Below are 72,089 nucleotides of genomic sequence, written 5' to 3' on the forward strand. Positions count from 1 at the left end.
ACCACAAAACACACTTTCCATGACTGAAATTCCTCTGGAATTCAGTGGTGAAAAGGCCAAAACAAGGTGGTCTTAAAGGCCTCATAAGATGACACTAAACAAAGCAAAATAGGCCACCAAAGAGGGTAGACCACCCCTAACTCAAACAAAGCCTCAAACAAACATCTTAAGAACTTAAAAACAAGGCTTTTTGTAGTTGAAAGCTAGGCCTAAAATAACATGCAAGGATGGCCAAAGGCTTAAGCAAAACAAAGCTTAAAAGGCGCTAGTCTCTTACCCTTGAAGAACAATGGCAAGACAGCAACTTCAACCACAATTTTTGAACCAAAACCAGTCCAAAGTCCTCAAAACAAACTTCAAGGTGCCTCAGCTCCAAAGCAAAGGTGTTTAACTAGGTGTTTGTGTGCAAAAGTGTGAAGAAATAGCACTTTTGAGCACAAAATAGCACAAATATAGAAAGAGAGAGAGAGAGAGAGAGAATTCTAGAGAGAGGTTTTTTTTGGTGTCTCAAATTTCTGAACCCCTCAAGAAAGGGGAGAAAGCTCCCATTTTATAAGCAATACAAGCCAAAATGCTTGCTCAATCCATCCATACACGTGTATGGAGGATGGATCAGTGAGCCACAACTGGCTCAAAATATCCAAACGATATCTGTTGAAATCAAGGTAATCTGCCAGCCATTAGTGGTGGCCGACAGTGCCCCATTGATGGCCGGCATGGCCTATCAATGGTCGGTAGGGCAGAGTGAATGGCCGACAGTGCCAAACCATGGCCGGCAAGGCACCACAAAAAGCATGCTGAAAGGACCAACACATGGTCCAAAAATGGAGTAGAAAGGATACAGGGTTTAGAAAGATCAAACCTGTGACGTTCCGCTGTGAAATTCGAGTACTCAACGAGCAATCGAACATGTCATTAGATGTACCTACAAGCATATCCAAGTCTTGAGAACGGTCAAAAATTGGGTGTCTACACTCGAGTAACTCTAGGAGGATGTGAGGTAGTAGGAACAGACTTTATAGTGGCAGACGCAAGAGCTGGAGTAACATAAGCAGTGGAAAAAATAATAGCTCCAGTCCCTTTGGACTTGGCTTGAGGTACATCCAATACCATTAATAGATCTTGAGGAGGAATGGCCAAGTGCACCTCCATATTGGCCATCCATTAGTTCTTGCACCATTTCAGTATGTTGCTTTGAGGCATGAAGGGTAGGTACTCAAAGTCAATTAGATCTTGGATGAATTTGGAAGTTGTATCTTCCAATAAAGATTTTCGAATCTTCAAATCTCTACTGGTAAGACGTAAATTGAACTGACTGCAGAGAGGGATAGGGACCCCTTGTAAGAGTCCAAGTTGCCTAACAAATTGGGTAGGACAATAGGGGTCAAAGATGCACTTATAAGCTCTGGGGTTCATAGTCCCAATGAATAGTTCCCTGGGGATCAAAATAGAGGCCCATATGTTTTTGTGCTGGGGCGTAGAACAGGACCTATCACTCAAAAAGGTCCTCAGCCAAGATGGGCCAATATTGGTAGTTTCGAAGGGGCGGAAGCTGTGAGAAGAATGAGAAGTTGGGAGTTGGTGAAAGAAAGAAAAGTAAAAGGCAAAGTTGGAATGATAAAGTGAAACATTGGCTAACTCCATACCATGAGTGGTAAGGTTTGACTCTAAAAACCTTAAGCATTTAGAATGTAAATCAGTGAAGTATGCAAAAAGCTAAAGTTGAAGTATCCAAAATGGGCCTCCTTGATTGGCATCCAAAGGTTTTTCACAAAAAAATGGAACAAGCTCTATAAACATGACCCAAAACGTATAGAGCTAAGGCCACCTTTCTTTGTAAAATAAGGGCTTTGGCAAGAGGGGCAAACTCAGGCATGATCCTTTGAGAAGAGGTACAAAAGAGGAATTTGCAAAGGTAATACAATATAAAAGAGAAAAATTCCCTATCAGTCATAGGGCCCTCTCTTTTGTTCTCAATATTGACAAAGTCACTATAGGATGAGTTCAGAGAAGGGAGAGAAAAAAGGATTTTGAGATCAGGATAGTCTGGACCAATGGGGGTACTAGTAGGGGATAATCCTAACAGATGGTAGATGTCAAGGACGGTAGGAGCCATCTTCCCACATCTAAATTAGAAGAAATTAAAAGCAGAATTCCAAAAATAAAAAGCAACATGTATTAAAAAAGGGTCCTCTGAAATGGTGAACCTAGATAATTGAAGGGCATCGAAGAGGCAGAGCTCCTGAAGGTCCAGTGTCCTATCAGGGACGACCCGATCATGCCATTCCTCTTACTCTGGTCTTACTATGGGCCAGCAACGATAGGGTTGGTTCATCTTCCAGTTTTCCCAATCAAGACCACCTTTATAAAGAAGGCAATGATCTTCCAAACGTGGATACAAAGCTGGAAGCTTAATGGGAATCTCCGTAAAAATGGGCCCAAGCACGTATTCTTGTTGCTCACTGCGACGGGGAATAAAGATGCGTCCGTCGATAGAACTTTTCTCACCAGTCTTGTATTTCTCACATTCTTCATCAATGATCCTTTTTAAGGCTACAGATAGAATCGCACGCTCCACAACTGGTATTTTCAAGGAAGAAGAAGCCATTGATAGGAGTTTTTTTAGGAGACGAAGTTGAGAAAGAGGGTAAGAGGAAGGAAAAGTTAATAGAGATGAAAGGTTTGTGTGTTAGGCAAACAAGTGAATTGAAAGCGCGGAATAAAAGGGTTTTAAACCTTTCTGTTTGAAAATACCCAATCGTTTTAAGTGGGTAGAATTCATAAAGAAGTGATAAAGGTATGGATGCGAAAAGTTTTTCTCAATGTTGATAATTTGGGAGGGAAACGTATCTCAAATACTAATATTGGCTTCGAAATCAAATGTTTGGCTTCGAAGCCAAGCTTTGGCACCAAAATCAAGCGACAAACAGCTTCGAAAGCAGGAAGTTGACTTCGAAGCACATTTCACACCTAAGAGTGCAGGAATGCCCAGGTATTTGTTTACTTCAAAAGGATTAAAGACCTGCTTTTAGGTTTCTTGATGAGAGTAAACTCCTTCGAAGCAAAGTTTGAAATACCTTACGGTTAGAATTTGTTTGTTCTAGGTTTCAAACCAATAGTTGGTTTAGTAGTATACAAAAAGAATCACCTTTTTAGAATAAAACAGTGCAATCCTTAAAGGAGGTTTCCATATTTTGGAAAGTGCAAACTGTTTGTTCGAAGTAAAAATAGTTGATTTGAAACTACTTGATTGTATTAACCATATGTTAGGAAATTGGATATGATCAAATTAAGTTTCGAAGGGAAAAATTGGTGAATTCGAAGCTCTGATTCTGAAAGGAGACCTAAGGCAAAGGTTGTAAATTATACTCCATATGTTGGGAAAGTTAGGTTTCCAGCATTCCATTGGATATGATCAAATCAAGTTTTGAAGGGCAAGATTGGTTAATTCGAAGCTTTGATTCTGAAAGGAGACCTAAGGCAAAGGTTGTCAATTACACTTCATATGTTGGAAAAGTTCAAATTGTGTTTCCAATATTCCATTGGATATGATCAAATCAAGTTTCGAATGACAAAATAGGTAAAGCCCTGATTTTGTTTATTTTTTGACAAATAGAATAAAATCAGACCATGCCAAATAAAGAGAAGGCATCTTAGCTTTATTAAGACAACAACAATTACATCAGAAGCCTTTTTTGGCTACATATTCAAGTTCATAAAAATAAGGAATAGAGTAAATGACAAGGTCATGAAATTTGTTCCAACTGTGGTCAATGAACTTCTGTTCATTTTTAATCCTATCTTCTATATTCTCCAGGCTAGGTTGTTGAAGCTGATATGCTCTTATTTGATAAAAAAGTTTTTCGGCCTTTATTTCAAACTCTGTTTCTTTCAACCCTTGTTCTATCTCATCCATGTCTAAGTCATCCTAGTATGCAGAGTCCTTATTCTTGAAATCATTATATTCGTCGATAAGGTTCTCTACTTCATACCGGGTATGAACTCAACAAGCTGAGATTTAGTCCAAAGATCGAATGGTGGTTACAGAAGTTTGATGCTAATGAAGAAGCAGTGGGAGTTGGTCTAAAAACATCTAGAGCTCTGCCTGGGCGATGGGGTTGAGGGCATGACCCCGAGTCATAACATCACAAGCCCATAGAAAGTTCTTGAGAGGAACATCACCCTCGAGAACATTGAAGGGCAAGTGAGAAAAGGCCGCAAGCAGAAGTTGGGCTTGATATTACTCAAATATAGTAGGGAGAGATGGAGGGTTATAGGAGGGGAGAAACTGGTCCTCAAAGAGAGCAAGTCTCAATTCTTCCATCCAGTGAGGGTTTTGCAGAAGATGAGGTGCAAGAGCTTCTATCTCAAAAAAATGAGGGAACTGGGGGTTCCTGACGCATTCAAGCCAATCAGAAGAATAAAATTTTGCCTTTCGGGCTAAAAACGACGGGTTATACCCTTGTGCCTCTTTTGGACGACGAGTGGCTTGTACTATCTTCGTGGGCATGGAGGATGTATACCATGCTACAAGTAAGTTATCTTCCAAACGATGTCGGCGGTCGATGGGTACGTATGGGTAAACCACCGAGCTCCGAGCAAAATGAGGGAAAGTTAGAGGATCAACAAATTCGACAAAGTGATGATTGATTCGCTCTCTCAACTTGGACTCCTTAGGTTCTGGCCAGCTTCTCTAGCCAAAAGCCTCAGAAGAAGAAGAAGTTGCAGCCTCATCCCACGCAGAAGGCTGTGGGTCAGAAGAAGAGCTTCCAATATCCATGCTTGCAAAATTTTGGGCTAAAGAATTGTGGACAATAGGTTTGTAATCCAAAGGTCGATGGTTTGCAAAAGCTTCTATGACTTGAATATAGGAAAGTGGATAGAAGTGACTAATAAATGCATGAAAATTCTTTCGAGGGCAAACATTATTATCTAGTAACTCCTCATATGCTCGATCTATATCAAAGAAAGTTTGTTTGGCCATGCGAACTGTATCAGTCCTTTCGAATACTCGGATAATGGGAAATGTTCAAGGTGTGGAAAAGAATTTAATGCAGACAGTTGTAGTTCTGAGAAGATGTAAAACCCATACACATCCTAGGACGTGGGTGAAGTGTTTTGATCCACTAATATCATCAAGTGTTCGGTATATTAGTGCGGGGGGTAATGTTGGCTATATAAATTGTATAAAGCTAATCGCGATTCAACACGTGGTATGAGAAGGGAAATATAAATCGCCAACCATAGTTAGACACGTGTCAACCCATACTGGCAATAATGGGTCTACATAACACTGGAATGATCAAGGGATATAAGATGATGTGGCCTAACGGTTACTCACAAGATTCAAATTCAAAATTAGGAAGGAAGTCTAATTGCAGACATGGCATAGTGGAGCTAAGTATGAGGAAGCATGATCAGCAATTATGGAGGAATGCTTCGACGATTAAAAGCTTATTTCGACAGTTATCATTGAGAAATATAAATAGCAAAGAAGGCCCCAGAAAGAGCCCCCAGACTCAGATCTAGAAACCAATTTTTATCTACTTTATTTTCCTTCCAGTTTTTACATTTCTTGTTCTTTACATTTCTGTACTTCAAATTCCTGCACTGCACTTTATTCATAGGAGTAGTTTCAAGTAACTTGTTGTTGTAAACCTCTACGAGGCTGAATCAGATCATTGTAAGTTTTTCATTTTTACTTAATGAAATGCTATAATTGTTCTTTATTTAATTGTTGTTTGCTAAATTCTCCTAAACAAAACCACCAGTAAAAGTCCTTTTCATTGAGACTGAAAGAACTAAAACACAATCGTCTGATAATTGGTTGGCAATTAATCTTCTGTAAGGACTGATAGATCCTTGCTAGCACGCTTAAAAATACAATACTAACCTTTGAAAACTAAAAAAGCCAACAACTTCCGAATGAAACAAAAAAATATATGTTTATTAATTTTTTGCAAGAAACAGAAAAAATCAGTGATGAATTTGAAAATGGAGGTCGTCTATGGAGGTCCTTCAATGGAAGTTTATTGGAATTTCAAAATCTGAAACACAATTGCAATGGAGGTTCAAATTTGGTGTGTACATTGGGTGAGTTTGTAGGTGGGGATGGCGACTGGAAGTGAAAGTGAGGTGGTAACAGTGGTGCTACGTTGTCGCTGGCGAGATAGTTGCTGGTTAGGGTTAGAGTTTGGAAGATGAAGAATATAAAGGTGTGTGCACATTTTTTTATTATATGGGTATATTTGCAATGTCGGGTGTGTGGATTGAGATAAATATTTAAAAATCAAATTACTGGGTCTGTTTGGTAACCATTCTGTTTTCAGTTTTCAGTTTTCAGTTTATATTTACAAAAATTTTAAAAACTGTCATAAAAACTTATTTGAGAATTTTTTTAGTTTATAAATGGTTGTCTCAGTTTATAAATTTGAGGGAAAAATGTAAACTCAAAAAATGAGTTTACGTTTTCAGTTTTCAATTTTTTTTTTCAATTAATTTTTTTTCCAAATAATTTTTTTTTCAATTATTTTTTTCCAATTATTTTTTTCAATTAATTTTTTTTCCCAATTAATTTTTTTTCAATTATTTTTTTAATTAATTTTTTTTCAATTATTTTTTTAATTAATTGTTTTTCAATTATAATGTGTGTGATCCCATTATCATAAATAATAAAAATAAATATAAATATTTTAGGTCTGAACAAATATATTTTTTAGTTTATGTTTTTAAAATTTTTTAAACATTTTATTCAAACCAAACGCGTTTATAATTTATGTTATTCTAAAAATAAACAAAAATTAATTTATAAAATATTTATAAATATAAACAAAAAAATATACTCCCTCCGTCCCATAATATTAGTCCCTTATTCCATTTTTCATTGTCCCAAAATATTAGTCCCTCTTCAAAACTCAAGTACAAAAATAATATAAATTTCCCATTTTGCCATTCTTTTAAATTCATAAATAATATAAAAAGTATAATTATGACATTGATATTCTCAAAAAAGTGTACTATCAAAGGGTAATTTTGGAAAACTAACTTTTTAAAAGTACAATAATTGTACTACCAAAAAAAGTTAGATTCCCCAAAAAAGACCATTATTTTGGGACGGAGGGAGTAAACGTTACCAAACTTTACATAAGTGAAAATTTCCGAGTGAATGATGGACGGTGGAAAATGACTGAATCATTTGACCCATTAAAGGAGTTGTTATGTTAGTGTTAGTGTGTTGTTATCATTTGGGGACAAGGCAAGAAAGTGTACAAGAGGGAGAAAGGGTGAAGGACACAAGCAGATACCATTTTGGGAATTAAAGGCAACAACATCAACAATAATAATAATAATATTGATGATGAATTGAATTGCAAGCTGTTGCTCTGTCTGTTCCTCTTCTGTTCTGTTCTAAGACTTGAAAACCCTTATTCTCTTTTTTCTTGATTCTCTTTAGATCTCACGGTCGCTTCCTCGGCAATATGCGTCTTCTCTCTCTCTCTCTCTCTCTCTCTAGTAATAGATTGAAGGAAGGAACCCCATTTCTCTTTTTTGTGTCTATGTTTTGCACCAGATTCAGTGATGAAAATGGCCTCAGGAAAAAAGCTTTAGCAAAACAATAGAAAGTCTGAGGTCTATGGTTATCAGAATCTCATGTCCATACTAATAGTAAGATTTTATGACCATAAAATTGCCCAAAATTTTAAATCAATGGCATATATTGAAGTTTTTACTATGGGGTCAAATCATGAATCAATCTGGATGCTGATTGTAAATTTTAGGTAATTATCTCAAGTTTTTATCTAGGTCAATAGATCTAAGGACAAAACAATAAATAACGCCTTTCGACAAATAAAAATCAATTCTATTTCTCAGTCCGATTGCTGAGTGTAATAGTCGTAAAATACCGTATGGTGTCCGCAATTTGGGTTGTGAATTTCTTTTGTTTTTGTATAAATTTGAGAGAGAAAAATAGTGATACAAATGTTTTTATTTTAAAATCGCATTTAATGGCGTTTAAGATGATTTTTGGGGTGTTTTATTTAGTTTTAAATATGACTGAATATGTGTGCTAATTTTTACTCTAAGTGGCTATAGAGCTTCTTTTTTTTTTTTTTTCTTTTTTTTTTGATAGATTTTTTTTTATTTCTTTAATAATTGTACTTATCGATAATTTCCCCTTATTATAATATATAAAAAAAAAATCACGAATATTAGTTAATATTAAAAATAATAGTCTCATAATATACTGTTGGATCATTTTAATATATTTTATTTATATATATATATATATATATATATTTTTTGTTCATAAATCTTCTTTTATCTTGTTTATGAATCTCATCTTGTTCATGAATGAAAATTCATTATTTTGGTGAACTTTTGTGTTCATGAATGGAAATTAATTAGGTTCATGGACTTGGTGGTGAGTTAATTTTTTGAAGACTCTCCATTTTCTCTAGATTCATGATCATTATTATTTTTTTGGTGTAAATTGTAAGATCTTAATAGCTTATAAATAGTTTCACTCATCTACTCTTTTCTACACTAACTATTGTTTATACTTGAGAGATTACTAGCAAAGAAGGGTATTTTTATTTATAGAGTTTTGGGTTCACCATCTTGTGCAGAATTGGCCTGAACCAGACGACAAATGGTCAGGCTATTGTATCCTGGAGGGGACAAGTCATAATTTTGTGACTGCTGTATTGGTATTTGGGTTTTTTCTACCGCAGTGGGCTTGATCTCCTTAAAGAAAACGAGATATCTGTGTCTCAGCCTCATCTATTTGTATCTTATTTTCTTTGTATTATTTATCAATAAAATATAATTTTTTCCACCAACAATTTTAAGGAGATCAACTATGGAACAAATACCAGAAAAAATTAATGATGAAATTGGAGATCTCAACAAGCCTTTCAAGTTCAAGGGAATTCATTTTAAGAGGTGGAAATGAAAAATTCTTTTTTATCTTAGCCTTTTGAAAGTTGCTTATACTCTTACTGAGAAGAACCCAAACAAAATTCCAATCGAGGAGATGAATGATGAAGACTACGAGGAACATGAAGCAAAAATGGCTTCCTATAATACAGATGAGTATAAATGTCATTTTTATCTCTTAAATTTCCTTACTGATTAATTTTATGATTATTACTATGACACCACTTACACTTTGTCTTCTATTAATTTTTAACATGCTCGCTTGTGTCATATTAACAGTAAATATGTGGGAATCATGAGTAGTTTAGGATTAATTCTTAAGATGACAAAAAAAATTGAGAAATGTGAAGTTTTCAATAAAACAAAAATTACCAAGAAACCTCATAAAAGTATTGAAAAACATACCGAATTGTTAGAATTATTTCATACTGATTTGTGTGTGTTTGAAAGAATTTTGACTCGGGGTGGTAACCGATATTTTATCACATTTATTGATGATTTTTCAAAATACACAAACGTATATTTTTTAAAAAATAAAAATGATACTTTTGAGAAATTTAAAGAATTCCTTCTTAAAATGAAAAATCAATTCAGTAAACAGATTAAGGCCCCGTTTGTTTTCAGAGATAGAATAGAGGGGATTGATAGTGAGGGGATTAAGTAAAAATGTGTTTGTTTTGATGATAGTTGTTAGTGTAGGAATTGTTAAATTATTTTTATATAAAATAAATATAAAATAATAAAAAAAATACAAAAACATTAAACATTAATGCTTAAAAAAAATACCCAACATGTAAAAAAATTTTAAAAAATAAAAATAAAATAAAAAAATTTCAGAAAAAAATAAAATAAATAAAATAATAATTTTTACTTAACAAAAAATACAAAAAAATAAACATTAATGTTCAAAAAAAATGCTCAACATGTAAAAAATAAAATAAAAAATAAATAAAAATAAAAAAATTTTAGTCCGCCGGACTATTTTTCTAATACCAAGTCCTAGAGGCCCATCCGAATCCCATCTGCAAGACCTATCCTAAGCCCTTCGACTTAGCAACCATTTCCTCAACTCTATAAACAAATAACACATTAAATGGGGCCCACAGCTATCCTAATCCCAATCCCCCTCTCATATCCTAAAACAAACGGGGCCTAAAAGAATTAGAAGTGATAGAGGCCGGGAGTATGAGTCTCTTGGATTCAACTCTTTTGTTCAATCATTGGGAATTATTTATGAGACTACTCTACCATATTCACCTTCATTTAATGGTGTAGCTAAAAGAAAAAATAAAACGTTAATTGACTTGCGTAGACACGCCCTTGGGCTTTGCTACTACAGTTCGGACTCAATGTCACGGTTCTTAATCTGATCTTGCAAAGTGTAATGCAAGACTGATAAATCACCAAAGAGTCCAAATCCGGCAAATTGTTTTGAAAAACTGATTTTTAAGAAAGCAGTGCCAAACATGGACTGCTTTGCTAGATACAAAGTCGCTACCTAAATATTTTATTTTGAGAGAATTTAAGAAACCCTGACTTATTGCCTAAGGCCACGTGTCCGTCATCACCAAAATTGCCTTGGCTCGGGAACTTGGATACGATTGGGAAGGTCATCTATGAGCACCCCCGCTCGCCCGATCCAAAGATCGGCCTGTACTAAGCATGATATTTTGTTTTGAAAAACATATGTGCTCGTATTCCGATTAATTAGCTAGAATTACTATGTGATGCGCACAACACACAAGTATAGACTAGATCGCCTAATTTGGAACAAAGTATCACATATCCGTTTGTTTGGAAATGGTTTGAAGTTTACTACTCGCGAGTAGGCTAAAACACGAATTTCAATGAATTGTCCCGATTCAAGCAATCCAATCTTCACCCACAGGCATTCAGACAGTTATATCATGTAAGCAATTAGTCTCATGGCAAGCATGCTGTCATGTTAACACTCACATACATACAAGATGCTAAAGCATAAACACTCACAGTGTACTCCGAGTCGAAACAAAGAACATGTTTGTAATCAAATGTATGATCCAAGTCCATGTTAAGATGGCTAATGCAACACATGCAAAATACAACTAGAAATAGGCTCGGCTATTCTAAGATGTCATGTGAATGCTACATTTGATACATGTATTCAAATTGGAATTTGAAATACAATGCAGTTAGTATAATGCGCCGAGCCCGGTGCATGTAATACAGATGAATGATGTAAACATGCGTAGCATAATGTATGCTAATGGAAATATGCCCTAAATCTAACCATCGTAAGCGGTTAAATAAAAAGGAGAAAGAAGTGGAGTTAGAAGACATGCATCACACACACGTACGCTTATTACATAATTGCGCCCTCTCGACGGAGGGACCGAAAGAATAATACAAACCAACTAATTAACTAACTATCATAACTAATTAATTATTACACAACACTTAACTAATTAAACAAATTAATTAAGCTATGAAAGCAGTAAAGCAGCCTCGGGAAGAGGGACGAATGCATGCATGCTCGGCTTCACTCGGAAATCTATCGCCATGCTCATGCTGCCTCTGTTTATACTGCTCTGCACCTCTGAAAACTATGCAAGTCTCAAGGATGCTTCTGAATCACCTTCTGAGCACTGTGGGATGTCACTGGCCAAAAGTCAAGGCCACCGGCCAAAAAGAACTGGCCATCGACCATTTGTGGGGATCTCGGCCAACAATTCATAGCCGGCCGGCACTGCAGATGGCCGACCAACCATCTCTTCCTACAGAATCCTATTTTTGCTGCCATAGAGGACAGACAGAGTATGGCAATGCATTTTCAAGGCAATATTTGCACCACCACCTTCCTTATCATGTTTGAGACTCAAAGGAGTGTGGTTCTCGACCCTCAGGCCATTAATCACGCATTTCAACGCATGATAGCCAAAGGAGCCAAGTGTGCAAATTAATGTACAATGAATGCACAAAACACACGAATGCCGCACACTCTATCATGTTAGATCAAGAGCGTCGGCGACCAAGGATTGAGTCATGTTTTGTCACTTCAAGTACGAAACATCCCTCAATCCTTGTGTTTGGTTTAACACCCCAAACCAAACACAACGCTATGCAAGTGTACCAAATACAATGCAAAGCATGCAACCAATGTAATGCGACATGTGCAATGCAATCCAATGTAATCAACCTAAGCATGCAAGCTAAGTCAATGTAACATGAGCACGACAAATGCAATGCAATGCAATGTTACCTAACATGCGTCCAAACATACAAGAATATGCGATAACATATCAAGCACATGACAAAATGCAAGCTAACAAGCATGCAAAATACGACTTAAGCATGCAAATATGCAGGGCATGTGACAACATTCAAGCATATAACAACATGTGAGGCAAACATGTAACAACATGCTAAGCAACTTAAAAAAGAGAATGCATGCTAAATGCATTACAACTTAAGCATGCAACAACATGTCATGGACCAAGTACACAACAAGGCACAATTGAACTAGTATGCTACAACATGCAATTTACCAAATATGCAACAAGCATATGACAACATACAAGGCAAGCATGCAACAACATGCGGGGATGGTCTTAAACCCAAATGGACAGCTCTCAAATAGGTCCAAATTAGTGGCCAATACGCTAAGGGATAAGGGACAAAATCACATACAAACATGCATGGTAATTGGCCTAACACTTAAGTATCAAAAGGCAACTTTTGAGAATACTTAAAAGGAAAGAAAAGTGTGCAAATGTAACAACATTGCATGTTCTGAAATGAGGCTAGGAGTGATGCCAAATCACATAGACAAATCATGATCATAGCATGCACAAGGCTTAAAGCCTAAGATTAGTGAAGGGACTTGAACCAAAGCTACACAAGACAAAGAGCATATGGCAAGCATAACCTAAAACAGTCCTAAGGCATACCAAAGTGAGCCTAAAACATGCAATGACCAAAGCCAAAACAAGCTAAAACAAGGGGCAACAACATGAGACATGCAAGGTTACCAAAGAGGTGTTACACTACACCTAAGACAACCAAACATGGCATGATTCAAGCGACTAAAATCAGAGATATGACATGCTAAAATGGGCCCAAAAAACCATTTAGATAGCATCCCAAATGCCTAGGCATGGTGGCATACACAATGACACGCTCATGAGACATAACACACAAACTATCCAAAGCATGGAATAGGTGATAAATACAAGTATTTGAGCATACTATATGGACTGAAATAACATAACAAGTGATGTCAAACCACTAAAATGGCCCAAGTAAAACATGTCAAGGGATTCAATACTCTCAAAGCCTACAAGCTAGATTACATGGTGACTATACAAAGCAAGTCATGGACGACCAAAACAACCAAAATCAGAGCTTTCGCATGTTAAAACAAAGCTAAAAGCTTCATGAAGTTGAGCCAAGATCATGCTAAAAAGACATGTTACAACATGGTGCATGTTAAGGCAAATTATGGGATTACAAAACAAGTACATAAAGCATGCATGGTATGTCTAAACCAAGTCAAAATAGTGATGTATCATGACAAAACAAAGCCTAATATATACTGAAATGAAGCTAAAACAAGCTAAGCACACATGCTACAAACATAAGCCATTTATGCAAGCATTCAAGACAACCACTGAGACCTTAAAACACCATCCCTACCACTGAAATCCCTAAGAAGGCCTAAACAAGGTGATCTCAAAACTTAAAAATAAAGCACAAGAACAAGGCCAAGCAAGGCCTAAGAGGGGGGAAAACAACCCCAAACACAAAAATGACCTTAAACAAAGGTCTTAAGCACTAAAAATCAGAACTTTTATCAGTTATAAACTAAACTTAAAACAATAAGCAAGATAGGCTAAAAGCTTAAGCAAGAAAAGGGTATCTAAAGCAAGGAACTCACCCTTGTAGAACCTCTTCAAGAACAAAGCTCCAGCAGGTTTTCTGAGTTCAAACCAACCCAAGAACACTGAAATCAACCTCCTAGCACCTCAGCAACCAAGGATGGTGTTCTAGTGTGTGTTTGTGTACAATAATAAGACAATACTACACTTTTGAAGCACAAAAATGGAGAAACAAGGCAAGATAGATACAAGGTTATATTTATCTTTTTTAGGACCAATTTCTGAACCCCTTGAGGAGGGAGGAGGAGCTCCCTCTTTATAGAAGTTCAATAACAAAGCTTCCAAAGCAAGCTAAATTAAGAGGCAAATCCCTCCATACACGTGTATGGAGGGGAACAAATGTGCATGCCAGCCAATCCAACTGGCATAAAATATCTGCATAAAGTAGATGAACAGGGCTCGGCCAGCAAAAATGGCCGATCGACCAACACAATGGCCGGCCGACCAAAAACAGTGCCAATCGGCCAACACACTTGGTCGATGGAAATAACACAGGGCCGATGGCCTCAAGCCTTGGCCGGTGGGTTGAGGGCATGGCAAACAAGCCTCCCTCTTCCATTAGAAGCAAAACACAAGTGTTTGGTTCACAACCAAGCACAAAACAGACAAGTTGAGAGATCTTGAGGCAAGACGCGTAGCCGAGACCTCCGAGAACTCAAAACGAACACAAGCATGGATGATCATCGAGTGTTCAAACGATGACGTCCAAGTCTTGAGGACGGTCAAAAATGAGGTATCTACAACTTGACAAATGTTATGCTTATTGATTCAGATGCTCCCTCAAATCTTTGGGATGAGGCTATTTTGACAGCTTGTCATGTGATAAATAGAATGCCACACAAAAAGACTAAAATTATACCTTATAAGTTATGGTGGGGGCATAAACCAAATTTAAGTTATTTGAGGGTTTGGGGTTATTTAGTTTTTGTGAGACTTGCAGATCCTAAATGACCTAAATTGGGTGAACGAGCTACCACTTGTGCTTTTCTTGGGTATGCGTTGCATAGTACAGCTTATAGATTTTTTGATATAGAAAATAATATTATTTTTAAATCAGGTGATGTCATTTTTCATGAAAATAAATTTCCTTTCAAATCTAAAAATAATGGGGGTCAAATAATTTTTGAAAATATTTTATTCATGCCTAGCTCTTCTACTCCATCTCAAGTTTTTCAAGAAAAAGAAAATTCTCAAATCCAACCAAGAAGAAGTAAACGAGCTAGAGTTGAAAAAGATTTTGGCCATGACTATTATCTATACAATATGGAAGAAATTCCTCTTACGATGCAAGAAGTTTTATCATCACCTGATACTATTTTATGGAGAGAGACTATAAATGATGAGATAGATTCACTACTTTCAAATAAAACATGGAAGCTAGTGGATTTACCTCCAAGTTGTAAAACTATTGGGTGTAAATAGTCCATTCATAAAAAAGTTAAACCGAATGGAACTATAGATAAATATAAAGCAAGGCTTGTCGCTAAAGGTTTTAAGTAACAAATTGATCTTGATTTCTTTGATACTTTTTCTCCGGTTACTAGAGTTACATCCATTAGACTGTTGATAGCAGTGACTGCAATTCATGATTTAAAAATTCATCAAATGGATGTGAAAACAACATTTTTAAATAGAGATCTAGATGAGGAGATTTACATGGAGCAACTCAAAGGCTTTGTGGAGCCTGGCCAAGAAAGCAAGGTGTGTAAGCTAACTAAATCCTTTTATGGTTTAAAATAAGCTCCTAAACAGTGGCATGAGAAATTTGATTCCTGCATGCTTGAGAATGGCTATAAGACTAATGAATGTGATAAGTGCATATATTATAAAATTTGTGAGAATGCACATGTGATTATTAGCCTATATGTAGATGATTTACTTATCTTTGGCTCTAATTTGCATATTATAAATGAGACTAAAAATATGTTTAATAGCCACTTTGATATGAACGATCTTGGTGAAGCCAATTTCATTTTGGGAATTAAAATTACCAAGACCAATGATGACATTTTTCTTGATCAATCGCATTATGTTGAGAAAATTTTTAAAAAATATAACTTTCTAGACTGTAAACATGTTGCTATTCCTTTTGATGCAAGCATACATTTATCTGTTGTAACAAATGAAAAAGACGTGATTAATCAAAAAGAATATGCTAACATGATTGGTAGTTTGAGATATGTTACTGATTACTAGACCTGACATTGCATATGCTGTTGGAATACTTAACAGGTTTACTAGCAAGCCAAGTCAAGATCATTGGTTAGCCATGAGAAGAATTATGAGATATTTATCTAGTATCAAAAATTATGGTTTGTTTTATAACAAGTATCTTGCGGTACCTGAGGGATGTAGTGATGCCAATTGGAACACTTTGTTAGGTGATTCTCTCTCTACCTCGGGTTTTATTTTTACCTTGGGTGGTGGTGCTATATGTTGGAAGTCTAAAAAACATATTATAATTGCTAATTCTACTATGGAAACTGAACTTATAGCGTTAGTTTCAGCATGTGAGGAAACGAATTGGTTGAGAGATTTGTTACATGAAATCCCTTTTTGGAAAAAACCAATTCCTCATGTGTTAATTCATTGTGATAGCACTACTGCTATTGATAGAGTGAACAATCATTTTTATAATGGTAAATCCAGATCTATTCGAAACACAGTAATGTGAGATCCTATTTGAGTAATGGCATCATAATTGTGAATTATGTAAAATCTTGTGATAATCTTGCGGATTCGTTAACCAAGGCCTTGGCGAGAGATAGGGTCTGAAATACATCGAGGGAGATGGGTTTAAAGCCTATAAAATCATAAACCATGTATGAGGATACCCAACCTGGAGACCAGAGATCCTGTAATTAGGTTCAATGGGAAGAACGAATCATATAGTGATCGTAAAAAATGCACTCCTTAATATTTTGTTATTCATCTCCATGATGTAAGTGTATTTGTCCTGTAATGTTGGAGGGTTAAGTTTTTATACTCTTAATAAAATTATGTAGCTCTTGTTAAGTGGAGTGTGTAAATTACAGGAACATCCTTGACAGATTTCACCTATATGAGCATGAAAGTGGGGCCGCTTTCTATGAGAACAAGGTTTATTCTCAAATATTCTCATGAAAACTGGGATAGGCACAAGGCCATAATGTGCTGGCTATTAAAAACCCATGTCAACACCTGGATTATTATGTGTGAGCAGTAATATTTTATTTCTCCTAAGTAGTCATAGTTCAAGTCTGAAACCACTATTGACTCTAGAGTAGATGTTGTTGTTTCACTAATAAAGGTTCAATGTAGAGCACACCTTCATCATGCATACTAGTCTATGGCTCTGTTTGGTAGGGCTTATTTTCAGCTTATTTCAGCTTTTAGCTTAATTTAAACTATTTTGATGTGTTTGGTTCAGCTTAATAATACAGCTTATAGCTTTTTGTAAGTCAAAAATCAACTTATTCTTTGAGTGGGGGAGGAGAAGTTTAATTTATAAGTCAAAAATCAGCTTATGTTCACAGTTATAAGCTCTAAGCTGTTAGGCTATAAGCTATAATCACTTTCCCACAGCTCTACCAAACGGGGCCTATCTTTGTTTAGTAATCTCTCTTGTCCTTGTTGATATCAAAATGAGTGGGGGATTGTGAGACCATTTTAATATCTTTTATATATATATATATATATATATATTGTTCATGAATCTTTTTTTGTCTTGTTTATGAATCTCATCTTGTTCATGAATGGAGATTCATTGTTTCGGTGACCTTTTGTCTTGTTCATAAATGGAGATTAATTAGGTTTATGGACTTGGTGGTGAGTTAATTTTTTGGAGACTCTCCCTTTTCTTTTCTCTATATTCATAGTCATTATTATTTTTTAGTGTAAATTGTAAGATCCTAGTAATCTATAAATAGCTCCTCTCATCTACTCTTTTCTACACCAACTATTGTTTATATTTGAAAGATTACTAGTAAAAAATGATGTTTTTATTAGTGGAGCTTTGGATTTACCATCTTGTGCAGAGTTGGCCTGAACCATACGACAAGTAGTCGGGCTATTACATCCTGGAGGAGACAAGTCATAGTTTTGTGACTACTGTATCGGTATTTGGGTTCTTCCTACCGCAGTAGGTTTGATCTCTTTAAAGAAAACGAGATATCTGTGCCTCAATCTGATCTATTTGTATCTCATTTTCTTTACATTATTTATTAATAAAATATAATTTTTTCTGGTATTTTTACCAACATATACTATTATAAAAGTATACAACATAACATGATATCTAAATTTTGTTTAACAAATTTAACCTAAAACCAAGTAGATATTAGTTAAGAATCAATTAATCAAATGAAAAGGTAATGAGAATTTGCTGATTAAAAAATAAAAGATTGAAAAAGGAAAGATTTTGTTAACGTATACCATATACATGTTAAATGAGTTATTTTTAGTATTCTTATACTTTTTATTGGGGGATTTGGTCATAGTCCCCTCACTATCTAATTTCTCTTTCAAAAGGACAAGAATTATATAAGTACTTTCAAAACCCCCTGATATTTTAAAACTTATTTCTTTTACTATATTACCCTCATATCTATCAGCTCTCCTATTAAGACATTTTCACTATGTATTTCAGAGTAAAATTTTACTCTGTATAAAAGTAAGATTTTACTATGAATGAGAGTAAAATTTTACACTCTGAAACTAAAAAAAAAAAATTTACTCCATATAAAAGTAAAATTTTACTCTGAAAAATAAGTAAACTGTAAGACTCTGAAGCTAAAAGTAAAATTTTACTCTGTATAAAAGTAAAATTTTATTCTGGTTCTGTCAAATGAAAAAAACAGAGCAATAGAACCAAAGTAAAATTTCACTCTGGTTCTATCAAATGAAATTTGATGTTTACTCTGAAAAATCGATGGAACTTTGAGTTTTGAGCTTTGAATCAGGCATATAATCCTTGAATCAATCGATGTTTACTTTGAAAAACATTGAATCATGCCTATAATCCTTGAATCAGGCCTATAATCTAAAAATTTTAGAGAAATCTCAATTTTTATACCCCGGTTCTTCAGATTTTTCAGATTTTTAAAACTTTGAGCTTTCAAAAATCTATATATTCGAATTCAAATCTCAAAACACACAAACACACACATATATATAGATATATATATATATATATATTACAGATCGGAATATGTAGATATATATATATTCGAATTCAAATCTCAAAACACACAAACACACACATATATATAGATAGATATATATATATATATATATGTGTATCAGCGCGATTTGCAAGTTCTCCACAGCTCCGGCCTTGGAGGAAGCTAGGATTAGAAGAGAGAGACGAGATAGAAGATGAACAGTTGAAGGAGAGTTGAAGGAAGAGAGTTGAGAAGATGCAGAGAGAGATCGTCGGAGCTTAGGAATGACACAGCTCCGGCCATGGAGGAAGCTAGGGTTAGAAGTGAGAGACGAGAGAGAAGATAAATTTTGTATCTGGATTGTGTATATGTGAGGGTATAATAGTCTGATAAAATATTTAAATAATAAATTTTATCCTTTGTGCAAGATTTTATAATTATGAGGGGGTTTAGAAAGTATAATTTTTTTCTTAGTCCTACTAACAATGAAAGGAAGGTAAAAGGGGTTTATAGCCAAATTTCCCATTTTTATTTAAATTTATTTTTCTCCCTTTTTGAAATACAAAATAACTAACATTTAAACATTTATATTCAAGTCATGCATTTTTTTGCATTTTAATAGATATGTTTTGTTAACATATCATTTTCACTTGACAATATGTGCCTTGAGGATAATGATAAATGAGCCGAGTATTCACATCAAAATCAGTAAGTCAGTACTTCAATACACCCTCTGCTTTGCTCCTATTATCTACTATCTCCATGAATATTTGATGGTCAAAGCTATCCAATGTAAAACTCAACTCTATCCAGTAAAAAAAATAAAGAATCATGTAGAATACTTTTATGCCATAACAAACAGAGCGATAATGCACAAAGCGAAGTAACCAACTAGGTGCTAATCCAACGGACCAGAACCCATGCAACACATTCGGATGTTGGGAGATTCCCTCCTTTCCCCGCAACATCCTCCGAATAAAAAACATATGCAGGAAGACCTCAAATGTTGAAAACACCTACCAACCATGGATGCAATTGAATTTCCTTCCAAGAGCTCAAATGTTGAATAAGAGTCCGAGAAATATAAGTTTCCAAACAAGGGCATTTTGAGGGAACAGAGGGTAAAAAATTAGATACCCTGACTTTCATAAATGTATAAAATTCTTCCTGTTCCTACGGTCTTACAAGTACAGATCAAAAAAAAAAAAAAAAATTTGATGTACACACTATGAATATGTCAATGAGATGAATCAATGTAAAATCATACTCCGGGCAGCTCCTGCGAGCAATGGATAGATCTTCTTGTTCTTCTGTCTTCATGTACAAAAAGAAGCAACTCCCCCTCGAGCCAATCCCGGGAAATTATACGTTTGTTGCTCGAAACTCCTAAAATTGAACTGTGGGCCTCTCACCAATGGGGAGAGGAAAAAATGAAAGAATTACAACTAAAAAGGGGGGTGGGGGGTGAGCAGGCAGATGTGCACACACTTACAGGAACAAAAAAAACAATCAAATCTTAGTTGGGATTGGCTGATCATGAATCTTCTGTTTTGTTCAAAAGGCACATACAAGAGGGGCAAGGAACTGAATATATTGAGTCATTTGGTCTTTTAATCTCAATTCCTTTCAAATCACTGTGAGCTCGCATATTCAGCATTTGCCGCTTAAAGCTTTTCCACCTGGGGATTATTAAGAAGGCAATACCAAATCCATGAACATGTAAATAAAAGTCAACTCAACTCAGATTAATTGTTATTAGAGAAAAACTAGAGACCCACAATGATTTGGCAAGGGAGTTGGCCCTATATGGTAAATTGTGTAACAAATCAAAAGTTAACACCTGTCATGTCACATCAATAAATAGGTTGTTTCATTTAGTTCAACCAAAGGTAGCATCAAAACCAATTAATACTATATGGTCGTTTAGCCACTGTGTTGTACTGGACTAAGAGAGCTACTCCATAACTTGGCTTGGTTTTCCAGTCCTATATAAGGTTTTCATAATAACAATATTTGGTATGTTAATCACCTTGTCTAGAATGCAGTAACGTTACTAACAGCATTGTTAGATTTGTTCCATCCCAAGCTATTTAAGCTATGAAAAAAATTTGCAAAAGCCGTCTGTCTTATAGTTTATACTGGCTTCAGTAGACATTTTGGCCCCAACCTACGAGAAACTAATGGATCTTTGAATTGAAGGTAAACCACAGTAATGAGATGAATACATACCCAATATTGGTATTATGAAGCAATTGTACAAGCTTCCGCTTGTCAGGCTTGATTGTCTGAGAATGTCCACCATATAAGTATCTCCGATGGCCAAACAGAAAATGAGGGAAGTTTCCACCTTGAGTTGTCACAAATACTTCACTATGAAGACAAACAGTGTAGTCTATAGCAGCCATCCTGGAAGAATAGTTCTAGAACAAGAAACTCAAGTCAAAAGCAATGACCTTGAATCAGACCTCAAAAATGAAAATAAAATAAGAAGACACAAGCAAAGCATTCAAACCATAAATGGAGCAAGTTCCTCAGGGGATGCTAACATCTCTTTCGTTTGTAAAAGGGGAAACATTTCAAATAATGGGGCCATGTTTCTTTCAGCATCATATATCCGTCCAGATGCTAAATAGATAGCTGTACTCTTGTCAAACCCCATTCCCCTAAGCAACAACCCAACCTGATGACATACAAGAAACATGGAGTTAGCTGTTAAGATATAATCATAGACAAATTGAATACAATCAATATTACACCCTCAAATATTATCTGATTAATTTTCATGGACTGAAGACGAAAAATAAGTGAACCCACAGTTGGAGAATAGAAAATTTTCAGATACCTTTTTTAACCCAATTACCTGGTGTATTTTAGGCTCTCAGAATCAATCTATTTTATTTAATGTTATTTGGGTAGTTAGGATACTTTAATATGGTGAGGGATGTTCACATCCCACCTCAAGTGGTCACTTGCTTCACACATTGACTTAAGTGAAGTCACTGAAATGACATGGCAGTATATATTTTGACACCTAAGCAAGGGAGCCAGGACTGGGTCTTAACTCCTATAAAACCATAATTCCAGCATTCGTTTGCGAAGTTGGATGATTGCACAAAACACAGGAAGCCTGGAATTTTATCCATTTTATACCATTCTTTCTAGATGCCGTTATCTGACTTTGCCCTGGACCTAAGCCCAGATACATAGGCTCCCCTGCTGCTGAGCATCTCATAGAATTGACAACAAACTTCATTTTGCAAAGAAGCTGAATTGCAGTCATAAAAGTGGTTGAAATTAAGGTCCATGCATTTTCTTTGACCTACTAAATATTCTGACTGACTTTTTGGGTTGATTGCAATCTTGAGTCTTTGCTTGGAGACTATTTGCTCATTTTGGGGTGTTCAAGTTTTATTCTCATAAAGCTCTCTAGTTTATGTTCCCAGCATCCATTTATTAAACCAAGGACTGTGTTAGAACCTTTCACAAGACCTAATAAAGGTGAACCTTTCCCCCCATATTTTTCCTTCACACCGCCAATCTTTTTTTGTAAAAGTTGTTGCCCATTTTCAAATTACATGTTGCGGCACATTTCTTCCTGGTAGTACAAGCTCTTGCTGTGCAATTGGATGATAAATTAGAATCAGCAATTTCACTTTCTTTGAAATCTCTAACTCATAGCATAGTATGAATCATTTCAAAACTTACAATCCAATTTCAGCACAAACAAATAGTACTTTCTCTCTCTTCCTAGAAATTGTTCATTTATTGTTAATAAATATATTCTTTCGACCTCTGTTGGATTTTATTAAGTTCTTGTTATGTGTTTGCAAAGTATATTATAATTACCAGGTAATTTCTTAATTGAAATTAACTGAGTTTGATCAGTCAGAATTATTTACAGAGTGGTTCCAGCAAAGCAGCCATTTCTTAAAATAACTAGTATGTTTTCTAAAGTTTTATACGCCCATAGACAGAGATAGAGAAGAGAAGAGAAAAGGACATAAAACAACAATAACAAGTACTATCTTTCCAAGATCACATAATATAATGCACGCAAAATCAAACAAGCACAAGAATTTAAATATATTTATCTCAATAGCTACATTAAGTTTTTTTTTTTTTTTTTCCCTTCACCAGTTACATGGGTAGTTCTGAATTCATTTTTTTATTTTATTTTTTTCACATCACTCAATTGTTGGTCATTTTAAATTTATGAATGTTACAATTTTTTAATTAATTCAATCATACATTTCACAGATTTATTTCTCTGATGCACACTCATCGCATGTGCCCACCACTTCTAGTATTATATATATGTGCATCACTATGACTCAAATAAATTATAGTATAAAAAGATCACAAGTATACACTAACAAAAAAATTGTGAGATAATGATACAGATGACTATTTTAAATCTTAAATAAAACAAACAACAAAAAGAGGCGTGAACCAATAATGACAGGATTCTCAATACAACAACAGTTGCAATAAATATTATGAACTCTAGAGAAGCCATAAATATTACCTCCAAAGGAGTGAGGGGACATTTCCCATTGATCCTGATTAATCCAGGACGAATAACTCGACCAGGTTTAGTGAACTTCCCCTTCCAACCCTTCTCCCTTGCAGCATCCATGTCTATCTTCTCTTTTGCACCACCATCAAATACACAACAAGAGAAAGCAACCATATCCTGCACATGAAAGATAATCAACATTTTGGCTGTTTTTAAGAACTACAATAATTTCTCTTTTATAACAAAATGGGGAATCGCCTGAACCCTGATTAGTTGGTCCAGAAATGCACCAGAACACCACTAGTGCTACAAGGTGCAGCGATAGCAGATAATCAACACTTGCTATCTATGTTGTGCTCATATCTTATTGCTGGTGGTCGTAAAAATTAACAATCAGAATAAGCAATTCAAACACTGAAAACTGACCTCCTCAAAGCGAAGATGCACAGAGACATACTTGCCACTATTATTTGCACTCCGTTCTTTCATTTTTGCAACAAGAGATTCACCAATAGTTAATATAGGATTTGAAAACCTTAAAGCTTCATAATTTGCCAAGCATCTAAGCCGTTGAACTGGTGGAGGAGCATCAAATGACAATCGGTTTGCAAAAGGCGAAATCCTTATGGCCCTGAGTTAAACATTTACAGCAAAGGCATTTCTAGTCAATTCAAAGATAAAAGCAATCACTGAACTCTGTTTGCACGAGAAAGGAAACAAAGTACAATCCGCCTTCCCCCCAACACACACACACACAAAGCAATATAAGAGAACCATTAACCATTAACCACTATTTACATTTTCACATTACCTCATCATGGCAAAATGGCAACAAGAGAAATGCAATAAATTATAATTTTAAATAAGTAAATACACTTTTTTAAAGGTGCCAAGAGGGGTGCAATCTCTGCACACACACAATGTATGCATAGCAAACCTAAAGCCCTTCAACCCAACTGTGCTCTCCTATAAAATATATAAAAGAACGGGAAATACACAGAACTTCCAAATGAATGACCAATAAATTTTGAAGAAAGAAAGTACCAAAAAAATTTATTAATGCATTTTATATATCCTCTCAATAACGTGGATGCGATTGACTGATCAAGAGATGAAGAAATTCAAACCAAAAAAGCATCAGTTAGATAGAAGGATTAAACAACTCTCCAATACAAGTCCAAAATCATCATAATTTGTTACACGAACTCATGCACTAGTACTGCTGTGGGTATGTGCAAGGTTGTTAAGATCACAATCCTGATCGTAAGATCGTACCATCCTATGATCCAATTTATAACAATCAATCCGACTCGCATTTTGGATCACACCTATGTCAGGATCGGGACAGGATCATTACGGGATCGGTAGGATCGTGGTATTGTTACAGGGGTGACATTTATTTACGATCCAGAAAATGAGGGCTTTTTTTGATAGGTTTAAGTCAAAATACATATCTGAAGAGGAAAACAGAGGAAAAATAACATTCCACCAAGGCTGTTTCATGCGATTAGGGCAAGACAAATTGGGGAAAGAGAGATTGAACCTCAAAGCTTCAGATTTCCTTGAACCTGGTACTCTTCTTCTTCGACTCCAATTGAACAGAGATTTTTCTTCTTCTCTCTGCTGCTCTTGCGACTTCTTTTTTCCTCCTCCTCTGTTCGACTGTGTTGTTGCACTGTTTTTTTTTTTTTTTCCTACTTCATTTTTTCTACTTCCCTCCTGCGTGATTGACAGCATACTGTTTTTTTTTTTTTCCCCTCTTCTATCTACTTTGATTCTTTTTCCCTAAACTTTGCTGGAAAAAAAGTTCTTTTTCCCCTCTTTTTTGCCTAAATTTACCTCTGTCTGTCACAATGTCAGTCTCTGGTTCAGGAAGAGGAAAAATGCTGCTGGTCATAAGGATTTGAACCTTGATCTGCTCATATTAAACTTTATAATTCAGCAATTATGAAGCAAGTATGAGAGCTCTACCATTTGAGCTACATCCTCATGTTTTTTTGGGTCATTCTATATAAATTTTGATAGTATATAAAAATTTTTGCTTTTTTTAATCATTTTGATAGGATCTTACAATCCTCAATCTGATCTTACAATCCAATCCAGCAGACCCCCAAAACGATCCTGTGTAGGATCCCGATCTTAACAACCTTTGGTATGTGAGTGTCAAATTCATTTAATTCACATGTTCAAGGAGACAGGCACACAACAAATATTTATATTTCTTATTACTCATTTTTTATGCTACGGCGTAAAATGATGTTTACAGAGTGATGTATACAATTCGTGCATAATATGGGAAGGTATAGTTAAATAGAAAACTCAAATTGCTAGATATGGTTGTAGGGCAAATGTCCAACCAACTTCACATATCAGACATATATGTCAAATGTCCGATATGGGTACTTTACACATTTAGAAGAATCCATGTAATATAGTCATCAATTACCAGGTTTTAATTTGTTTCCATTTACAGTGACAAAAGTATGAAACAAGCATGCACTTTTAAAACAAACAAATCTGTAAATAACCACTTTGTTAAAACTTCAAAAAAATTTATAAGCTTCCACAAAATAATCCAAAGCTTTATTGACCAAATATACCATTTTTTTTTTTTTTTGGGGGGGGGGGGGGGGGGGGGCCGCAAGACCAAATTTACCAGATATCAAGAACCTAAATCCTGGAAAAAACAGCCAAGTCGAATATATTTAGCCCAACCATAGAATAAGACAATAGCAACTACTTGACAATAGAAACATAATGACAACTCTTGGCTTACTGTCACGCATGTAAAGTCCACCTAGTTCATGCTTACTGACAGTGAAGAAATCCAGAGTTTTCATCAATCCTTTTCTTCCAAGCGTACGCACATAATGAGTGGTGTAGTATCACTTGCTCTAGAACAATCTAAAGCAGTAAAAATTCTCTAACTCCAAATGTAAAGCTCTGATGGATACTAAATTTCTTTAACAACTTTACATTTTTTCAAAAGCTAATAACAAACAGAATCATGCCCGCAACAGTTTCTTATTTCTTTCATTCTTTTCTTTTTGGCTGAAAGGAAATAATCAAACTCCATCAAATCCATGTTAATGAATTGCCAATAATGCATAACCAACCTAGCAGATGAACATATGTCTGAAATGAAGGAGATATCATGGAATTAGCAGTTATCACCAATAAAAGGGACACCTAAAACGAGAAGCATACAAGTACAGAGCACATAATTTTATTTTACCATGTTTGTGTATAAATAGACAGAGCATATTGGAATTGGAGTAGGTATGAGTGTAGGCACAAAATAAAAAGCTCAACTCACTTTTCTTCAAGTAGCTTCGGAAGAACTGTGTCCTTATAGTACTGAATGGGTGACCATGCCTTTATTCTGAAGTTGAATATATTGGTTAAATTGTGGTCAAATCGATCCATGATGTACTCGGGAATCCTGTCAACTATCCGTACATCATTTTCCAAGGTACTAAGAAAATACTCTTCATCATAGATGTCCTTGAATTTGCTGCACAAGCAACAGATTCACCCATTTCAGTCTGGAAGGAAATATTACTATTTTATATAGTACGTCTAGTATTAGAAATCAACTAATACTGAAATAAATTTAAGAAGCATGAGCTTGTACAGCACTTATTTTATTTTATTTTTTTACTAGTACAAATGTTCACAGCACATTGTTTACACATTGACCATTATATACCCATGCAGCATTGAAACTAAGAGAGGGAAAAGAGGAGGATAAAATTTTTGAACACTTTGGGAATATCAATCCATTATTTCACATGCATTTGCTTACCTTCAAAAATGACAGCCACACAAAAAGGAAAGAGAATACTGCATAAGAGAATGTAAAGATATTTTAAGGGTACAAACCAACATATTTTAGAGAAGAAAAAAAAGGCTTTTTATCAAAACAGAAATGGAAAAGAAAAATGCACCAAGCACTGTCATCTAATTGCATCCTGCACAGTGGTTTCATTATAATTATAAAATACCTCACCTGAACCACTCTCTCCCGGATTCCTTAAAGAGCAAGCATGAAATTTGAACTAGACAACTCCCCAGCAAGGAAGCCTCCTTAGGTCAAGTAACTACATGACAAGGAGAGCCAGAAACCTTAATAATAACCAACCATGATGACATCTATAAGAATGGACTCAAACTCTCCCTAAACAAAGCCCAGAATGAAGTTCAGGCACAAACCCTTTCCTAAATTTATTCAACGTCTGCCCTTTTATAAAAATTATATTGTTTTGTCAAAAACCATGACTTAGAAAATATGAGGAAGAAGAACTCCGAAAATATGAGGAAGAAGGAATATATTTCTGTTATATTCAAAACTTCTTATTTTACAAGACCAAATGACACTCCTTATATAGGAGATATTACAAACATCATTATAACCCATTATATGCCACTTACATATTATATATTACCACTATCTACCACTATCATATTATATACATGCCACTATCTACCACCAACACCACTATCATATTCTATACATGCCACTATCTACCACCAACACCACTATCATATTCTATACATGCCACTATCTACCACCAACACCACTATCATATTCTATACATGCCACTATCTACCACCAACACCACTATCATATTGTATGCATTAACACAAATTTCCAGCACTCCTCCTCAAGATTCAAACCAGCTTGAGGGGGAGTGCTGGAAATTTGTGTTAATGCATACAATATGATAGTGGTGTTGGTGGTAGATAGTGGCATGTATAGAATATGATAGTGGTGTTGGTGGTAGATAGTGGCATGTATAAAATATGATAGTGGTGTTGGTGGTAGATAGTGGCATGTATATAATATGATAGTGGTAGATAGTGGTAATATATAATATGTAAGTGGCATATAATGGGTTATAATGATGTTTGTAATATCTCCTATATAACGAGTGTCATTTGGTCTTGTAAAATAAGAAGTTTTGAATATAACAGAAATATATTCCTTCTTCCTCATATTTTCTCTGATTAACGAATATACCTTCCTTGGATCTTGCAAATTCCATTCCGAGGAAATACTTGAGGGCTCCCAGATCCTTAATGTGAAATTCTTTTGCGAGTTTCTCATTGAGGGCTGCTAACTCTGCTTCATCATTACCAGTTAAAATGATGTCATCAACATAAACAATCAAAATTGCAATTTTACTGTTTTTTGAATGTTTATAAAATATTGTGTGATCTGCTTGACTCTGCGAGAAGCCACAACTGATAACTGCCTTCCCAAAGCGTTCAAACCACGCTCTTGGTGATTGTTTGAGTCCGTATAATGACTTGTTCAATCTGCATACTCTGTCGCTTCCAAGTCTCTGCTCAAATCCCGGCGGTAGGCTCATGAACACCTCCTCTTCAAGATCACCATTGAGAAATGCATTCTTAATGTCAAGTTGATGTAGAGGCCAATCTGAATTTACTGCAAGAGATAACAGTACTCTGATGGAATTTATTTTAGCAACAGGAGCAAACGTCTCCTGATAGTCGATCCCAGAAGTTTGAGTGAAGCCTTTAGCTGTGAATTATGTAGTTTATATTATTCATTAAGGATAGTTTAGTACTTTAGATTATTAGGGATTATTAGGGTTTCGTTTATATATTTTGTAATTCTTCTTTTGATTAATTAACATACACAAGTTTTGTCATCTGTTATCATGGTATCAGAGCCAAGTGACAAACAGTAGCATACCTCGCAGGTCATCATCGACCATTGCAGCTCTGTCTCTCATCGCACATCGTAGCTCTCTCTCCTTCTATCGCAAGGCCATCGCAGCTCTGTCTCTCTCTTCGCAAGGCCATCGCAGCTCTGTCTCTTTCTTCGCAAGGTCGTCATCGAAACCCTAGGAAGCTTCCATCGCTGGTCCCTGGTTCATTCGGAGACCTAGGTTGGGTATCTCGCTGATCTTCTCTCTATTTCGACCTAGCGCGTGTAAACGGTGAACCTCCATCACTGCTCTCTGGTGTATAGGTTGTCGTGGTTATGAGAAGAGTGCATTGCTACTCTTGACAGACCTGTGGAATCTCAAGAAACTGAGGCCGATGTTGCTAAATGGGATAAGGAAAATGCACAAATTCTTACTTGGTTTCATAATTCAGTTCAAACTACCATTGGTATGAATTTTTCCAAGTATTCTACTTCTAAACAAGTTTGGGACTATTTGAAGACTATGTACCTTGAGTCTAACTTTGCAAAGCAGTATGAACTTGAGATGTCTATTCGCAGTGCTAGTCAGAAAGATAAGTCCATTCAGGAGTTCTACAATGAGATGACTACTTATTGGGATCAGCTTGCTTTGATGGAACCGTCCGATTTGCAGTTACTTGACAGTTATATCAAGTATCGGGAGAAACAACATCTTGTTCAATTTCTCATGGCCCTTCGTGATCAATTTGAGCCACTTCGGGGAGCTATTCTTCATCGGTCTCCCTTGCCTTCTGTGGATGGTGCTGTCCGTGAGCTTATTGCGGAAGAAACTCGATTTAAGGTGGCTCATGGTACTCCTGCTTCCCAGTCAGTTTTTGCCACTCCTCCGCTTTTGCCCACCCCATCTTCTCATTTATTTCAAGTTACTGGTAAGCCCAAGCCTCGGGTTTCCATGGATGAGTGCAGCTTCTGTCATCAAAAAGGCCATTGGAAACATGCATGTCCTAAACTTTTGCAGCCCAAGGGTCGTTCATCTGGTTCACCATTCGCTAAGCCGACATTTTCAGGATCTCGCTCATCTGCCGCCTTTTCTGCACCAGTTTCTGAGAATGATCCATCTTCCAATATGCAGTCTATGTTTGAGCAGTTCAAGTCTTTCATGGTGGCCAATCCAAATCTTTCGTCCCAAGCCTCCGCTATGACTACCACTCAATTCGGTTTGTCTGGTTCATCCTCTTCAGGTAATATCCATACTTCGTGGATCTTTGATTCTGGTTGTTCACATCATATGACCCCTGTTGCATCTCTCCTCAGTAATTGTGTCTCTCCTTCTTCTTCTATCACTATTGCTACTGCTAATGGTTCTTCTATGCCTGTACACTCTGTTGGTTCTATTTCCTGCTCCCATTTGTCTCTTTCTCCTGTATTTTATGTGCCTCACCTCTCACTCAGTCTTATTTCTATTAGTCAATTATCTGATTCCGGTTTTGATGTTGTTTTCTCTTCTTCTCATTGTGTTGTACAGGACCGGGTATCCAAGAGGCAGATTGGGATCGGGCGTAGAGTTGGAGAACTATATATCTTGGAGAGCTTGCATGTTCCTCTAGAAGTGTCTTCTACTGCATTGTCTTCTTTTTGTTTAAACAATAAGTCATCTTTGTTTTATATTTGGCATTCTAGGTTAGGTCATCTGTCGAGTGATCGGTTGAGGATGTTAGTTAGGTCTGGACATTTAGGCAATTTTCCCATTAGTGATATTTCTGAGTGTCGTGGTTGTAAACTGGCTAAAATGTCTGCTCTTCCTTTTAATAAAAGTAGTTCTATTTCATCTTCTCCTTTTCAATTGGTCCATACTGATGTTTGGGGTCCTTCCCCTATAGTTACCAAAGGTGGTTCGCAATATTATGTAGCTTTTGTGGATGATTACAGTCGGTTTACTTGGGTTTATTTGATGACTCGAAAATCTGATTTTTACAAAATATATTCTAATTTTCACTCCATGATTCGCACTCAATTTTCTACCACCATTAAAATTCTTCGTTCTGATTTGGGGGGTGAGTATTACTTGTCTGAGTTTGAGGAGTATTTAGCTACTCATGGAACTATTCATCAGTCTTCATGTTCTGACACTCCTGCACAAAATGGTCGAGCTGAGCGCAAACATCGCCATCTCCTTGATACAGCTCGCTCTTTGTTGCTCTCATCTTTTGTCCCTTCTGTTTTCTGGGGAGAAGCTGTGCTCACTGCTGCATATCTTCTCAATCGGATGCCTACTCCTCTTCTCTCAGGCTCATCTCCGTATGAGCGTCTTTTTGGTGTTACTCCCAATTATTCTCTTCTTCGCATTTTTGGTTCTGCGTGCTTTGTGCTCCTTCCTAAACGGGCGCGCTCCAAGCTTAGTTCTCGTTGTGTCCTATGTGTCTTTTTAGGGTATGGCATTAATCAGAAAGGTTATCGGTGCTATGATCCTTCCACCAAAAAGCTATATGTGTCTAGGCATGTCACTTTTTTAGAAAAACTACCCTACTATACTATACCTTCCACCCCTGTTCCTATTACTAAGGATGAATTGGTTCATGTTGACCCATTTCCTCCTAATGTTTCTCCTGATGAGTTTGTTTCTGACCTTGAGGTCTCTACTTTGCCTCTTACTAGCACTTCTAATACCTCTCCAGCTACCTCATCTCCAGCTCCCGCTTCTCCTGCTCCCACTTCTCCTGCTCCTCTTATTGTTTATCAACGCCGCAAAGCACTTCCGAGCTCACCTGTCTCTAGCTCTACTGTCCCTCCAGCTGTTTCTTTGGATCCCGCTCCTTCTGCACATCGCTTCCCAAAGCGAGATCGTCATCCTCCGAACTGGTATGGTTTTGGTAATACATGTTTTTCCCTTTCCTATCAGTCTTTTCTTTCTTGTCTTCATACATATTTTGAGCCCAGGTCTTACAAGGAAGCTTGTCATGATCCCAATTGGATTGCTGCCATGAATGATGAGTTAACTGCTTTGGCTAACACTCAGACTTGGGATTTGGTTCCATTACCTGCTGACAAGAATGTTGTAGGCTGTAAATGGGTCTATAAGGTCAAAACCCTTTCTGATGGGTCTTTGGAACGGTACAAAGCTCGTCTAGTTGCCCAAGGCTTTTCTCAGGAGTATGGAATTGATTACGATGAGACTTTTGCCCCCGTTGCCAAGATGACTACTGTTCGTACTCTTATCTCTGTTGCTGCTGCCCATCATTGGCCCTTGTTTCAACTAGATGTCAAAAATGCTTTTCTGAATGGGCATCTTGCTGAAGAAGTGTATATGCGCCCTCCACCGGGTCTCTCTCACCCTCCTGGTGTTGTTTGTCGTCTTCGCCGTGCTCTATATGGTCTCAAGCAGTCTCCTCGTGCTTGGTATGAGCGATTTCACTCTGTTGCCCTTCAGCTTGGTTTTCGCCCTAGTCATCATGATTGCGCTCTCTTTGTTCGACGCACTTCTGTTGGACTTATTCTCCTTCTCTTATATGTGGATGATATGATCATCACTGGCTCTGATTACAGTACTATTGAGGAGGTTAAGCATCAGTTGTTTCAGGAGTTCGAGATGAAGGATTTGGGATTTCTTCGGTATTTTCTTGGTATTGAGGTTGCTACTTCTCCTACTGGTTATCTTCTCTCTCAGACTAAATATGCCCGTGATATTCTTTCTCGTGCCAATCTCACTGATGAGAAAATTGTTGACACTCCTCTTGAGTTGCATGCTAAGTTTTCTGCTTCTGATGGCGTTCCTCTTGAGGATCCCACTTTGTATCGCGAGTTGGTTGGGTGCCTTGTTTATCTCACCGTTACTCGTCCGGATATCTCCTATGCTGTGCACATTCTCAGTCAGTTTGTTTCTGCTCCTCGTTCCACACACTGGGCTGCCTTACTTCGTACTTTGCGCTACCTTCGTGGCACTTTGTTGCAATGTTTGCTGTTATCTGCCTCGTCAGACTTGACTCTCCGTGCCTATGCTGACGCTGATTGGGCAGGTGACATCTCTGATCGCAAATCTACTTCTGGTCTTTATGTTTTCCTTGGCGATTCCCTTATATCCTGGAAGAGTAAGAAACAATCTGTTGTTGCTCGTTCCACTGCTGAGGCTGAGTATCGTGCCATGGCTTATGCTACTTCCGAGATCGTTTGGCTTCGCTGGCTTCTTTCTGATATGGGTGTCTCTCTTTCTGATCCGACTCCGTTGTATTGTGATAATCAGAGTGCTGTCCAGATTGCCCATAATTCAGTCTTTCATGAGCGGACAAAGCATGTTGAAATAGATTGTCACTTTGTCAGACAGCATCTTCAGGCTGGCAGTATTACTCTCCCTTTTGTTCCCTCATCTCTTCAGTTGGCCGATTTTTTTACGAAGACTCATACTGTTGCTCGTTTTCGTTTTCTTGTTGGCAAACTTTCGATGCTTTCTGCGCTCGCATCCTCAGTTTGAGGGGGGGTGTGAATTATGTAGTTTATATTATTCATTAAGGATAGTTTAGTACTTTAGATTATTAGGGATTATTAGGGTTTCGTTTATATATTTTGTAATTCTTCTTTTGATTAATTAACATACACAAGTTTTGTCATCTGTTATCATTAGCCACCAGTCTCGCCTTGTATCTCTCAACGCTTCCAACTGCGTTACATTTTATCGTAAACACCCATTTACACCCAACTGTTTTCTTGTCTTTGGGTAGATCAACTATCTCCCAAGTACCACTTCTCCTTAAAGCATTCATCTCCTCCATGACTGCTAATTTCCAATTCGGATCATCCAATGCTTCCTGTATATTTCTTGGAACAAACAAGTGTGAAATCCTAGATGTGAAAGCTCTATGGTTTTTAGACAGTCTTTGATAGGAGAGGTAATTTGCAATAGGATGTTTAATGCAATTTCGGACACCTTTCCTAATTGCTATAGGAACATCAAGGTCGGAAATAGAAGGAATAGGATTACCTAAAATTTCGATGCCAGAACTCGGGTGGACATTCGGGTCATTAGGATGGACATTCAGGTCATTATTCCTCAGATGAAATCGCTTCCTAGTATAAACCTGAAGCTCAGGATTTAGATCATTTTGTAGTACTTCTCCCCCCTAAACAAGAATCTTCTTGACTAGGCACCATAGAACTTGGTTCTCCTAAGTGATCATTATCAGACAGATGTGATTTTTGTGTAGAATAAATGACATTGGGGAGCGGGATAGAAATATCCCAAAAACGGTCTTCTACTCCACTTGTCTCCCCCTGAAGAGAAGTGTTGGGGAAATAGGATTTTGTTTCCACAAATGACACATCCATACTCACATGAAATTTCTTGGTTTGAGGATCGAAACACTTATACCCCTTTTTGTTTGAGGAATAACCCAAAAAAACACATTTTATAGCACGGGGGTCAAGTTTTGAACGAAATTGACTAGGAACATGAACATAGGCAGTACATCCAAAAACTTTGGCGGGTAAATCAGAAAACAACCTCGTGTCAGGAAAAAAAGCTTTGAGACAATCGAAAGGTGTTTTGTATGTTAACACCTTTGTAGGCATCCTGTTTATCAAATAAGAGGCTGTTAAAATTGCTTCACCCCATAAATATTTAGGAACATGCATGTAAAACATTATAGCACGTGCAACTTCAAGTAGATGTTTATTTTTTCGTTCTGCAATGCCATTTTGTTGAGGGGTATCCCGACATGTAGATTGATGAAAAATCCCTTTTTTTTCCAAAAACTCACCCAACTGCTCATTGAAATATTCTGTTACATTATCAGAATGTAAAATACCAATTTTGGTTTGAAATTGGTTTTCAATCATATTGTAAAAATTTGTGAATAAATTTTTCACGTCAGATTTTTTATTCATCAAATAAATCCAACATAAGCGGGTATGGTCATCAATAAATGTAACAAACCATCTTTTACCAGAAAGAGTAGTGATTTTAGAAGGGCCCCAAACATCACTATGAATCAAATAAAAAGGTTTGGAAGTCTGGTAAGGTTTTGGCAAATAAGTAGAGCGATGAAATTTTGCAAAAATGCAACTTTCACAATGAAAAGAAGAACAATCAATCCCTTTAAATAATTCTGGAAATAAATGTTTCAGATAAAGAAAACTAGGATGTCCTAGCCTATAGTGCCATAGCATTATTTTTTCTCGAACAGAGATTGAACTAGTACTATTAAAGCTCTGAGCTTTTTTATTACTAACAGGTACTTCATCAAAGTAGTAAAGACCTTCAAGCATCCTAGCACGCCCAATCATCATCCCCGAGTTCTGGTCCTGAAATTCACAATGGGATTCAAAAAATGTAACACGACAATTAGAATCCTTAGATAGTTTACTGACAGACAAAAGGTTACAGGCTAAGTTGGGGACGTGAAGAACAGCATTTAGATTAATTTTCTCAGTTAGTTTAATAAATCCTTTTCCTGCAATAGGTGAAAAACTACCATCGGCTATTCTGATTTTGTCATGACCAGAACAAGGGAAATAGGTACTAAATAAATGGGAAAAACTAGTCATGTGATCGGAGGCACCGGAATCTATGATCCACGGAGAGAAGTTTAGGCAAGAGAAGGCTTTAGGATTTCTACCTGTTTGTGCCAACAAAACACTAGGAGTACCGGATGAGGAGTTGGATTTTATCAGCTTTAAGAGTTGATCAATCTGCTCTTTGTTGAAGGGACCTGAATCGGCTTCATTAGCGGTAGGAAAGCCACGATTCTTCTCTCCTTGTTTGCTGCTTTTCCAGTTGACAGGTTTGCCATGGATCTTCCAACACGTTTCGCGTGTATGGCGAGGCTTGTTGCAAAAATCACACCAGACCCGTGGCTTATCATCAAACCTGCGCTGGTAATTTGCAGCCTTGTTGGCCGCAGCATCGCTAATTAAAGCAGAAATTTCAATTGATTCACCAGTACCTTTTTTCTTAAGCATGACGCTCCTTCGGCTCTCTTCCCTTCTGACTTCGGCAAATACTTCGCCAATGGATGGGAGAGGAGGTCTGCCAATAATTCTTCCTCGCACTTCATCGAACTCAATGTTGAGGCCGGCAAGAAACTTGTAAATACGGCTGTCTTCCACAGTTTTCTTGTGGTGGTTGCAGTCGTCAACCGATTTCCATTCGTATGTGTTGAAGATGTCAAGATCCTGCCACAACCTTTTCAACGAATTGAAATATTTGGTGACGGAATCATCTCCTTGACGAATCTCTCCCAACTTCAAAGTTAATTCGAAAACTTGAGATTGATTTCCTAGGTCAGAATACATCTGACTAACATTATCCCACAATTCTTGTGCAGTAGGATAGCACATGTAATTAGAGCTTATATCCTCATCCATGGAATTGACCAACCATGTCATAACCATGGAGTTTTCAGCGTCCCAACTGTCGAACAGCGGATCATTAACAGCAGGAGCCTTCTTGTCACCAGTGATGTAACCGATCTTTCCTTGCCCACGGATATACATCCGGACAGATTGTGACCAGCGGAGAAAATTATCACCATTTAGGCGGATGGTGGTGATTTGGACAGAGTGAGAGTTGGACGTTTTCACCGGAATGGCAGCGGCAGGGGTTGAAGTGGTTTCGGACGTGACTTCCGACATGGCTATGACGGTTTTAGGGCTGCTGCGTTTTTTGTTGCTCTGATACCAACTTAGAAAATATGAGGAAGAAGAACTCCGAAAATATGAGGAAGAAGGAATATATTTCTGTTATATTCAAAACTTCTTATTTTACAAGACCAAATGACACTCCTTATATAGGAGATATTACAAACATCATTATAACCCATTATATGCCACTTACATATTATATATTACCACTATCTACCACTATCATATTATATACATGCCACTATCTACCACCAACACCACTATCATATTCTATACATGCCACTATCTACCACCAACACCACTATCATATTCTATACATGCCACTATCTACCACCAACACCACTATCATATTGTATGCATTAACACAAATTTCCAGCACCATGATACCAAATCAAAGGCCATTATAGCATCTCCACAAGTAACTTTCATTTTTCATTTATGAGAATAAGTTGATAATTGTTTATGTTGAGTGCAGCATGGAAATGTTTTCTTGACTGACAAATAATAGAAAATTTCATAAATATCAGTACAAAACAAAACAAAAACAAAAACAAAAACAAAAACAAAAAAAAGGAACAGAATTAGTATGTGACAAAAACAGCCTATGAGAAGCATAGATTCTTCTAAAAGGGAGAAGTATCCGTATCGTACCAGTATCAAATTCCGATACTCCTCGAATATCTTATCCAGATGGAAGAAGTGTGACAGAAATGGTGAAGGCATCTAATTTACAAAGAACAAAACTAATTTATAATTGTTTCTTTTTCAAAGCCAAGTTATCCAATATGTAAATAATTGCAGACCAAAAAATACTACTTCCAATCAAATTCAAATTTTAAAAATCCGATTCCATGGAGAGGAAATATTACTAATATCCACATTCAATGGGTGCTCAGAACTAGCCATCATAACTTAACCTCACAAAAAGGGACTAACATACAGCTACAAAGTCCATTCAATAAGCTAACCAAAGAATCGGTGTCCAAAATTTAAAGATTATTCATTTAGAAATGAGAAACAACCACCTTACCAACATAATGTAGTATCAAATGAAGCAGGATTCACTAATCATTCTCCCCTTATGAAAAGTCCCCAACACAAAAGACAGCAGGACTACGTGCACTTGACCTAAACCAATAATCTCACTCTTTTACATAATATACATATTTGTGAAAACTAGTGCTTCCATTTGTCAGGCATCCTAACAAGAGATCCATGCCATCCTCGTACCTCTATGGACAAATTATCCAAAGTCTTTCCAAACATTATGTTATTTGTTCTAACTACAACATTTTTTTTCCAATTTTTTCTCTGAAAGGCAGTGTCTCATCAAAATAAACAGTAAGTACAGTCTAATTTATGACAACATGAAAAGCATCAGCAGAGAAATCGTCCTGGTAGCAAACACCAAACCAACATAACAAGGGTTAGCTCTGCAGCTGGTCTACAAGGTAACCATCCATTACTAACTGGCTTGGAAAAAAAAAAAAAAAAAAAGAGTAATCCCTTATCAGTTATCACGGATCAAAAATACATGGTGTGGAAATAGCAGTGGGGGATCTCTTTACTGCCTACATCCATCACAAGAAGCAGAAAAGGGTCAAACAAGGTTGCTAGCATCGAAGATAGCTACCATAAATGAGAAAGTGGGAGTTCGGAATTGGCCAACAAGCTCTTGCCACAGGAGAGGAAAGCAGGGCATTCTGGCCTGTAGCATATAACATCTTATAAGAAGGGCCAGTAGCTCAATATAATTTAAGGCCAGTTGCTTATTAGCATATGAAAAAGAGGGCAGACGGATGTGACCATCACATCCCTCATTGAATCTATCATTCTAATCAATACTAATTACTGAGAATTTGAACACAGAGACTTTACAAGTAAGAAAATCCCTTTCTTTCTTATTAGTAAAGCACTACTGCAAGGTGCAAGTAATTAATTGAAGTGACATGACCTTGAAAGCTCCCTAGAACTAAGTGCTTTTCAAAGACAGAAGTCAAGGCACTATAATGGCAGATATATGCCTTCTCTATTATTAAACAAGTCTCGAATTTCTTGATGCGACATGACCTCGAAAACTCCCTAGAATTAAGTGCTTTTCAAAGACAGTAGTCAAGGCACTATGGCAGATATAAGCCTTCTCTTTTATTAAACAAGTCTCCTCCCAAAGCCCACCCAATGAGCCACAATTAAAAATGAGCCCCGTATCGAGACATGGACATTCCCCATGCTACAGTTCCACACCCATAGAAGGGAACAGAAGGCAAGGGCTAGAAGGAAGCATTTTCCATTCATTTGGCAATGAATCAATACGCAGGGAAAGTTTTTTCCCTCAGAAATCAATATCAGTAATTACTTAGCAAACAATTCTCATTGGTGATATTGAGAGTCAAAACCTCACAACAACCATCTTATAATGGTAAATGAATTAGGGTGCTCAGGAAATAACAGAATGCTTCTAATTCATATTACCCTACCTTTTTTTCTCTAAAAGGTACTTCCAAGCATTTTGAGCAGAGTTTCAAAGTACAAGTGAGACTGGAAGGTTTTATGAAATTCCAATCAATTAGTCCAGAAATATTCAATGAAGAGATATAATGCCAAAGCCCTTGATGTTAACAAGATATGATGCTTGGCATGAATAAGTATAGAGCTTACGAATTGGGTCCAGTTATACCACAATGTAAATGCAGCGAGCTCATAACTATATCTGGAAGGGTCTTATTTTATTTAATGGCTTACAGTGACAAAATACAAGGATTACAAATGAAAAACAAAAATCCAAATGATCTGGAAAACAAATATGAAGGGAAAAAAAATATTTACCTCCACAAGTGTCAAAAAGCTCTACAAAATCCAAAGATTGGTCAAGAGAAGGGTTTACAATACCCAACTCCCAACTGTACAAAAAAACTTTTAAAAAAAATTAAAATAAAACATATTTTTACACAAGACAGACAGAATCACAAAAAATAGGTTCAAAGTTCATCCACTTCTGATACTAATTCAATCAGAAAGATTACGAAGCATGCTAGGTTTTCCAGGTTTTTTAAGAGGTTATTGACATACCAACAAACCCCCACATATAAAAGAAAGACATGCATCTTCCTGTGTGCATAGAAGGAACTAAATGGTCATAAACCATGCCTAGATACTTCTTTTATTTGAAGAATCAGTCATCAGCTAAAGTTGGCCAAGAGAGAAACAGTATCATGATGTGCACACAATTTTCTAAAATATAATTCAGCACAAAAATCACATCATCGTAAGGCACCCTGTTTTCACAAATCAAGAATGCAAAGAAAAAATGGGTGTACTGAAGAACCTGGGATCTTTCCAAATGCTGTGATAATGAAAATTGGGAATAACAAGAGTTGCATTAAGATAGCCCGCCACAGCAACAGCATTGCATATCTACAACACACAGACAGCAACATGCAGAGAATGCAAGTGAATAAAGCTACAACATTGAAATCCTTCCACCGGACACCAACATGAATAAAGCTACTATGTAAGTTTAAGCATTATAAATAAGAAATAAAATGACCAGGACAAAACACGAACCGATGTTCTTTGCTGATTCAAGCCACCATTCGCCTCAATATATATGTAACCATTTGACTCAGGTAAATCTATAATAATACAAACAACTTCACATTAAAATCTGAGGGTAACTACAGGATACACACACAAAGATATGTGCATATATAGATTTGTGGATGCAGCATCATATACATAATGATCCGGATACCAGAAATACAAGAGTTTGGAGAATATAGCATATGTATATACATGAGCATCTCCAATGGTTGGATAGGTAAAGAGCTAGTTGTTGCTATAACTTAGCAATGAATAGTGTTAAAATGCTTTATTTTAGCAATGTTGCTCCAATGGTATAATGTAAAAAAATTCAAATTTTCTCACGAAATTTCAAATCAAAGTACTATATGTGAGTCCCTAGAATGAAGATATAGACATAAAGATTTCAGCTATAGGTAAACCTGTGCTATATTTGACACAATGTTTACCTATAGGTAAATATATAGCAGGCCATATGCCTTAACATTGGAGTGAAAATTTGGAAGCTTCAAGGCAAAATATAGCAATAGCAAGCCATACAACACACCATTCGAGAAGCTCTTACTTGGGATAATATTCCACTTGGTTTGGCCTGATGGATTGTGGGCAATTTTCCTAAATACCAAGCAAAAAATGTGCATCTCATGTAGGCATTTTCCGTTTAAATCTCTAACAGCGTGTGATGAACAGACCACATTGACACAAATTAAAAGATTAAGGGGCTAAATTGTTCAACCAACTACAAGGACCAAATTGACACTAGCCCCAAACTATAGGGGTGTAAAAGGTAATTTGTCCTTATTTATACAGTTTGGATCTCAATGTGGATGCACATTCCACTAGAACAACATGTGGTTGAAATGGCAGGCAAGTCGGTGCAATTCACAGTGTGTAGGGAGGTAGTGACAGCATTATGAAGTGGAAGCAAAATTTAGTTTTCAAAAACTTATTTTCACCAACAGCCGATCATAGCTTCTTTCTACTTGAGGACAAAGTAGTAGAAAATGTTTACAACTGTCATCATAATATTTGTTGGTATTCCATTATTCTTCTTTCAAGCTTCGGAAAGCAATGTAATTACTGTGGGAGTGGTATTCTTATATGGCACCCTTGCTATACTAGACTCTTCAGCCAGTCAAGAGTAGAACCTTCGCAAGCAATATAATATTTTAGAACTTCTAGTATACAAACTTCTCAAACTATCCAAAACCACAAGTACAACAATGCTGAACACTCAACAGTCCGACATTCATTGACTAAAATGAAGATAAAACAGCTACAAATCCTACCACAAATTAGTGCCAAATTCAAATGTGGTCATAACTTGTTCAAATATGTAACTGTAGCAAGCATTTAGTAAATCTTGTAGGCTAAAATAAGGCAAAGCTGCTGAAGCATCTTACCCACAAAAAAAAAGAAGCTGCTGGAGCAATTTTGACAATTCTTGATATAAAACACGAAGTCTATTTATGAAAATCATAAAGTAACGAGGAAATTGTGTAAATAAAAAACACAAGATATGACCAATTCAGTCCAACATATCTGAGTCCTAGCATGTGTAACCATAGTAGTTCAGGGTGAGGATAGTATTCGAAACAAACGAAAAAAAAAGGGATAAATCGTGTGAACTTCATAACAAAATGGATGAAGGTATGCATTTGGAACTTTTGATTCAACGAATGAAATAGAAGACTGTAAATGACTAGGATGTTGAATAAATTTTGCATGCAAATGGAACAACATTTCCAACTTTTCAGACCTAAAGTCACCATAGAGTAATAATAAAAATCAGAAAAGGAATCAGTTCTCACTCTGAACTGCTATATGTCACGAGAAGATAGCACTCATTATTTTCAATATATAGTCTGGAAATGTTGGCTGAGATAATGCAGAATATAAACCCAGGGGGTGTGCTCCCTCCACGGTCTCAAGTTCAAAAACTCCCAAAAATTTCATTGGGCCCCCCACTAGTGGACGGTGGGATTGGTCTCCCGGATTAGTCGGTCCATTGGGCTGGATACCGAGTTATAAAAAGAAAAGAAAAAAAAAAGAGATAATACAGAATATACAAGAACCGGAAAAACTATACCATGCATTGAATAATACTACAATTTTTATACAAAGCAAGCAACATTAAAAGATGACAGAACCAAATATTTGCCAAAAGCTCCGTATAATAACCAGTTCCCAACAGGATCTACACAATTTGATAATATTATACAAAATTATCTATGATCAACGATCAAAAAGAAATGACAAATTTTAATATAAACCGAAGCATAAGAAATATAAAAATGGACCTCTCAAGTTCAATATTGACAATGTTCATACCTCCTGACGATTTTTTTATACATGGTCTCCACTCGCCACCTTTAGGGTGTTTCCATATTGTCAATATCTACAGTAAGTGTGATACCTTACGTCAGCACCAGTAAGTAGAACAAGAGAGAACAATAAATGAAAATGCTATAGTCCCTCGTCAAATTCACATCAAATCATAATTGCAATTCAAAGTTTTATTCATTCAAACCAGCTTCTAGTATGAGATAACGCGGAATTATAAGAGAGGGTGGGAGGGGGGGACAGCATAGCCTAAGACATTAAATTGAATCAAGTGTTCCAAAGCCCTTCAAACAGAGCCCTATTTTGGTGATTATATCAATAAACGTATCACAGCCAGACAACTACATTAAACATATAAGAAACACTTTAGTTAATCATAACAACTTGGACATAGCAACAAACATGTTCTGATAAATACATAGCATATCATCTTCACTGTGAGCCACCATCACCACTAGTGCTCATAGCAATCACCATAGTGGCCTCCAATGAACCCAATGGATACTTTAATCATCATCAAAAGCTGAACACCATCACCATGGCTGTTTTATTGGCCTCTCTCTCTACCTCCGCTCTATTTCTCTGTTCCTCTCTCAAAGATAAAAATTTTAAAAATAAAATAAAAATCACTCTCTCTCAAACAGCACAAGTCATTTACATGGGCTTGTACAATAATAAACAACAAACTAAGCCTTGTATCCCACTCAAGTGGAATCGCCTACATGAATCATTTTTCACCATTCTGCTATTAAGCTATATGCTCAGTTAAATTAAATAGATTCATATTTTTATTTACTACTGCACCCCATGCCAATTTTGATCTTCCTCTACCCTTACCATTTCCATTTATATCACTCTTCTTTATCAATGCATCTATAGGTCTGCTTTGTACATGACTAAAGCATCTTAATTTGTTCTCTCAACTTGTCTTCAATTTGGGCTACTCCTACGATTTCACCAATATATTCATTTCTAATTCTAATTTTATTATTGATTTTGTTAAAATCCACCTACTCTCCACCTACTTCACCCACTTAAACCTACTCCACTAAACCTAACCCACTTAAACCTACTCCACTAAACCTAACCCACTACACCACTACCACCTCACCTACTCCACTAAACCTAACCCACTACACCACTACCACCTCTACTTCACCTACTCCTTACCTACTACACACTCACCCTCTTCTATATATAGGAATCATGAATCATTGTAATATATATCAATATATCAATCAATAATAATACATACAATTTATTCTCTCTCTTTCTCTATACATTATTTCTTACATGGTATCAGAGCTGGTTTAAAACCTAGTATTTTCGCTTCCCCGGCGGGCGGCAACCTCACCTTAGCCGCCCGCCGGACCTCAACCTATTCCGCTGATAAAATCAACAAAGATTTGTGCAACTGTAGTCATGTGTGAGGCTGATGGAGAAGAATTCTTCACCTCATATGACGAGACAGTCTGGAACTGGAAACACTGCAACATTCTGCTCTGGAATTCTGCAGCAGCTAGATTATAGCTTGGTTGAGTGCCAAGCTTTGGTTCTTCCACCCACTCTTGAACTTGCCCAGCAAAGTGTGAAGGTTCATGCTTGTGTTGGAGGGACTAGTGTGCGCGAAGATCAGCGCATTCTCTCCAGTGGGGTTCATGTTGTTGTTGGTACTCCTGGTCGTGTGTTTGACATGTTGCGGAGACAATCACTTCGCCCTGTTTACATCAAAATGTTTGTCTTGGATGAAGCTGATGAAATGCTGTCACGAGGTTTTTAAAAATCAGATCTATGATATTTTCCAGTTGCTGCCACCCAAAATCCAGGTTGGGGTGTTCTCAGTTGCTGCCACCCAAAATCCAGGTTGGGGTGTTCTCTGCCACAATGCCACCAGAGGCTCTTGAAATCACCAGGAAATTCATGAATAAGCCTGGAAAGAGAAAAAGCTCATGCTAGGATTTGCGAAGTGATTCGCTGCAGGAATTTTGGCTTTGGATGAAACCCTTACCATACTCCACTCATTCTCTCCAACTGTTCTAACTTTTTATTTTTATTATTATTATTATTATATCAAATAATCAATGCACTCATGTTCCCCACTAACAGTGTCCACTTTTGACCCAAACCATTTTCAATCCATCATTTCTCCTTCACCTTTTGCACCCCACTCACCGACTCTCTCTCCACTTTATCACATGGGTTTGTCCCTCTCTCTCCTCCATTTGATTTCAAAAATCACTTATTTTTATTTATTTTTTCCAAGTCACTTTTCCTCTTTTTTAAATACCCCACTTTATTTTGAAACAATCGCACTGATGTTTTTCATATAATCCATCTATAAATATTTTTTATCTATTTTCTTTCTCCCTTGTTTTCTTTCATTTTATTTTTATTTTTTCAACAAAACACTCCCAAAAAAAAAAAAAAAAAAAAAAAAAAAAAAAAAAAACAACATTTTACAAACTTGTCATTTCTTCATGCCGGGGATCAACCCCGATCAGCATTTTACACCATAAAAAAAAAAATAATAATAAAAAATAAAAATAAAAATAAAAAAAACACAAAACAAAACAAAACACAACCAACACAAATCGGAACAGTGGGATTTTTCTTCTCGCCTATTCTGCCGGTCTTTTCTTCTTGCCACCGTCTTGGGCGGCCCTTGCCGGTGTTGCCTCCGTGTTTCCCACTCCACTGGGCATGATCACTACTCCCTGCTCCTCCACTGCAGCATATGGCGGCCCTCCAAATCGGAACATAAAACTGGCCTTCAGCTTCAGCTCCTTGTTTTCCGCCTTTAGCACACTTATCTCTGCTCGCGCATCCTTATACATGCGTTGGAGCAGAGCCAGTTGGGCGTTTAACTGCTGCACCTCATTTGTCCTACTCTGCAGCCGGTTCGACAAATTTGTAACCGCAGTCATGGTTTCCACACATGACTTCAAGGTATACTGATTGGCCTCCACATCCGACTGCACCGCCATTTTTTGCTCCACCGACCGCATCGGAAAGTTCAACGGAGCAAAACCAGAGGTGTTTGGTTGAGGTTCACTGGCCACCGCACCAGTTATTTCTCTTGTGGACTCGTTCAGTTCTGGAAAGAGCGTGAGCAGACCACGGGAAGAGGAGGCCATGTTCTGGGTAGCTGGACGGGAAGAAGAGGCCATGTTGCTGAGTGTTTCAGAGACGGGTTGGTTACAGAGTATTACAGAGTTTCTTTCTCAGCAAAGGAAGAGTTGTTTTCAGAGGATTTTCAGAAGTTTTTTTGTCTGCCTCAGCCTCAGCATCAACCTTGGTTAAATAGCGAGGCAGCCACGCGTATCGCGTGTCTCTTGCCACCAGACGACAAAACGGGCGCGCAAGCCAAGGCGCCCACGTGCCTCGCCATCATGTCCGGCACACCTTTTGATGAATTGGGCACGCCTTTTGATGGCACACCTTTTGACAAAATTGGGCACACCTTTTGAGGGTGCAACTTCTACAACGGTCCGACATGACCCTATAAACTGTCCCGACATTAATTTCGGTTAGCTCCTTTATGGGTCCGACAAGACTCTGTAAACTGTCCCGACATAGATTCCGGTTAGTTTCTACAAGGGTCCGACAAGACTCTGTAAACTGTCCCGACATTGATTCCGGTTAGCTCCTTTAAGGGTCCGACAAGACTCTGTAAACTGTCCCGACATTGATTCCGGTTAGCTCCTTCAAGGGTCCGACAAGACTCTGTAAACTGTCCCGACATTGATTGCGGTTAGTTTCTACAAGGGTCCAGCAAGACTCCGTAAACTGTCACAACAACTGTCACAACAGTGTCTGCTACAACGGTCCGACATGACCCCATAAACTGTCTTCTACATCGGTCTGACACCGCCATCCAGTGTCCTCTACACCGTTATGACACCACCCTACAGTGTCCTCTACATGGTTATGACACCCCCATACAGTGTCCTCTACAACGTTATGACACCACCATCCAGTGTCTTCACCAATGGTCTGACACGACCATACAGTGTCTCTTATCCTCTTTTATTTTTATGTATTTTCTTATTTTGTTACTCTCTCCAAACTCAAGTTGGTTAGTTCCTATCCCCCTTGAGTTTGCGGGGGGCTGTTAAAATCCACCTACTCTCCACCTACTTCACCCACTTAAACCTACTCCACTAAACCTAACCCACTACACCACTACCACCTCACCTACTCCACTAAACCTAACCCACTACACCACTACCACCTCCACTTCACCTACTCCTTACCTACTACACACTCACCCTCTTCTATATATAGGAATCATGAATCATTGTAATATATATCAATATATCAATCAATAATAATACATACAATTTATTCTCTCTCTTTCTCTATACATTATTTCACTTAAACCTACTCCACTAAACCTAACCCACTACACCACTACCACCTCACCTACTCCACTAAACCTAACCCACTTAAACCTACTCCACTAAACCTAACCCACTACACCACTACCACCTCACCTACTCCACTAAACCTAACCCACTACACCACTACCACCTCCACTTCACCTACTCCTTACCTACTACACACTCACCCTCTTCTATATATAGGAATCATGAATCATTGTAATATATATCAATATATCAATCAATAATAATACATACAATTTATTCTCTCTCTTTCTCTATACATTATTTCTTACAGATTTATTTTACCTGATAGCTTCTTCTTTTTTTTCTTTTTCAGTTGAAGGTTCAAAAGATTCCACAAGAAGCACTTTTGGATGATTTGTGTCGAGCATCAACCAACATCTTTATATCACACGATGCATGGACTACTTTTTTCAATAAGTACCATGCATGGACAATATCAATACATGTCTAATCAATAAAACAACATAACAAGGAAGTGAGGACACATGTTAGTTTAGGAAGTAAACATAAACAAAAAAATGAAGTTTAGATATGAATCATTGCTAAACAATTCTAAGTCATGTTTTCTCCAATCCAACTTTGTCATTAAAAACTATATAGCAAATAGCAAGCATCAAAAACCACTTGATGCAAATGTAATCTTCAAAAATTAATAATCGATTAGGAATATTTTGATTTAGTATAAAGGGAAATTTAGCCAAAACCCCTCCATTGGACCCTTGTTTGGTGAAAAAGACGACCCAATTTATTTTGCTTCATAAACCCCCTAAGGAGGAAACGCATAATTGAGCAAGGATAGAGTAAAATTCTTTTTTTTTTCTTGAACAATATTGCCCATGCATATATATATATATATATATATCTCACAGAACTCTTTTAACGAGGAACACTTGTATTTTATTTTATATAAGTTTAAAAATGTTTGTGTATGTGTATTTTTTATTGGTTCATCTAGCATGTACTATATTTTTTGTAACAGTAAAATGTTACTATTAGATAGAGTGACATATTACTGTTTACGTCAATTTCAACAGTATATATATATATATATATATATTTTTTTAAGAATTTCATAGTCAACATGAATCTTATTTGATAGATCTTGATGAGAGGATTCTAAAAATATTAATTTTATTAAAAATCGACATTTAAATCAAAAGTTATATTATTTTAAAATTTAAAATATTAAATTACTCACTAAGTATGTTTTGATAATAGTGGGTATGTGTTGGACTTTTCAAGAAAAACTTTTTGTACTTATCCTTAATGCATTAGTTTTATTATGAGGGGGTTTTGACTAAATCTCCCTAGTATAAAATAGCCTAGAATTATTCGGTTTCCAAGTTTGTTCATGGCTTGGTCTATAAGAGTTATACTTTTGTTACCTAGGTATGATATTAATAAGAGTGGTGAGGTTGGGGATGATGTGATCTATAGAATCGACATAGGTTGGCTCAAATGGAGGAGTGCATTTGGCATAATATATGACCAATAAAATTAAAATAAATTTTTTATGAAACAACTACAAGACTATTGATGCTTTATTGAACAGAATGTTGGACAACTACAAGACTATTCATGCCTTATTGAACAGAATGTTGGACAAGTAATAAACAACACATCCATAAAATGAGTGTAGTTGAGATGAGAATACTTAGATGGATGTATGGTAAGTTCGGAAAAGATAGAATTATAAATGAATATATCATAAAATGGTAAAAATAACGTCAATTGAAGATAAATTGAGAAAGAACACACTAAGATGGTTTTGCCATAGATTGTCATCAATCTAAGATAATTTGGGGATATGAGGTTTTGCTTGAATTATTGTGGGTTGTGGGATGTTTAGGTGATAGTGGTGGTAGAGAGACAACAGAAATGTTAGGGGAAGGAGAAGACTTAAATTGATATGGGATGTAATAATAAAAATAAAATAAAAAAAGAATTTATTTAAGTTAAATGTGCATATAGTCCTTGAGCGGGCAGAATGACAAAAAAAATTATTCATGTAACCAACTCCACTTGAGTGGGACACAAAGCTTTAGTTTGGTTTGGTTTGAAGAACATAGCACACCAAACACATAACGGGAAGTCATTTCATGGAAATATCTTCATGTATTGAATAGCATGACTCACTATACTAACCCCAAATCGATTGAAACTACACATGAAGAAATTAGTACAACAGTTTCTTTGCAAAATCGATTGTAAACTGATCACTGAAACAACACCATGCAATTTGAGCAACCCAAATACCAAAACCCTTTCACCCTATACAGTACCTTGCTTTATTTAGTTCTTGCAGCTTACTGCATTATATCGCACACAGAAGCACAGCAACTATATTTCAATCACAAGCACCACCAGTCCACAGCAGAATATGCTCAAATTGCCTTGCTTGGTTACTTGAGAGAACCTCATAATAAAGTAGAAAGAATTAAAGAACATAAAAAAGAAAAGGCATGACATAGAGAAGGACAATGCAGAGCTATTTACAAGAAAGAAACAAACATATCACGCTTCAGTGTGATATAGTTATCAACAGATCTAGATATAGCAAGGTAGCACAACTTTCCCTCAATTCTAATTCAAATTTTCAATCTTTCAGCTTGAACAGCAATCTACAATAAAAAAATTAAAATAAAATAAAATAAACCACAACAGTTTCTGCATAATGTGAGCCAAACTAATCCATCAACTGAACCAAACTTGCTAAAATTGTCATGCATTTTACTACTTGAATACTAATCTTAGCAAAAAAGTTAAGTAGTCAATTAGATCAAATCAATAAGAAGAAAGAAAAAATAAATAAATTGAAGAAATCAAAATCGACATCACTGACCGCATCACTGGACGAATTGTCGGCATCCATTTGGGGACGGAGCTTGGCATATAGCTGCGGAGTGCGGTAGAGAGAGCCGGCGGGGGGGCGGTGCTTGATGACAGGAACGTGGTCGAAGGAGACGGTGCCCATGTAGAAGAGCATACCGGCGATGTAGAGGAGAGGAGCGAAGAGGAAGACGCCTTGTCTGCGGAGGAGGACGGAGAGGAGGAACCAGGCCAAGCGGTGAGCGAGGGTTCGGGGGGGCTGATTACCGAAGGAGTTGAACCGGCCTTGCTTCGACCTGCTGCCGGAGTGTCTGAGCCTATTCGGCGACCGGAGCGGCGACTGCGGCGGCGACGGGCTGTTGTGTCCGCTGCCTGGCAACCTATTGTATGCCATTCCTCTCTCTCTCTCTCTCTCTGTTATCGCGTCATATGAATGAGCAAACACAACACAAAAGCCTCTCTCTCTCTCTCTCTTCTGTGTGTAATGCGTCAATTTAGAGAGAGAAAAACAGTGAGACACAAGGAGGGGGTACGTTATGATCACAATAGAATAGAGATGAGAGCGGATGAGACAGAAGAGAGAGGATGCACGTGCTCTTAGGGGGATGTGTGTAACTGTTGTGGATGGAGATGGAGATGGAGATGGAGATGGAGATGGAGATGGAGATGGAGGTCTGTTGGTGGTGGCAGAGAGAGAGGGCGGGGAGTTGTGGTGGGTCTCCCTCTGTGGAAGGTGTTTGGAAGAAAGGAAAATGACAAAAATATTTTAGTATTAGGAGTGTTTTGTTGCTTTTTCAGGGACGCACATGCGTTTAATCAGTGACAGGATCGAGAAGATGGCTCGGGGGTGGTGACGCCGAATCAGATCCTCTCTTTACTCTCCCTCCCTCCTTGTTTTTTTAATGGTCATAACCGTTTATATTTTAAAACTTATTAGTCTTGCAAAATTTATAAAGATGTAGGTTGATTTTTTAATTTTTTAATTTTTTAATTTTTTTAATTTAAGTTAAAAAATTTAGTATTGAAAGAATTTTTTGATTTTTTAATTTTTTTTATTTTTTTTTGAGAAAAATATAATGATTATGGATTAAATGTAATATTTTATTTACTGTGATTAAAATAGTATATTTTATCTTTTGTGGTTAAAATAACCACAAAAGCCATTACCAAATGGAGTCTAAATATGTTATATCTATAAAAAAAAATTAAATTGATCAAATATCAAAAAATATATGTTTAGAAAATTATTTATTAAATGTTTTTTAAAAATAATATTTAGTTCAATAATTAGAACACATCATTTTTGATATTCGATTAATTTAATTTTTTATAAATATGATATAATTAATAAATTTTAAAATATAAATTGTTCGAACTAGGAAAAATTAGTCTAGGGTCCCTCTCCCACTCTTCGTAATGGAAGAGATCCACAAAATTATTTTTTGATGTTTAAGGTCCCTAAACATATATCGGACAAATTTTACTCTTGGTCTCTCCACCAGACACTCCAAGATCCAACTCTCTCTTCGCGCATCAAAAACCCCTCTCTCAGTGAGCAATCCGTTGAGCACACAGGCTGGAAGTACTGTTCAGTACCTAATGAATGTGACCACGGCAGGGAATATGGTGAACATCAGAACTAGGATTGTTAACACCACAGTGACCGGCACAGTGTACTCCGATAACCAACTGGCGGTGTATCAGGTAGACAGAGTGCTGCTTCCGTTGTCTTTTTTTGTCTCTATTTTGCCTGCTCCGGCACCATCAAAGCCTGTGAAGCAGGCTCCGTCTCCAGTAAGCGACAAGTCAGCTAGTAGTACCGATGCATCGGTTCAAGCTTCCGGTGATGTGCCTCACCGTGCACTCAATATTGCTGTGTGCTTTGCTGGTTTGGTTATTGGGTACAAACCGAAGGCGAAGACAGCGTTAGGGCTGAGGGCGGTGTGTGCATCGTTTTCAACGAAGTCGGGCGGCGGCGTTAGGGCTGAAGGCGGTATGTGCATCGTTTTCAACGGAGTCGGGCGGCGGCAGAAGTGGTGGTGATGTGGTCGGAGGAGGAGGGGATAATAATAATAATAGTAGTATGTCATTTGCGGAGGCGAAGAAGCTGATGAGATTGGTAAATGTGGAAGCGTTGAAGATGAAGCTAGGGGGTGAAGATTGGTACATTTCTCTGATGTTGTCATGGAGGGTAAATGTGCAAAAGTTGTTTTGAACACATGCTCACAAACGTTGCCATCTATCAGCATGTTTCAGTATAACCAGGCTTTGATTAATATGTTACACTGCCCACCCCATGACTCTCTAATTCGGGAGAAATTCTAGAATTTCTCTGGAATAGGAGAATTGTAATTTTCTCTGGTTTGATCAACTTTCTCTGAATGAGTAAAAAAAAAAAAATTTCTAGCATGTTTAATTTTCTCTGTGATGCTTAATTTTTTTTGAATTTTTCTGGTTTAGAATTTCTCTGGAAAAGAAAAGAGAACTATAATTTTCTCTAGTTTGATCAATTTTCTTTAGTTGAGTCAAAACACAATTTGGTGAATATCGTTTGCTTATCTGCTACTTGCTTTCTTCTTTGCTGGTTGAATAGGGTTGACCTTCACATTTTGCATATAATGTTCAATACGTTTTTGCCAGATTATTGAGTGAAAATTATATCAATCAGTTCTGCGATTGGATATAAGGGCTTGTTTTGAAGCTGATTTTATAGAACATACTGCACTCAGAAAAAATGAGGTTGAAGCAAAATCAAAATGCTTTGTTTTTTGTGGAATTCCATTACCCACCTAGAACATAGTCTTCCCCTTCTTTTGACAGGAAAGGAAAATTTCTCTGGAAAGTCCAGAGAATTTCTTTGGATTAATTTTCTCTGTGACGTGAAATTTCTCTGGATTAATTTTCTCTGGACCAATTTTCTCTGGATCAACTTGAGAGACCTAAGATATTATGAAAATATTAGATGTCTTTTATGCTATGAAATCTTAATCCGAGGAACTTTAAAAAAAAAAAACCCTTCGAACTATCGACATTGAGTTGAAAAGTAAATCTAATGACCCAACAAGTGTTAAAAAAAAAAAAAAAAAACAAAGGAAGGGATCCTGATTCGGTGATGCCGTGGTGGTGGCGTGTTTTCGTTTCACAGTCTGCTTGGTAACGCAGTTTAAATAGTCTACACTCCGAAGCGATAAAAACGTGGAAGACACACTATAGTCCACTTATCAATAATAAAAGAATTTCGAAAAATTCTATGATATACCTATCTTTCGTAGGTGTCTATCACCGGTGACGATGTTTGTAGTCTTTGTTATGAATTATGGTAGTATTAATTATGTATTAATTATGGTATTAATTATTACTTATTTTGTTTGTAATAAAAAGAATAATATTATATATACTAATTAATATACACATTAGTGTATCAATAGATTATGTGTCATCATTTATATAAATTGGGTATTTATAACTGGTATAATAAATGTGGTATATAATAATATCATAACACTAATTGGTACACTAATATGTACATTAATTGGTACATATAATATCACTGTAATGAAAAATGTTGTAATTATATATTGACTATTTTTTTTAGTTATGATTAAAAAAATTATTTATGAATGTTATAATTTACATAAAATACACACTGTTTAATTAATCTCCTAAAATGACCACAGAATGACCCTTTAATATAATATTTATTTAAAAAAAATTCTTAGTTTAAATAAGTGGACAGACAAATTTGTTTGGGTTCGGGATTCACTTTTTAAAAAATTGAAAAACTTTTTTTTTATTTTTTTTTACTGAATTTTTTTGATATTTTAATCCATTTTTTTAATTTTTAAATCTACTTAAAAAGTATAATATTTATTAAAAAAATCTTTAAAAGAATCACTAAATATAAAAAATATAAAAATATATAAAAAAATACAAGAATTCAGTACATTTTTATATTCTTGTGTATTTATTAATTTTTTAAAATATTTTTTATAAATATTTTACTTTTTAGATACATTTAAGTAAAGTACATCTAAAAAAGTAAATAAAAAATTATTTAAAATTTTAAAAATATTTACTAAAAAATACACAAAAAATAAAAAACTCAATTTTTAAAAATTAAATTCAAAAAATTAAACCAAACATAGTGAATATTTTTTTTAGTCCTTTCACAGATTTTGGATTGCCTTAAAGCCAAATCATCGTCTAGTTTAATTTTGGAACACAAATTAAAATAAGAATTTAACTTGCTTAGGAACAATTTAGGAACAGTGTATACTCAATTGATGAAAATTACATAAAATAGTATAATATGAATGTTACAGGGGCAAACTGTAAAAGCAAAACTATAATTTAAGATTATCTCCCATGGTTATTTAAAATTGTCAACAAATATAAATTTGATGAAAAATTATTTATTTTCATACTCCAATGGATTCATTAAATACGTATCAAATCCAAAATTTTACTTTTTTTTTTCCATCAAACTGAGAATCAATATATCTTTCATCAAATCACTATTCATTGTCGTTGAATTTTCACCACTCGATCTTCCCCAGATGACCACCTCAAGACAAAAAATTGTGAAAACATTACACTGGCTTATCGTCCGCATTGTCAACTAATGGTTTGATGAAACTACAAAACTCTAAATTGGAGCACTTAGGCTTCGTTTGTGAACAAGCTAATTTAGTAACTTTTTAGCTATTTGGCTAAAACATGAGCTAAAAAAAACTAGTATGTTTGGGATGACTTTTTGGCTTTTTACGAAAAGATGTGTAAAAAGTAAAGAGAAAAGAGAATCTTTGACTTTTTGGTATGGTTTATTGGCTTTTTGGCTAATTTAGCCTCCGTTTGGGAAGTGGGTTGGCTTTTTAGCTTTTTGGCTTTTTGGCTATTTTAGCCTGGGCTTAAAAGCTTGGTTTGGGAAGGGCTTTTTGGCTTTTGGGCTTTTTTGAGTTTTTTTGTGAGAGAAGAATGTAATGATTATGGGTTGGATGTGATGTTTTGTTTGTTATGGCTAAAATAGCCTATTTTGTTTTTTGTGGCTAAAATAACCAAAAAAGCCTGCAAACCCACTTGCCAAACACAGGCTTAGTAACTTTTTGACTTTTTTGCTAAAATGGAGGGTTCCCAATCAAAATTAGGGGTGCAACTCGGGCGAGTTCGGTCAGGTTGGGAGGTTGTCCAAGCCCAGCCCAAGTTGTGCTGAGACCTGCCCAAGCCCAAATTGTAACCCAAGGTTGTTTGCCTAAGCCTAACCCGAGTTAAACCCAAATTGCCCGAGTTGCCCAAATTGTAAATGAATTTCAATTTTTTTTTTCCCAGCTACATCATTAAATTATTAAAATTTGACTCTATTTACAATTTTTTTTTAAAAAAAATAGAAAATCACTAATACCATCAAAACAAATAATTTATATAATGTAAGAAAGATGCCACTATAGTAGTCCTTACAATTTATGAGTGAAAATAAAAAGAAAAAAAGTAAGATTTTATGTTATTTATATATATAATATATATTCAATATGATTTAATAATATAAATTATTTTAATATCATGTAATGGCTAATAATTTATATATATATATATATATATATGTATAATTCAAGCTTCGGGTTGCTCAGGTTGCTTGACGTCTTTGTCCAAGCCCGCCCAAATTTAATTCGGGTTTCTGAATTTTTGCCCAAGCCCGTACCGAATTTGAAAATATTTTGTCCAACCCCTAAAAAAAATCGGGCTGGGCTCGGGTTGTTCGGGTTGAGCCCGCCCAAGTTACACCCCTAATCAAAATAAGCTTTTACTCAAATTTACTCAAAAAAATTGATGCACCATTAAAAATATCCTAATACAATCGATAACTTGTTAAACTATGAAAATGGTTGTTAAATATCGTCATACACAAGACTTTGAAGTTTAATAATAGAGTAATGTTAGAGATTTCAAAAGATTTATCAAAATTTCTACTAAATCTTTCACATGGATGTAAAATCTGCATGGAACTCACATAAGGTTGGTCCCACATCTATATAAAACATTTGATAGAAATTTTAATAAATTTTTTGGATCTCTAATATTTACCTTAATAATAAATAATTTTAAAAATTAAAGTTTGGGGTAAAAGGGAAGTCATTAAACCCATGAACTTGCGTAGGTATAACTTGTGGACAATTTGTGTTGTAGGACAATAAAGGCTTATTTTGGGAAGATGGTAAAAAGTAATTTTTTAGCTTTTAATTAAATTTTTGATTTTTTTAGACAAATGATTTGGGAAATTGGTAAAAAGTAATTTTTGATTTTTTTTATTAATATTTGTTTATGATGTCAAATCATAATAAAATGATCAAATTACCTCATTCAATTTAAAATATTTACAACTTCACCCATATAGCACATTTTAACCTATAAGGGGTAGAACTGTGATTTTACCAATGGCTAAAAACTAACTTCCCAAATGAAAAAAAATGTAAAAAGTCAACTTTTGACTTTTGCCACTAACCAAAAAAAGTGACTAAAAGCCAAATTCCTAAAACACCCCAAAGAGGTGTTTTGGAAATATAGTTAAAAGTTGTTTCTTTAGTTTTTTGTGACTTTTTTGTTTAAATGTGTAAAAAAGTGTGAGAGATGATATGACTCGAAACGAATTAAAAAATTAGAAAGTGACTTTTAACCCGTTTTTCAAAAGAGGCCAAAGTCAAAGGTAGTCTTTGTTGCCAAAAAAATAAGTTAATTAATGGTTGAATTATATCAACGGTTTCTGTAATTTAAGACTTGTGTTATTTTGATTTTTGATCTTTTAATTGTGATATATTTGATTTTGAATTTTGAATATCGTTCAAAATAAAGACAATTAAAGATACTGTTTCTTTTGCAATCGAAAAATGTTCCATTTCAAGGACAAGGAAACTAATTAGATAAAATATAAATTAGTTTGACAAAAATAAATATCAAAAAGTTATTTTTAAAATTTAAAAAATTATTTCTTTACACCAAAGATAAAAGTGATAAATCTTTTACATTTTTATATTTTTTCCTAAATTAATTTTGGTAGGAAAAACTTCACATTACCTCTTGTGGTTTGAGCCATGTGCGAATTATTATTGAGAAATAATCACATAGCCCCCACATGGTTTATGAACTAAAAGCGCACTCTAACTTCCGTTACCAAAACATATAAATTAACCTTTATGCCATATTTTTCTTCCTCTTTTCTATTTTGAATTAAACTTGTAAATATATATATGTACCCCTATTTTCTTTCTTCTTCCTTTCATGTTGTCAACTCTAATAAATTTCATTCCAATTTTTGCAAGAAACCCAAGCAGCACACACAACTCGACATTCACCCATCCTCATCATTCATTAATAGTAAATGCATATATATATAATCTGTATATATATGTTTGGTTTTTTGAACTTAGAAAGTGCAGATGATGTTGCTTGCCATTGAGTCTCTTACGTTGTGTTTGATTGAGAGATTTGGGAAGGAAATTTGAAAAGTAAAAGAAAAAGATATGTGAAATTATATGAAATGTAAGTATATTTTATTCACATTTCACATACCTTTTATATTTTTCTTTTTAAATCTCTTCACAAATCTCTCAATCAAACAAAGTGTTAATGGATAAAAATTGATAACGAGTGGTATGTTAGGACAACTAAAAAAAAAAGATACTTATAGAGAACTTAAAAATATCATTGGGCTAAACCTGTACATTAAAAATTTAGATCAAACAAGCATTCTAACAATTTCTAGTCTTTCTCCAATCCATCAACCCAAAACTCAAAAGTGGTTATTTTGATAACGGAACATGTTTACTAGTTATCATTCTTTGGCTATTAAAATTTCCAGTGGCCAAGTTAATTTAGATCCCCATTTTAAAAAAACAGGGGATCGTAACAGTAGTATTAGTCAAGTGTTTATGACTCGAATTCAAAATGCTTTGCGACTGTATATATATGTAATCTGTGTATATATATACATATAATTTGTTAATGCATATATATTATCCAATCATTCAACATTGATTACAAGTTCATATATATATATATATATATATGTACTGCTATTTTCTTGCTCAATGCCCAATTGTTCCATCCAAAGAAGGGGAAAAGGAAGTTGGTGTGGTATACTGGGTTAGAGTTAAGAAATAGAAAGAGAAGTAGTAGAGAGAATGAGGAAGAAGAATGACATATTTTTGTAAAGGGTTCTGCTTAAGTGTGCAACCCCCTTAAGGTTGCACACCATATGCAACCCAATTGTTAGCCGTTAGATTACAATAATTGATCAAGACCATTGAATTGTTTAATCGTGAAAAAGTTGAAACCGGGGCAACCGGTTAATGCTTGTATTTGCATGATTGCATCCCACTCACTCTCTGTATTTAGTCTCTATCTCTCTCTGTTCTCCTCTCTGTGTAAGGTTGAGTCAGTGTAACTGTTGATTTCCATTAACAGGGAGAAGCCCCTGTTGGGTTCGTTCCATTGACGAAGCTCTGTAGGGAACAGTATAACGGGCGATTTCCAACAACAACGTAACTATAAGGCTGTGTTGGTTCCATTGCTGAAGTGAAGCCCTTCTCTCGAACTAGATATGAGGTATGGAGCTGTCTCCCTCTCTCTGTCTTCCTCTCTGTCTCTCTGGCCCGTTCACTTCAGCTATTTTCCCTCAACTAAACCCCCATCCTAACTTCAACTGCTCTACGCTTCGCTCCCACGGAAGCCCCTCCATTGGCAGCTAACCTTTCTCTTTCTCTTTCTGAAACGAGTGTTTGTGTTTGCACAAACAGGTAAACCGTGTGAAAATGTCATGTTAGTGTTTGGGTTAACAATTTTCGGTCATCAAGTAATTGTTTGTAGTAATGTCATGTGCAGTATGGCCCCAACGGAAGTTAAAAGGGAAGGTGATGATTATGCCATTCCAAATGAAGCAGATGACATTCGTTTGATGAATGAAAGTCGGGCAGAACCTGATCATGGTTGCGAAGCTGGTCCGAGCAATAAAGAAGCAACCAACATGAACGTTGAAGATGGCGGAGCCGATGTGAAAAAAGAAATGGTTGACGATGCTCATCGCAATGACATGGTTAGTGATGTTGAACGTGCTATTCTGGAACAAAAATTTGATTCGGTCGAAGATGGAGAAGATTTCTACAATGCGTATGCTAAAGCCAAGGGATTTAGTATACCAAAATCCAGATTTAACACAAATAAAGAGGGAAAGGTCGTTAGTAGGCTGTGGTTGTGTTCAAGGGAAGGTCAGAGATTACCAAAATACTTGGACCGTGTTGCTGAGAAGAGTAGAGCTCCCAAGGCACTAACAAGAGTAGGTTGCAAAGCCCAATTTCGCATACGGTACGATGCGGATGCTGGTGAAGGGGGAAAGTATGTTGTGACTCACTTCGTCGCAGACCACAACCATGAATTGACGGAATAACACTGTGTGATGTACCTGAGGTCACATCGCAGTTTAAACAGTGCTGACAAAGCTCAAGCACTGGCTATGCGCAATGTCGGTGTGAAGACTAGCCAAATCATGGACTATATGGTAAATTAGTCCGGGTCTTATGAGAATGTTGGTTTCATCCGTACGGATCTGCACAACCATATTTAAGCCGAACGTAGAGCAGAAGTTGAGGATGGTGATGCGCAGGGTGCGTTGGTTTACCTATGCGCAAAACTTGATGTTGATGCACGTTTTTTTTACAAGTATAATGTGTGTAGCGATAACAAGTTACAAAATCTGTTCTGGGCAGATTCGAAATCGCAGGCCGACTACGCAAAGTTTGGTGATGTGTTGATATTTGACTCAACTTACAGAACCAATGCATACAAGAAACCTTTTGTCATGTTGGCTGGTGTGACTAGCCACTTTAGGACCAAGATATTTGCATGTGTTTTGCTAGCTAATGAAACAATTGAGACATACACATGGGTTTTGGAAACATTTATGGAGGCGATGGGCAATAAAGCACCTGTGTCCGTACTGACAGATGGGGATAAGGCGATGCGAGAGGCAATCAGAAGATTATTCCCAGACGCAAGACATCGATTGTGTAATTGGCATCTTGGGAAAAATGTTGTTTCAAATGTTCACATAAGTGGCTTTGCACATGCTTTCAAGTAGTGCATAGACATGGAAACGGATGAGACAAAGTTTGAGCATGGCTGGACGACAATGGTCGAAAAATTTGGACTTCAAACCAACAGTTGGGTGTTGGAGACATATGAGAAGCGTCATATGTGGGCTGAGGCATATATGCGTGGACATTTCTTTGCTGGGATGAAGAGCACTCAGCGCTCGGAGTGTATGAATTCTTATTTCAATCCCTTCCTCCAACACAAATTGAAGCTTTATGAATTTGTTAGGCACTATGATCGGGCTCTTGCAAGGATAAGGTATAACGAGGCTGGAGATGATGCTGAAACAAATAACACTTTTCCGGTATTGATTACTCCATTGCGAGATATAGAGAGACATGGAGCTGAGCTATTCACCCGAAATATATTTAGAATGTTCCGTGATGAAATCTTAGAAGAGGGAAAGTTGAATGTCAAGGACGTGTTCCCTTTGCCGGATGGTCAGAAATGCTACTATATTCATAAGTACAAAGTGAAGGACAGATCATAGATAGTAACACACAGTCCAGTGGATGCTGCAATGAGATGTTCTTGCATGAAGTTTGAGTCGTTGGGGCTACCTTGCTTCCACATGATATGTGTTATAAAAGCTGAAAATTTAACGCAAATTCCCCCAACTTGTGTGCTGCATAGATGGACAAGGGCTGTAAGCAAGGATGGCCAGCAATGGCCTCAACCCTCAATTGATAGCACTACAACACAGACGGCCCGGTATGGGATATTGTGTTCTTCCTACAACGAAATGTGTTTCTATGCCTCGCAATCAACGGAAGGTTTCAAAGAGGCTAGGGATGCATGTCTTTTGATGACGAGCCGGATGAAGGAGTTATATGAGAAGAATTTGAACGGTGGGAATGGAGACAAAGGGAAAATTCATTCCGTCGACAATTTGGAGTAGAAGATCCTGATGTTGTGAAGACAAAAGGGAACCCAGGACGGGCCTCGTCCAACTATCGAAGACCAAGAAAATGTGAGAATTGCAAATGCATTGGGCACACAAAGCGAACGTGTCCTAAGGTTCGGTTTAGCCGAACAGTGGGTACTAGCTCAGATGCAGATACACCCCACATAACTGACTGTGAGTATAATGCGGAGTCATTGCCCGTTCGTTGCAAAACTGGGTTGGTGGATCCAAGTACACCGCACATTAAGCAACGGCGACTATTTTTCGATGTTTCTCCTGATTCCAAGCAGCCTGTGGGCCAATACGGTAGTGTTGAAGCAGCAGTGTGGAAAAATGATTCGAACACAATTGCTGAGGTGAATCAGGTAATTGTATAATTTGTATGATTTACTTATTCTCTTAATTTATTAGGTAGACAGTACTAGCTATTGAAAACACATGGAAATAATGTATGTAGTTTTCATTTTGCAAGGATTGCTGTACGTAACGTGTAAATAATTGGTTATGTACAATGCCAGGAAATGGCACAACGTTACTTATGTACAAGGCCACGAGTTGTAAATTTCCCATATTGTTTAGAGTGGTGTTGTCATTTGTGTTTCCAGTGACTTGTCATTTTCAAAACTAATTGAAGGTGAGGTGAGATATATATGGGTTGTCTGTGTATTGTTTTGGGTGGGAAATTGGCTTATGTCTGTATTCCAAGATTCCTATTGCGGGTTGCTTGTTTATGTTCCATATTTGGTTGGATCTAACTGAAGGGTTTTTTGCTGTGTGGTTTATCAACTAACGATGTGTTTCACTTCGTATTGATTTGTTATGACTTGTGTCGGTAAATTAGTATTATATTTCGAGTAAAATACGAATTTTGTCCAAGTGAGTTTGCAAAATTACATACCAACACATGCATTTTGTATATAATCCAAGTGGCAGTTAATTTTGGGTGTTACTTGGAGAAAGTAACCCAACGAACTCGTTACTTTATCTCCATGCCGATTGGTATATGAATTACGAGTTACGAACAGGAGTTGTGAAATTATTTAATGTTTACTATGGAAGTATGGGTTTATTTTTAGTAAAATTATGGTGGGCCTATATCGACAGCAACGAAGCAGTAATTTAAAGTTGACAAGTTCAAGAAGAAAATCAAGCAATTGTAGTATTGGTTCAAATGCCTGAAATGGATGAAGACTTCTTTCGATGAACTGATGGTAACAAAGTAGAAAGTAACAAAGTAGAAAGTAGAAAGTAAGTTGTTGTGTTGCTATGTTGTTTGTAACAACGTAGAAAGTAGAAGGGAAAAAACTACACAGAAGTTACAATGTAGAAAGTAAGTTGTGTTGTTGTTCATGTCCTCTCTCTCTACAAACATTCTGCCCTTTATAGCTATAAAATTCCCACGACCCCATGATCTGCCAATTCTGCAACTGCTTCTGTGCAACTTCTGTAACTGCACGGTCATTTCCGTGTATTGAAACCACATAAAAGCTTCACTTGTACCTGTCGAAGTGCATATAATTGAAGTTGCCACCTGTGCCCAGGTCCTTTTAGCCTTTCCTCGACAGATACAGACTCCCAATTCGTTCATGTTTCCTCTTGGAGGGTAGCCACTAAATCCATGAGCACTGCCAGTAACTGCTCCAGTGTGTAAGTCAGGTCGCATGCAAGATTCAATGTTAGTTGAATGGAGCAGCTGTTGGGAGGATGTGGGAAAAATAGGTGCAAAGAGGATTTTTTAATCTAATATCCAATCAGAATGTAGCTGAAAATATGAGTAAACTTTTTTAAAAAAAAATGTAGTTCCCATTTTTTTTATTATAAACCCGAGATGTATATTTTGTTTTTGATATAAATAAGTTGTGTATTTTCGTTACGTAAAATGTAGGACAACAATTGTGTTTAAGTCATTACAATACAGAAAAAGGTTACTTCAAACATATTTTCAAGTTTACCGACATTGAATATATTTTGATTAAATTACAGGGAAAATTCAATATTTGGCAGAGTTTGATGATTCATAGTCAGGGGCAGTAACAGTGAGTGGCCAAGTGTTGCGGTTCATTGGCCCAGTTTGCAAGGATTGTGGTTGTGTTTAGTGGACAATATTCTGTCGATTTTTGTCTCATAATGATGAGGGACATGCCCCACAATGGTAAAAAGGAAGGTCGACAGGGAAGAGTTAATATTTGGCAGAGTGGACTTGAAGATTCGAAGTCAGGGGGCAGTTACAGTCGCAGTTATGGTGTAGACGTGTGGGATCATGCAATGATGGGCCACAAAAATAGTATACGGATATCGAAACCAACGATCTCCGTTCTAGGCATTCCAAGTATACTAAACCTCCACTTCTATCTGTCGATCTCCCTGTTCTTGTGTTTATTTCATGGCCACCAACTGTTTGAAACTTCTGTGGACAGAGCAAGGCTCCTGCTTTGTCTCATGCTTCCTCCTGAAAGTATGCCCACTAACTCATAATGATGAGGGACATGCCCCACAATGGTGAAAAGGAAGGTCAACGGGGAAGAGTCAATATTGGTTTTCAGGGGACTTGAAGATTCGAAGTCAGGGGGCAGTTACAGTGGCAGTTATGGTGTAGACGTGTGGGATCATGCAATGATGAGCCACAAAAATAGTATACGGATATCAATACTAAACCTCCACTTCTATCTGTCGAGCTCCATTTCTTGTGTTTATTTCATGGCCACCAACTGTTTTAAACTTCTGTCGACAGAGCAAGGCTCCTGCTTTGTCTCATGCTTCCTCCTGAAAGTGTGCCCACTAACTCCATGACTGGTGGTAAAAACTTCCCCTATCACTTCTAGGTGACCCACATGCAGAGAACCCACTTTCAGGTCGCGGACATTCCTTCAGACTTGGCCACATGCCCTCGATTAAGTGGACCATCTGTCGACAGAGACTGGAAAAACTTGGTGCAAACAATGGCCCCCATGTTCAAGTTAAATATTACGAAAGTGATTGAGACCCCCTCTAATCACCACCTGCACCACCCCCACCCCCCCCCACACACACGTGGGGGCTGCTGATTGGAGAAGGAAAAAAAATAAGAAATTGAAAAAAAATAAAAAAAAGTGGCCAATCAGAGAGAGAGGGGGTCATGGGGGTCCCCCCTTGTGGGGGTCCAAGTCATATGATATTTAACTTCAACGAGGGGGCCATTGTTTGGGCCCTGTAACGCCCTCAAAATAATAACAATAAACCCATCAGATAAGACATGCATTTACATTTAAACTAACCGCATTCCTTTCATTCATTAGAATTCCATTACATAAGTATTACATGTTAACCTCATAACAAAATGCCCTACGGGCTTACAGCTTTCCAAGTTAACACTTGGTTACAACAAAGAGTTCTAACTCGTTTACACATTAAGCCCTTGGCTTGAAATTACATGTAATACATCAAAAGTAAAACGACAAAACTATGCCCGCCACTAGCCTCCCAGCTATGTCCTTGGAGGTGGCATGCTTCCTGCACCTGAAAATGATATTCCCATATAGGGTGAGCCACAGCCCAGTAGAAATACACTAAACCAACCATGGACAATGACTAAAACATTAGCAATTGATAGTTGGTCAACACTGATACAATCACATAAATTACATATTTATGTCAACGACTTACAAGTCCCAATTACATTTCATTTTCCCTTTTTCAACAGATAAGCATACTAGCTCTATCATCATTTCCACAGATACGTATAAATACTATATCTCACATTCAGATAAGCATAAAAACTATATCCACATTCTCAACAGATATGTATAACAACAATATCCACAGATAAGCATACAAGCTATATCCACATTCTCAACAGATATGTATAACAACAATATCCACAGATAAGCATACAAGCTGTATCCACACTTCACCAAGATAAGCATATGAGCTCTATCTTCACTTCTCTAGACAAGCATATTAGCTCTGTCTACGGAGTTCATCCCCTATCTCCTCCCAATACCTATCCGGTTTAGAGGTACATCCCCTATCTTCCCCTAAACCGCGGAGTACATCCCCTATCTCCTCCTCTACACATAACGTATACAAACACAATGGTTCTATATACAATCACCCAATACATACAAATAATGTATTCTATCAACCGTCAAGTTCCATGACACATTTCATTGATTAGTTTCAGTTTACCTAATCATCATGCATTGTCTACAACAATCACGACTATCCTCCACCGATAGCCCAAAGCAGTTATTTCTAAACATAAAATAAATGCACAAATGGATATTCAATCAACATTTCATTTCCTCATTTCTCATCATTAATTATCCCAATTAATTAAACAATGTAATTAGGCCATTATCCATAATTACCATTTCAACCCTTAGGTCCCATTTTCATCAATGATTTAACATTCATTCAATTTCTCTATGCCAAACATGCATTCAGGTTTATTATGAATAAAACCCCAACTTTTGTAAAATTACACAAAAGCCCCAAACTTTCACAAAATTACCAAACCAAACCCAACATCTCAAAATACCAAAATTTAAAGACAAAACCCATAGAGAGGAGTAGGATATCCCTACCTTGAAGTTTAAGCCAAAAAGGAGATGAAGACTCCAAGATCAACTTGCTCCAAATCCAAACTTTTTCAGATTAAATCGAAGCTCTCAACACCCTCTACCTTTTTAACAAAGGCCCTAGGCTAGATTCACACCCTAGGGAGATCAAACCTTAGAGAGAGTGCAAGTTTAGAGAGAGAGGGGCTCGGATTAAGGGTTTGCTCAAAGAAAAGAAGTGAAAAAGTGATGTTTTAGACGCTGCTGTGCGCTGATATAAAACATGCTCGCTCGAGCGAAGGATTGGTCGCTCGAGCGACCAGACACAGAAAACTCTCGCTCGAGCCAAGAAGTTCTCGATCGAGCGAAGAAAAACCCAGACCGCTCGAGCCACAAAAAGCTCGCTCGAGCCAGGAAATGCAACTCTCAGGTCCAGAACCAGACGCAACACCACTCTCGCTCGAGCGACAAACTCCTCGCTCGAGCGAAGGACCAAAAATCTGGGCAGCAACACTAGGCTCCCAAACGCAACCAACCTGTAACAAACCTGCCCAACACATCCCATAACTCAATATACAAAGTACAAAGGATGCAAACACGATAATAAACAACAACCAACATCCACGGACACATGTCCGGATCACTGTACAACAAGGGTAAACCCGGGATTGCTATAGGCCCAATAGCAAATTTCTTAATACGGGCCCAAAACAAACATAAACTACAGCCCAATATAAGAGCTTTTAAATATACTGGCCCCATCATAAGCTATAAAAAACCCACCCTTTCAACTTCAAACCACTTCATTTCCCTCTGATTCGAACTCCCCAAACTGTACTCCTTCTTCTCAACCATTGCCGTTCAAAACCAGAGCACCACAAAACCCTAAGCCATGGCGCCGAAAAAATCTCAACCATCTCCATCTGAGGAGAACAATGAAGACCTACTCCGCTTCCCAGACCCTATCAGAGCACGTATTGCTCCTCTAAAATTTGCTGCAACCCTATTGCCCAGCACAAGCTCTATTGCTAAGGCTACTCTAGGCCCTACCTTTGCGTCTTACTTCCCAGACGAGCTAGCTCCATACTATCCCCTTGGTAATGGTGAGAACCTTCTTCTCAACCAAGCTGGACTCAAGTGGACTAACTGGAATGTCAGCAAAAACCCACTCAGAGGGTGGAGGTCACCAGACTCTGATTGGCGAAGCTGGGCCAGGAGAATTGAAGGTCATGACGCTGAAGTATGGAAGCACCAGGGCATTGGTGAAGCAATTAGACTGTCGACTAAAATTTATGACGTGGACAAAGGGCTGATTGTTGCTGCTGCATGCTTTTGGTCGCAGTCTAGTAACTCCCTACTCCTCAATTTTGGTATGATTTCCCCTACCATCTTAGATGTAGCTCACTTGACTGGTCTCCCAATCTTGGATAATCCAATTCATGCTCTCCTTGAGCCTCCAAAAGTGACATTTACTTTAAACACTGATATGTGCTATACAGATTTTGCCAAAAAATACCAAGGCAAGCCTGGTTCCCTGTCGATGACAAAGAAAGAACTGCTTTTTACTTACTTTGGCTTTGTGAGTTTCTTTTTTGTGTCCCTGGGTACAAAATCACGAAAGAATACCTCCCCCTTGCCTTGTGTATGCAAGATGGCCAACTTATGGCTTTAGCCCCTTATCTTCTTGCCACCCTTTACAAGGCCCTATTTTCTTTTGTCGACAAGAAGATTTCTGGCAACTGTGGTGGCCCCTTCTGGCTCTTCCAGGCCTGGTTGTATGCCTATTTCCCTGAGGCACGATCCCCACCACCCAACACCTTGAAACCTATTTGCTACTCCTATGCTGAGCAACTGCTCACTTATAACAGCCAACCCATCCTCACTTTCAGAAATCATCTTATCATGTTTTACAACCTTCCTTCGCAGAGACCTTCCAACCTGTACATGCCATTTCAAACTTTGAATTCTCCTCCAGTAGACTTTGCTTCCTCTTCACAGACCATTCTGATTTACACAATGAGCAAGTCCAAGAACAAAATGAGAGTTGGAGACACATTCTCAGCTCTAGACATGTCTTGGTTGGCTGTTCCATATCCTCCGCCAAGCTATCCAGCTGCAGTTTTGAGGCATACTATCCCAATCAATGGTCCAGGCAATTTGGTATTTCCCAGGCTATCCCTTATCCTTATTTCCACCCAACCATCCATGAGGAGATTGGGTCCAGAATCCACTTCAAAGATCCTACACAAGCTGAATCCATTCTGACGGAGAACACAAAACTTTTCCAAGATTTTGGCCCCTTCTTCTTCAAACCTGCTTCGGACTGCTCGACTGCTTTTGACCATTGGTGGGGACTTATGTCTGTCATTATTTTCTGCAAGCCACTTGAAAGCTGCCTTAACGATACTTGTATTCATATTCATATTCATATTCAAATCCTTCAGGGCAGCTCTACCAAGTAAGCCTTGACTTTACATATTTACAGCATCTCAATTTCCATTCACGCCCGACTGATCACTTACTTTTGTGCAGCGAAAAAGAAGGAGATTACTCCTTGCTGCTGCTGATGATGACGATGCTTTCACTTCTCCTCAACACATTCATCAAATTCCCATTCCAATCAGCAATGTACCCACAGAACCCACTGTACAACCAACTCCACCACCACCTGAAGCATCGCAACAAACTTCCTTACAACCTGTTTCACAGTTTTCGCCACAGCAATCTACACAGTCTGCATCACAACATCCTTCCACTTCTCCTCAACACATTGTCCCTTCTATCTCTAGCCCTCAACCATCACCATCCAACCCCTCCAATCCCCAAACGTCAAACAAAGAATCACAGAGGATTGAATTTGACATTTCAATCAACAGCCAATCCTCTCCAACAGATGACAACACAAAATCCCCTCAACCAGAAGTTCACCACAACCAAGGTAAATAGAAATACAAATGTTACTGTTCGTTTGGGAAAAAAAAACTTCTCTTTAAGTAACTGGTATTGTTCTCCAATTTACAGGGATGGACATAATACAGGACTTATCTCCACGACCAATGGGCGAGACAGAACTTGAAGGTCCTCATGACTTTCCCCTGTTAGCAGAACCAGAGAAAGAGCCTCAAGGCGCTGATGCTGCCATTTTATCAGTACCAGAAACAACTCGTCCTGGTGCCACAACCACAGCTGAACAAGGCCAACCGTCTGCACGCACGTTATCAGGACAAGTACTACCATTTCCAACCTCATCCTATTTACTCTTTATTACTTGCAAGCATATATTCTCACCAAACTATTAATGTTCACAGGCCGTCGGTCCATGCCAGGATATTTGGGCCGAACTTTCTATTTTTCAACAAGATCTAGACGAAATATCCCCATTGTCTCAAAGGCTACATCTGTTTGATGTTGAAACTCAACAAACCTTAACCGCCTTCATCAACCTCATTAACACCCCAGTTGAAGAAATCATTCTCCACAAACCTGATGAAACCTTGGCCTGTCTTTCTGCTATTGTAAACCTCTCCCCTAATCCTTTCAACCCCATTCAACTAAAGCAATTGGCCAAGATTATCACGGAATGGCCAACCCTTTCAGAGATGGTTCAGACTTGCTCGAAGGATATTCAAACCAATAAGGATTTCCTAAACGAAGCCCACACCATATCTACTTCACTCAAACTCAGCCAGCAAACCTCTGCAGCCATTCTTCAGCAACACTCAGCACTTGAACTCGAGGAAGCCAAACTCATGGCAGAACTTGCCTCTGTCCGGCAAAGAAAGGCTCATCTGCAGCAGCAACATGACCAGCTTAATCAAGAAGCAAGGATGATGCTCTCCCAAATTAGACATCGTTCTGCATCCATTCAGACAACTAAAGCTGAGTTGGACCAAGCCCAAGCCATGCTGGCAGATGCTCAATCAGAGTAGGGTGTTCTAGCCGTTCTGTTCCCCAAATCCTAGGCTAGTTTATATATGTATTCTTTTGTATTGCACACCTAGGAATGATTTGGAAAGGTAGGAATGATTGCCTTTTTAATGATAAGATTGTTGATGGGCCTGAATTGGCTGAGATGGTGAAAGTGAGGGTTGCACTTTGCTGTAAGCAAAGTTATAGAGGCCTACAGTATTCAGTGGACGACATATATTGTATTCTGGATAGTATCAAAGTCTGATTGAGGGGGTGGTGTTTGGTGTTTTTTGTTGCAAGGGTGCAGGAGTTTGGTCAATCTGTGGTATGCAGGATTTTGGTCAGTCTGTGGTATTACCATATCTTCTTGGTGGCTACTTTTGCTCTGTTGTGCTTCAATGTTGCTATGCTTTGCCTTATTTTTGGCTTGTTACTCTGGCTTAGTTTATGGGGTCAAGCATGCTCATTTCTGGTTGCTGCTCTGTTGTGCTTCAACTCTGCTCTGCTATATATGTACTCTGCTGCTGCTATATGGGATCAACGAATAGTCTTAAGTCTGCTGCTGCATATTGGCCTTTTTGCAATTGTTTGAATGATGTTTTGGTGTGCTGTATTGGAAGTCTGCTGTTGGATTGGGGAAAGTTATTGGAGGTCTGCTGCTGGCCTTGTTGTAATTGTTGGTCTGCTGCTGTAGTTTTTTTTTTTTTTTTTGGAGGTTGAAGGATCAGGCTCAAGTCTCAATGGAGGTTGAAGGTTTAGGTTCAAGTCTCAATGGTGGCTGTATGGTCTGAAGTTTGTTCATGCTGCCTTGGAGTTTCATCTGTTTGCCCTGTTATGTGGTTTTGTGAGGATGGGCTTAGAGTTACATTCTTATTGTTTTCCTTCTGTTTTTGTTTCTCTTCGTTGGTCTCTCACCAACCTCCTCTTTGTTGATGTATCATTGACACCTTGTATGTGCTTTTTCATCAATACAGTTTTTTGTTTTGCTGAACAAAAAAAAAAATTGAATATCAATACTCTGTGTTTTTAATGGTCTGTTGTATGGTTGTTTTTATTTTTTGTGCAATTTTTCACCGTTTGTGCATTGTTATGAAGTAATCAATTCCCCTTCAAAGTGCATTATAGTCACCACTATTTGTTTGTTCTGTGGGTTTTTTTTTGCTTTGTTTTGGACAAAATCATGGCATTCAAAAAAATCAAACAAACATAATTCATGTGGTAAAAGCGAACAAACATTACTACTTTCAACTTGCATTGTTTGTTGGACAAATATCACATTGCACTATTACTATAGTCATTTGGGCAAATATGACATTGCATTATTTGTTCTGTACCCATAACATTGGAATTATGTGTATCACATTACGTACAGGCCACGATAAAAGCAAACAAACATTACTACTTTCCCTCGTTTGTTCCAGTCCCAAACATTGGAATTATGTGTACAATCAATACGCGTGGGAAATTAGTATTATCACAGCTGCGACCTAAAAGTTGTCACGAAAAGCTGATGCAGTAATCCAGTTGTGGTTGGGCATCGAAATTACACTCGTACTGGCAGGCCATGATAAAATCGCTGCCCTATTTGTTGTAATTGCAATCAATCATATGCACGAACGATACTCGCCCATCTTTGTATTGTTCATATCCATAACGAAGTCAAGCACCAACTTCCGGCGCACAGAAGAATGAAACTATGTATAGAAAGCGAATAACACAAATCAGGTACAGTTACAGCGGTAGGAAATAAACGGATTTATTTCGCAATTGGAAATTAAGCGGTACAATGTACCTTGTGTGGACCGCTGGGTATATCAGGCTGCTGCATGTACTTGATCACAAACATCCCACAGTCGAAAGTGCTACAAATGAAATGTAACATTCAGTTTCTCGTAAAATATAAGCAGGTTCGTTAAATGAGTGATTCAGGAGTGAAGTCAATGTGACGCAGGGTTTGTGGATTACTCGTCCAACTGTTGTAATGGCCTTTGTTCTAACATGCGGACCTCAAAGGTACGCACGTCTACAGCATATTCATTTCCAAACTGTAGTTGTAGTAAGGCATGCATTGTTTGAACCTGTTGCAGAATGAGACGGTTAGTTTATGTGAAGGATGTGACAGTGTGGAAGTAGATTTGTGAAATTCAGCACGACATACCAACATTTTTGCCGCATTCAGCTTGTTGGTGTCCAATGTGGCGGATGCCAATGAGTCAAATAGGTACACCACACGATCTACCATATCTATTTTTAGGCACACCCAATGTACTCCTCTATAATTGAAAGGCATGTAAATCTACACATAAACACAAGTGAAGACATTGTTTAGAGGGCATGCGAACATGTACGCACTTTCATATTTACATTGACATTCATGTAAATGGGATCGACATTCATATTACCGACGTTCATATTAAATCTACTCGCTTCAATGGGATGGACATTCATATTACCTTCTGACATGCATCAAGCACCCCAGTATATCTGTCATGTCCAAAATATGATTTGACGATATTTTCATGGTTCAGAGGTTGAGTTTTTGATTTAGTATCAAAGTCTGCATGTTTAGTGTGTAAAGTTCAGTCAGCCAAAGTTTTCTGAAAATATGTCTTCTGCAATACACAACCGACCTAAAAC

General features: G+C 37.1%; 1 protein-coding gene across 1 annotated transcript; it reads right to left on the minus strand.

Annotated features, from left to right (window-relative positions):
• Positions 1-20,095: 20,095 nt before the first annotated feature.
• LOC114297058 (protein ESMERALDA 1) lies at positions 20,096-50,842 on the minus strand. Its single transcript, XM_028241411.2, has 10 exons — positions 49,981-50,842; positions 42,721-42,787; positions 40,375-40,442; positions 40,136-40,224; positions 26,824-27,021; positions 23,934-24,138; positions 23,517-23,684; positions 21,504-21,671; positions 21,221-21,411; positions 20,096-20,670 (listed from the first exon to the last, which is right to left on the minus strand). The coding sequence occupies exons 1-10, from the start codon at positions 50,359-50,361 to the stop codon at positions 20,526-20,528; spliced, it is 1,680 nt and encodes a 559-aa protein (XP_028097212.2). The 5' UTR covers positions 50,362-50,842; the 3' UTR covers positions 20,096-20,525.
• Between the last annotated feature and the right edge of the window lie 21,247 nt (positions 50,843-72,089).

The sequence above is a fragment of the Camellia sinensis genome, chromosome 5, assembly GCF_055761805.1.
Source record: "Camellia sinensis isolate YWXY chromosome 5, ASM5576180v1, whole genome shotgun sequence".
Classification (NCBI taxonomy): Eukaryota; Viridiplantae; Streptophyta; class Magnoliopsida; order Ericales; family Theaceae; genus Camellia; species Camellia sinensis.

What these genes read in the sequence shown, in the direction of transcription:
- LOC114297058 (XM_028241411.2), bottom strand. Translation starts at nt 50,361, where the DNA reads ATGGCATACAATAGGTTGCCAGGCAGCGGACACAACAGCCCGTCGCCG. An exon ending in TATAAAAAAATCGTCAGGAG is followed by an intron (nt 40,443 to 42,720) that starts GTATGAACATTG and finishes GTATTATTATAG; the next exon opens with ATTTACCTGAGTCAAATGGT. An exon ending in TGAATCAGCAAAGAACATCG is followed by an intron (nt 40,225 to 40,374) that starts GTTCGTGTTTTG and finishes TGTGTGTTGTAG; the next exon opens with ATATGCAATGCTGTTGCTGT.